Raw genomic sequence first — 68917 nt, forward strand, 5'->3', positions numbered from 1 at the left:
ATTAACATTTTTTTCATATATAATTCGCCTCTTGAGTTTCTCGGCAATCAATTATCTAATTAAATAATACCATAAAATAAATTAAAAATAAAATTAAAATATTGGAATTTATGGTTGTATAATGGCTATAAAACTTATAATACCTATAATAGTTTCTGTCTATAAAATTTTATTAAAAGGCTAACCTAAAAATGTGACATGGCAAGTTTAGTTGTGATGTGACAACTTTTAATGTGACATGATAAACAAAAAAGTGAAATGGATTACCAATTTAAGAAAATTAAAAAATATAAGGTAAAAAAATTTAAAAAATATAAGGTATAAACACAAAAAAAAAGAAAAAAAATGGTAAACCATTGATCTCCTCTCATAATTTTTGTTATTTATCTACCTTATTTATTTTACCATTATTTCTTTTATTTAATGAAATAACCTTTTAACTTTCCTTTCATCATTACTATATATACTCCGTATTTATGTACTATATTTTTTATTTTTCTTTCATTCATAAAATTTTGAGAGAATTTGTAATAGAATTTTTATATATATAACTATTATATTCACCCTAATTTTTAATTTTATTCAAAAAAATAGCACCTAAAGTATACATAGAAAAGTAAACTAATTGTTTCATTTTTTATTTTTCTTATGTTTTGTATTAATTTGTTATTATTTTTTGTGTTTGTATTAATATTGCAGGAGAATGAATTTCCAACTTTATTCAAAAAATTGGTAGGTAAGGTATAGCTAAAGAACTAAATTAATTATTTCGCTTTTTATTTTTATTATGTTTTGGATTAATTAGAATCATATTAGTTATTTTTTTGTGTTTATATTAATATTGCAGAAGAATAAATTTTCAAATTTATTCAAAAAATTGGTAGGTAAACTATACATAGAGAACTAGATTAATTAATTCACTTTTTATTTTTATTATGTTTTGAATTAATTAGAATTTTATTAGTTATTTTTGTGTGTGTGTTTGTATTAATATTATAGGAGGATGACATACTCACACATCAATAACAATGCACGAAATTCGAAATAATGGCTATGGATCTTCTTTACAGATTTTTTTTCTTGGTTTGGATGACTCTTTCATTTTTGTCAGTTTTTCTTTTTTCTACAATGGTGTATTTGAAATATTGAATGGTAGCAAATCTTTAATAAGTTGCTGACATGTTGTTACATTATTGTCCTTCACTCTTTTCTACACTTTAGTCTCTTTTGTAACACTTATGTTCTATTTATATTTTGTCAAACAGGTTACAAATCAAATTGCTTAGCCAAATTATTAAAGTACGATGCACATATGTCAATTTGATCTTATCATAGTGTTATAATATGCATAAATAGTAATTAGTTAGAAACTGATTATTATTATCCAATTCATTGTCCCAATTCCAATGCTTTCAAGCCTTTAAATCATTTTTTTGTTTTCTATCAAATATACTATTCTATAACTCACAATATTTTTTGGATAAATATTTTTTTTGAATGATTATTTATATTTTATTTTCTCATGATTTAGGAAAGGCTAATATTTCGTATGAAGTATGATATTATTGTTTTGATTATAATTTTTGATAAATGATCGAATATGAAGAAGCTATGTTTAGAATCATATATGCATAAATCTCTATTCATTTTGTATGAAGTATAAGAAGGTTATATTTTTGTAGAGAAAGAAAGGATAATGAATGAAAAGTAATCACGCTATATATTTCGAAGTTAGGAGGCTTTTAACTGCATATGAAGTAGAAAATAAATTTCAATGCAATTTGTTCATATATGGAAGGGTAATTTCTTTTAATGTTTTGTTTTATTGGTAGCAACTTGTATTCATATAAATCCTTTGAAAACAGGGGACGACAATAGAGCGTAAATTCATGTTTCAATACTTCTATGGCGTCAAGATTGTCCATAAGACCAGAAGTACCCGAAAAATCAATTTGAGAGATTGTGTCCTCGCTTCAAAACAACCAAGCTATTCACATTTCGGTGTGCGTATCATCCCGAATCAAAAATTTGGAGTGTATTAACTTTTATTTTAAAATACCGCTCCCTTAGTCATGTTCATTTATTACCTTTTTTTTTTAATTAAAATTAAACAAATGATTGAGAGAGGGAGACTACTCCATATAAGTTATTCACAAATTAAACACTTAAACACAGTCAATTGTTAACGATCTCGTGATTTTCACGGGTTCCAAAACTAGTTTGCAATCAAATAGATTGCAGGGAGATATTTTAAAGAGTTGTAACGAATTGGTCCAGAAAAATGGACTATGGGATTATCGGGTCTAAACTCTAAACCCATTCAAACCCGTTAGCTTAGGTCCAGATTGAATCGATAGAAGTTGTTTTTTTTTTGGTACATAATCGATAGAATTTGTTGTTTTCAAGAGTAATTATTACTCGGAACAAATTCTGCGGAGGATGAACATTTTATTTTCAAAATACATTTAAAACTCAGTGATTATATTTATCTATTTTTGTTCACAAATTGTTATATAGAACTGTCTCATACCATAAGACCAGCCCATTACTTAAAAGCCCAAACAAATAATTTATAACTCTCTTTTTTAATCAAATAACCAAAAGCTCCAAAAATTTAGGTAATAGAGTTAAAAAAATATTGTATTTTGATAACCTAAAATTTTATATTAATAACTTGTATATTTAAATATAGGGTTATTTCATGAAAATACTCCAAACTATTAGGGTGCTTCTCTAAATACTCTAAACTCTATTTTAACTACCATTATACTCAACTATTACACCCTCTTCCTTTAAACACAATTGTCTCGTTAGAAACCTGTAGCAGCAGGTAATAAAAGCGGGTCCCACATTTATGAACTGCACCCTTCATCTTCTTCCCCAAATTTACATTCACATTCACCATTAGAACACCACAACTCTTCTTTTCCAAATTAAGATCCCCAAACAAGATATACAGATCAAAACCCGGACCATATTCAATTACCTCTGCAAATAACTAAACAAACTTGAACAAACCAACAAAAAGTAAAGCCCTTGCTTCGTCAGCTGTAATAGTTGTTTGTAATCCGTGGGAAACATGATTGTCTTCATTAACATACCACACAATTTGTCCAACTTGTGAAGAACTTGAATTGGCCACCAATTTGTGATTGTCCAACTTGAAATTCCCCACCAATTTGTGAAGAACTTTAGTGAATGTAAGAGAAAGTAGTGGGTATAATTTGTTTATATTTTTTCATTCTTACTTTTCTTTCACTCAATTTCTTTCAAAGTCTTAATCTTTCTCAGAAAATTCCATATCCCTTAAGTATTTATTAATGGTCTCACTTAGATCTACCAATTTTTTTTTTCTGGGTATGTTTCTAACTTGGGTTTGTGGAATTGTGGCTGTCAAATTGATTATATTTTGCTATTTTTATTTGTATTTTCATTTATCACCTTTTTTCTTTGTGGGTATGTTTTATTTCTCTTCATTGTATGTTCAACAATGGCGAAGCTTCCAACTTTGTAAAGATCCTTTAATGGTAACTTTAACCTCCAGTTTTAAGAGGAGCTTTAATGGCGTCAGAGTAATTTAGAAGAGGAGGGGTTTACATAGTCTCCAGTATGAAAAAAATAAGGGTTAAAAAAAAGGCAACCGACTAAACAGGTTGCCCTTCCACCTGTTCTATTAAAAGATAAGAGGTATAATAGTTGGGTATATTGTTAGTTAAATTGAAGTTTAGAGTAATTTGGGAAGGACACTTGTATATTTAAATATATTAGTTTTTATCTTAAAATGTCGTGTTGTTAAAATTAAATTAAATTAAAATTTATCTTTGGGCTTCTCTCCTTTGGATCAGTCTTATGCTATAAGACGGTCATATAGGAGAGTTGCTGATTTTTGTTTAAGATGTAATCGGACTGAATATTTTGGGTTTAGTCTGGTCTAAAACCAAAAAATTTAGATAGATCTATCAAATTTTCGTTTTCGGTCTTTAATTCAATCCGGTTTGGTTTGATCTGGTTCGGTCTTTGACTTATACTTACCTTGGTTTTATGATTTGTAATGGTTTGGGACAAAAACCCTGACGGACTTAGGTTAAGTGGACCGAAATCGGATAACTTTTATGTCATTTAGGCCCTGTTCTTTTGGACTTCAAGTCACTTAATATAAGTTCACTTCAGATCCTATAAGTTGATTCGATTCGATTCGAATCCTATAAGTTGATTCGATTCTATAAGTTCGATTCGATTCGAGATCCTATAAGTTGATTCGATTCGAGATCTTATAAGTTGATTCGATCCTATAAGTTGATTCGATTGATTCGAGATCCTATAAGTTCGATTCGAGATCCTATACCTCACTTAATTTAAGTTCGATTCGAGATCCTATAAGTTCGATTCGATTTAGTTCGAGATCATATAAGTTCGATTCGATTTAGTTCGAATCCTATAAGTTGATTGATTCGAATCCTATAAATTGATTCGATTCGAGATCCAATAAGTTCAGTTCAGATCCTATAAGTTAAGTTAAGTTCAGTTCAGATCCTATAAGTTAAGTTCAGTTCAGATCAGATAAGTTTCAGTCCAAAAGAACAGGGCCTTAGCCTCTTTTGGGCTATTGGGTTGAGCAGCCACTAGTTTTAAACCCGTGTAAAATTGCACGGGTATGTATTTGGGCCGGTATTAATGTTTTTGGATGTATTTTTTTTATTTTATTTTTCTGCATTTCTATTGTACTTATCTAGTTGGTCTTAATTAGCGATCAACCTAATCAATTAATATCAATATCTATCTATCTATCTATCTATATTAATAAAGGAAGCTTTTTTCGAGCGATTACAGAGAGTCCAACATTCGCGAAAGACTAAATTTTAAAAAATGAATAAAACAGCTAGCAAAATAACCGTATGTCACCATCCATGTGATAAGATTTTATTCTATCTTATACAAATTCTCATCCAATATGATAAGATTTATAACTTCTAATGTAGGTTTTTCACATGAGCTCAAATACAAGAGTTCTTTTATTTACAATTTTCCTATTTAATAATAAAATAAAAAAAAATCACAATTGAGTTTGAGAGGCATACAATCTGAGAAAAAATTACTACAAAATACGAGCATATATAAAGCGGTCCATTCATACCAAATTACCAAACATAATTTATTTTTGTTCTGACATCTTTTCTTACGTTTCTCTTTATTTGATTGAAAATGTGTGTTTTGTTTTTCATATGATTTGATTATTATACGATGTAATTGTTGTCATTGTGTTTGTGTATCTAACTAATATTTTTTCTTTCTAATGACAGATTTGAAGAATACCAAGCAATATCACAATAGTTGGATGTCAGATTAGAAGAGATTATATAAGAAAATTTGGGTTAGCCGTTTATGCATTGAAAGTAATTTCAAATTGGTGTCTTTGGTTTTGATAATTTTCTTTTTTCCCTATGGCCCTATCTAATTACCAATTTGGTTGGATTGATAATATGTTTTGCAGTTTGATGACAAACGGGTTAGGGTGGTAGATGACTTATCCGTGATCGGCTAGAGATACAATATTCAGTTTATGTAAGGCCCTGTTTTTTTGGACTGAAATTGTCTGAACTGAACTGAACTGAATGGAGCTGAGCTGAACTGAACTGAACTGAACTGAAATAATAATAAAAAGATTATATTAATAATAATAATAATAATACTAAATACTATAATAAAAATAATACCAATAATAATAATAATAATAAATATTATTATAATATTATTCATTAATAATAATAATATATAAATATAATCTAATAATAATAATTTAATAAGATATATAAAAAATAAAATAGTAATATAATAATAAATATAGTAATAATAATAATAATAATATATTAGTAATATAAATGATAACATTAATAATAATAATAATAATAATATAATATATTAATAATAATAACTAAAAAATAAAAAATAATATAATAATAATAGGTCTAATATAATAACTTATTAATATAATAATATTAAATATAATAATAATATTAATAATAAATATGTGATTAATAATATTAATAATAATGAGTATATTAATAAAATAATAAATATAATATTATAACTTATTAATATAATAATATTAAATATATTATAAATAATAATAATAATAATAAATATATTAATAAAATAATAAATATAATATAATAATAATAATAATGATAATAATAATAATAATAATAATAAATATATTAAATATATTAAATATAAATATAATAATATAAACAATACGAATTAATTATTAATAAATATAATAGTAATATAATAAATATAAAAATAATATAATAACAATAATAATAATAATAACAATAGTAAATACATTATAAAAAATAATAATAATGATATCAATAAAAATAAAAATAGTAATGTTGAAATAAACTAATATGAACTGAACTGAACTGAAGTGAAGTGAAGTGAAGTGAAGTGAAGTGAACTGATCTGAACTGAACTGAACTGAACTGAATGGAGCTGAACTGAATGGAGCTGAACTGAACTGAACTGAACTGAATGGAGCTGAACTGAACTGGACTGAACTTATTAGAACTGAAATTAAGTTCAAAAGAACAGGGCCTAAGTCTAATGGAAAAGGACATCCTTGAATAATGGAAAAGGACAATACTTCCTATTTAATTGGTAGACTAAATTATTTTCCTTTTGCTTTTTACTTTATTTACTTCATTATGACAATATTTGCTTCCAAACTAAATTGTATACGTCTTTCATTCTACATGTTTGCACAAAGACATCCCGGTCAATTGATATTCTTTAGTTTTGGCACAAAGACAAAGAAAAGAGGAGATAGTCAATTACTATAACAAGTGGACTAAATTGAGTGTGAATGATCAAATTACCCTCAAGTTCGTTCTTAAAATAGAAAGGACGACAATTGACTGAGATACCAAAAAATAAAATAAGACAACAAATGACCGTGGCAGAGGGAGTATTCAATTTATATGCGGAGAACTACTATATTAGGATTTAGGAACCAATGAGACACCAACCGTATAAGATCCGTGACATTTTGTATGTTATTAGGAGGTAACATTTGATGAGTTTGTTTTAAGTAAATAACCTATCTTTTTTTACCCCCTTATATATAAATAAAAAAATATGTCCAATTTATTATGAAAAAGTCTAACAAAATATTCTGCATCAACTTTACCAAGGTCCAATAAGACGAGAATAATTGTTTTGCGAACAAGTCCATCAAAGAATAAAAATAGTTAGATCAAAGTAAATGTACATAAAATACGCCCTTGGTTTCATTTTTGACAATTATCTCCCTTCCCCTCCCATGCATCAACTTTTTTTAATTAAAATAATACAGCAAGTCTTCCTTGTGACGGGTATATCCGTCGCAAGCTTGCGACTGACCAAATACAACCCACATGAGAAGATAAGCCAAAAGTTTGATTTTCAAAAGTAATATGACAATTTTATTCTGTCTCATATGTTTGATGGATTGTTATTGTATTATGATATTCTAAATCTAAAGTAAAACATAGACAAAGTTTGATGTTTATTGGGTTAGTTAAAAAAGACAATTGAGATGGAAGTGTACGTAGGCATGAAACCAATGATTCAGACTTTATCATAAGATAAAACATATTGTTACAATGGTCTTGCCACTGTATTTTTTCAAATACCCCTCTCTATATTGTTACTATAGAGATGATCATCATTTGATATAACTAAAAACATAATAATCAAAATATTGTAGAACACTTCTTTTCAGTTAGAGCCATTAGAAGTAGAGTTAGTTCGTTATTGGATAGGTATGAGTATCAAATATCATATTTAACATATGTGGTTGTCAAGGACAACCCAAAATTAAAACCATTTGAAATTTTGTGCAACTGATCCAACTTTTATTTAAAAATTATAAGATTAAGTCATGATGGATTAAAGTATTCATACATACATAGTTTCAAATCAATTGACTTTAAAAGAGTGTGTTTTTTGTTTCACAACCCTACTTAAATAAGTGTTTGATCAGATTGAGTTATGGCCTTATGGGTGACCATGCTTAAAGAAACCATATTCTATTTAAATATGCATTTTCCTAGGTACCGCGATTATTATCAGTTCATAGAGTATAGGATATTATAAATAGGCCCGTGCATCGCACGGGCATTAAATCTAGTCTATATTATTAAAGGAAGCTTTTTTCGAGCGATTATAGAGTTTCCAACTTTTTCGAAATACTAAAGCTATTTAATATAGTAAATATATATTAATTTAGATAAAGATCTATCTTTTTTCCCAATTAGATAGAGTTTAATGTGGGACAAACAATTATATTGGTGGTGAAATACGGTTATCTTATATGTGGAGGCATAGAGTCATAGCAATTCTCATGCAACTAACGCACATCTTTTCAGTTTTGATCTTATATAAATAAATAGCATCCCATTTGATATTGTCCTCGAGGAATCCTAGAATATATTTTTTTTGCACATAGTTTTCTAACTTACTGTTATTATATTTGCTCAAGTTTTATTTACGTTTGATTTTTAGTTATATGATTTTATTTTTTTCATGTAGTTTCTTTCTCCATGGATTTAGTTTTTACTGTAGTTATTTAAATATTTTTTTGTTTTTTTAGGGATGTTGAGATATGAAGATTGGAGACCAAAAATGATGGAAACAACTCGAAAAGTCGTATCATTGTTGATAAATTTCCATTTCATGCTTATAATCCCTTTTAATAAGAATTTGTAATTGTTTTTAAGTTTTAGTTATAATATTTTGCAAGTATTATTGAATAAATGAGGACTAACTTTTTACTTTGTGGATTTGTGTGTGGTACTTTATTATAGCAATTACGTACTCTTTATTTTCTAACACGCAAAAAAAAAAAATCATTTCAACCTGAAACCATTTTCTTTTGTAACATGTGATCCTAAGCAGTAATAGGGAAAGAGAGGACAATCTCTTACGAAAGGAAAGATCAGAGAACATTTGAGTATGATAAATACTACTCCGTATTATAAGAAGGTTTTAAATAAGATTATGGTAAAACGGAGTCTTCTAATAATTAATTTTATCTTTATTAGGGCTATATTTGGAACTATTTTACACTATTTTTATGTAAAACCGCCTTAGATAAAATTAAGTAACGGATTATTTAGGTGTGGGGTTGAATATCTAATAACCTCACTTCGAAACGTTTGTTTGTTCGGTGTTTGTTTCAATGTGCATAAACCGATCAAATACAATTTATTCAAAGTCGCTACTCCGTTGCTTATTCAATGTGGATGAAACATAGTATTTTTTTTAGGGTATTTTGATAACTTATACCTTGAATAAGTCACTTTTTCAAATCTTATACCTAAGATAACTTTCTTTAAAATCTTATACCTAAAATAACATTTTCTTCCAAACTTGATACCAAATATGAGAAAAAGCCTTGAATTGACAATCTTACCCTTACTAATTAAACATTGTCATCTTTGGCAAAATCATTAATTTAGGGATTTTTTTTAAGATTTGGTATCAAGTTTCGAAGAAAATGTTATTTTAGGTATAAGATTTTAAAGAAAATTATCTTAGGTATAAGATTTGAAAAAGTGAGTTATTCAAGGTATAAATTATCAAATTACCCTTTTTTTATGATATTAAAGTTTAGCCGTAAATGAGCAAAACCCGTTTTGCACAAGAGCAACTATTTCGTGAATTATTCTCATACGGATTCTAATATACTCCGTAGTAAGAATGGTAGATAGATTTGCGATATTTGAGCGTAATTCTTTAAAATTACTATTATAAAAATACAAATTTAATACTCTATCCGTTCTAGATATTTATTTACCTTTACTTTTGACACAAAGACTAACGAAAGAGGAGGAGACCTATTACTGAATGACAAGTGGATAAGGGTGGAGTATCAAATTGTCCATCAAAGACATTCCTAAAATAGAAAGTTAACCAATTAACCGAAACACTCAAAATAAAATGGGTAAACAAATGACCGGGACAAAGAGAGTAGATAAATAGAACATAGGTAAACTCAATAAAAAAATACTCCATGTGTCCCAATGAATAGTTTACACTTGTTTTATTTTATGAGGGGAAATAAGGCAAGTGTAAACTATTGATTGTGACGAAGGAAGTAGAAATTGACATATACTATGCCAATCCGAGATGTTATCAAATTGAAATAAAGCTCCATTAGTGAAGCTGGTAGTCTTGATCTGTCTTATGCTCACTCACATCAGAAAGCATAATTCGTACCAAAAAAACATTAGAAAGCATAATAACCAAGTTGTGGATGTAATATTTACATAGCTTGAGAAAAACAAGGAAGATTACTCCGACATATTGCCACGGAGGGTAGAGAACGATATAAAGAAAAATAAAATTTTAAAACACAATATGTAACCTATATGCCAATGTACTTACTTCTTAACCACTACGTTATACGAATATGAATATACGTAGAAGTATTTTTATTTTTTTTATTTTTTTATTTAATTATTTGAGTGCCCTAGCATTAAGATTAACTTAAGATGCAAAGTTACCATGATTTTTACATGAAATACGGTAGATTTAACTATTTAAGAGTAGAATGTAAGTACAATTCTAATAAATAGTAAAATTACTTTACTTCGTTAACTCGAAAGTCACTTCACTCGCTTTAATGCAATTATGAGTTTACCATTGGTTAAAATAACACTCACAATAATTAAAGATAAACAAATGATTGAGAAGAAGACAATATACAACATATACAACTTTGCTAGAACAATTATGAACTATATATATAAGCATAAGCACATACTCGATAGAATCCTACATTTAGGCTCGTGTATCGCACGGGCATTAAATCTACTTTATATTATTAAAGGAAGCTTTCTTCGAGCGTTGTGAGAGACTCCAACTTTTACAAAATTGTAAAACTAATAAGATAATAATATTAACTCAAGAATTGTTGATTGAGTCAACTTCTATTTACTTATACAAGTAATAATACTACGTATTAATTAGAACTTACAAGTAGAAGAGAGTCGGAAGGAGTCTAACATGATAATATTCATATACAATTATACATGTACACCTTGCAAATTCCTACACTAATACAAACACTATATTTCATGGTATAATATAAATATACGGTAGTTTACAACTACTATATACGTTTTTTTATATGTGTATTTTATGGAATATCTTACATGTGATTCTTTGAAATTCCCCCTCCCCTTTCCCTTATGATCTATTTTTCTTGACAATGCAACTTCTATGATCTATAACTTATAATTTATACTTTTATCATCTTACTTACTAACCTATTAATGCGATTTATTTCTTTTCATGCAGCGCAATACGATCAACACTCTATGAGATTTGCATACACGAGGTACTCACATTTTTCGTATTTATAAATTCACTAGACCTTATTTTTAAGCCTAATTTTTACTTTATCTCATAAAGATTTTTTCCATCTTAAAAAATCAATAAGCTTATGTACATTTTATCGATTTGGTTTTCATTACGGTCGTATGTATTTTTCAGTTCGATGGTGCTTTTGTAGACATTTGCAGATACGCTGCACAATCGACATGATATTTCCAATTGAACAACATACACGGAGGAAATTGCAGAAGGTTGAACGCCAATTGATAATTGTGGAGTATCCGAAAGGTAGCTTTACAACGCTTATTTAGAGATAGGATTATAGAAGGTAATCCTTTTAGAGCATGCACATTGAAGAGGAGGTCATCTTCCTCTCTTCAATTTTTTCTAATTTTTTCATTGGTCATACTACTTTCTCTTTTCACTACCCAATTTCCCACTTTTTTCATCCTCTTCTTCTCTTCTTTTCCACATCAAAGAGGATCTTATATCCTCTCTTTTAAGTGGCACAAGGGCCAAGACAAAGACATCCTCTATTTATAGAGGATGTCTTCCTCTTCCTCTTTAAAGAGGATGTGAAGAGGATGTTGCCACATTGAAGAGGACATCCTCTTAACACCCTCTTTCATCTAAGAGGATGGACAATCCTCTTCAATATAGATGCTCTTATAATTTGTCTTCCCAATTTCGATATTTCATCAACATTAACATGTCTAATGTTGATAATATAACCAATATTAATTAATTTTGCAATTTTGATATTTTAATTGTTTGAATTTCACTTTCTCACGTCAATATTTCAGATAGTATGATGTCGAAATCATCGTAAACGAATAAATGTTCAATACTTTGTCGATATGTAGTTTTATTTAGATCATTAAACCTATGAGGATATGAGATAGGTGGAACCATTACTTAAAAAGTACTCCGTATTACTGAGTCTCTAATCAAAATATGAAACGTAAAAATAACTACTCTAATCTAAAGTTTCATTTTCTACATTCTCTACTTTCACCACTGTGAACAATTAGGTGACTTCTACATCGAACAAAACATGAATAAAGCCAAAAACAATGTTTTTTAACAGGAGTTTTAGACTTTTCCGTTTTAACAAGGGATGCGGCTGCCAATGATGTCTAATACGTTATTTATTCTGTAAGACGGTCTTAAACTGTGAGACAGATCTTTTATATAAAAAGCACTCAGTTATTAATTAATGGTAATAAACGAATGGCTTCCTTACACTAAAAGAGATCAAATGACAAATTGGTAAAAAAAGTATAGGATAAGTGACAAATTGGTAAAAAAACTAAGCAAAGTGACAAATTGGTAAAAAAAGTGGATGATAAGTGACAAATTGGTAAAAAAACGTTTTCGAGGATAATTTAACCGAAAATAAAATACGGTAATATTACAAATATTTTTTATTTAACGTGAATTTTATTTTCCAAATAAGTAAACATTTTCTATCAAATATTTTTATGTAAAAGCAATTTTTATCATTGTTTGTCAAAGTATTTGCGTTTATTCGGCAAAAATCATGATGAAATATAATCATTATTTTTTTCTTTTTTCTTTATGTTGAATTTTCTTATGTTGAAAAATATGAAATGATAAATTTTTTAACCCTTGAAAAACTACGATTATGGTGAAATTAAGTTTTTTTTTTTTTTTTTTAAGTTGGAAGGCAAGATTATTGCTTAAATGGGGTTGAACTGAAAATGTTTACTGTGAGTATAATGGACATATGTTCGTTGTTTCTTTTCCAAATTTGGTACGAAGTCACTAAATGTTAGATTGATTTTTTATTACTCTATAGTTGTTAAATCGTAGGCGACTTTCTATTACAAAGATATATATACTCCATAAAACGTAATAAACCCGTGATTCAACGATTTTGCCCGATTTTGTTAAATAAAGATTAGACGGTTTTATGACATTACATAACAAGTTTTAATGTTTTGGGCCAAGTTTAAACTGAAGGTATTTGGAGGAGAACCCCGGCATTTCACACCAGCAAATTAAAATTTTTTTCATTCCTCCTTGCCAATCCGCCATGTCATTCCTCTTTGTCTAGCCAAACAAACTATTAGACTTTGGAAAGGCGAACATGACCCGAAAGTAAAATGTAAAGTTGATCTGATTTGAAAGAGATTTTTTTTAAAAATGTCAAAATGAGATCATAAATCAACTTAAATATTTAGCGAAATGGAATTTACGGAGGAATTAGAATAAGAAACAGTAGATGGACCCATTTGAAAGTTTTATAAGATGGTTTTATGGTAAGAACAATCCAGTAATAAGTTAGTCCAAATAATGTTTTATTTTTCGTCAAATTGTCCTCCAAAATGTTTATTTTACTAATTTTCCGTCAAATTGTCCTCGAAAATGTTTTTTTTACCAATTTGTCGCTCGCCATCAACTTTTTTTACCAATATGTCACTTAGCCAAGTTTTTTTACCAATGTGTCACTTAACCCCTACTTTTTTTACCAATTTGGTCATTTGGCCCACTAAAGGAGACCGTCTTGCATGTGAGATCGTTTTATATACCAGAATCTGTGCTAATAACATGTTGTAGTTAGTTCTATTGGTAAATTGTTTTTTTTTATTATTCTATCATATAAAACGCACGTGCATTTGAGGATACTAAACATAATACGTAGTTTTTTCATGCGTCGTTGTACCTTGGTACACTATTCCTTTATCGTTACTAGAACATTTAAGGCCTCGTTTGGTTCATCTAGAAATTTAATTGACACTGGAATATTCAATTCATGTGAATTATTTTCCTGTATACGAATTCACATGAATTCGGAAAAGTCGTTTGGTTGCGCATGCGGGAGTTGAATTCCACAGGAGGTGTGAACTACCTAGGGAGGGCTACGTCATTCAATTCCACCATTATGTAGGCATTCAAAACTCCTTGGAAAATTGAATGCCTACATTTTACCAAAAAATTGGCAACCAAAGATCATCCCTTTTTTACAATTCATGGGATTTTTATTTTCCCATAAATTGAAAGGGCAACCAAACAAGGCCTAAGTGTATTTTATATAATGATAAATAAATAAGTGAAACAAAGGGAGCAAAAGAATAAAAATTAGAAACTAGAATTAAAGTCGATAACTAATGTAAACTGTAAAGTAATATTGAGTGTCGATTTGAAAGCTTTTATTGAAAGTTGGATTTTATGCATATACTCAAAGTAAAAAGTTGTCAATTAAAAAGTACACGGTATTAATGATTCAACAAACAATTCTTAAGCGAATCAGTTTTTTTTAGGAATAAGCGAATCAGTTTTACTTTTCTTTTTTTAATGACGAGGGGATGTGCATTCGCTACTTTTGGTGCGCACTGGGTAAACCCCCCAGGTATACGTAATAGCCTGCAAACTGTGTACACGACGGAAGTCACCCAAGAGTAACGGGCTCCAAGACTAAAAGGCATAGACTCATGTCATAAACACTCCACAAGATTACTCTTGAAGAGACTTAAACCCGAGTCTCTTGGGAATTTATACCCATTTTCCTATAAGTTAAGCTCCTATATAAGGCCAGTTCAGTTCTTATAAGTTCAGTGCAGAAAAATTAAGCTCTTATAAATTTAATTCAGTTTTTATATGTTCAATTCAGCAAAATTAAGTGCAAAAGAAAAGGGTCTGAGTATTATTACATCATAATCATAAGATATTAAAAATTGGCCCGGGCATCGCCCGGGCATTAAATCTAGTACAGTATATATACTTAAAAGATGAACTTTTGAAGCGATTTCATTGGCTATTGTTATGGTTTAATTTCATTGGCTATTGTAATTTTAGAGCGATATTATTGGCTACAATTTTTGTTCAATAAATTATGTGTATAAAAAGATATACATTAAGCTTATGGCTACATTACGAATTGGATATCAATCAATCAATCAATACTATATATTAAATCAAGAAATCAAGGGACTTCCATGTAATTAAAAAAAAGTTATACAAATTAATTATACTATGTAGTTTTAAATCACTAGCACCGTGTGATGGACCCGATTAAGGGATCTCAATGCAAATATTATTAAGTTTCGATTAAAATTAAATTATATAGAAGCTTGGTAATTTTCCTAAACATTTGTAAGAGACTAAAACATGGTCAATTTCCTTAAAATAAAATAATTAATTAAACATGGTCAATAATAAGGGTTTTTTTAACCTATGTCCACTAGGCATAGGATAAGAATACAAAAATGGAAAGAAATAAATGTATTTATTATAAAGAAAAGTAAAATTAATAGGATATTCCAATTTCCCATAAAAATATCAATTAATTCTTTCCATTTTCGTTTTCTTATCCTATGCCTAGTGGGCATAGGTTAGAAACCGATATAATAATTATACTAATTAAGATGATAAACTTATCTTATGTTTTTTTTATAGTCACTAACTTAGGGGTCGTTTGGTTCGCTAAGGGAATTGAAGTTCCAAGGAAATAAGAGTTCCCATGATTTCGTAAATCACATGAAATGGAAGAAAGATGTTTGGTTGGAATGTGGGAAGTTAATTCCACAGGAATTCACACTTACCTAGGGGGGCCTAGGTAAGCAACTTCCCACATCATGGAGGAATTGAAGTTCCTATGGAACTTCAATTCATGTGATTTGGGGCAAACAAACAACTCTCCCATTTTGCAAATCCCATAGAAGTGTAATTCATGTGTTTTAGAATGGGTAACCAAACGACCCCTTAATCACAAACTACTTATGTCCTTTCCAAATTCTAACGCACAATTATAGTTGTAGATGAGTTCGTGGGGGCATCAACGGTTGTGGCGGCTGCACAATTTATGCATCTGACTAGCTATCTCTTTGATCCAGTGGTGGAGCTAGGGGGGGGGGCTATGTAACACCCCCTCATACCAAGGTACCTTACCAAGGACTACCCTAGCATGAAAGGCTGTTACCATCTCGGTTTCCCGAGGTTAGTATATCAAAGTTACAAATTCCAAACAACATTTATTAAAGTATAAAAGTTAAAGATTACATTATCTCAGACCAACTCAAAATAAACGTACAAGGTCTCAATACAAATGAAATCCAAGACATCTAAACTCATAACAACGGAAGCTAGACTTGACGTGATGACTCCCCATGACTGTCCCATAGCTAAACATCTCGCATTACATCTGTCACACCGCCACCATCCCCGAATGGATCACCGCAGTTTTACAAAACAACAACACGGGTCGATTACTCAATCAATATAAGACAACAACAATACAACCAAATGATCATCGATCTCACACAAGAATCGACTACACACCGAAGTGTGTAGCCCGCGCCATTACCCATCGCAACAGATAATCCTCGCCGCCAGGTGGGTGACCGCACCCATCCCCACCTAGTCCAGCTCATCAATGAGCGACTAACAATCCCTGTCCCTTAATGTGCACATCCCCTCCCGTGACGGGTTCCACGGAGGGCGAACTAGGGTGTGAAGCCACTCCCGCAAGTGACTCCACCACAATCACACACACACAAAGATCATCACAAACACACAACACCACAACCGTCACAACACAACCACACCATCACAGTCTCCACAACACCCATCCTCCGATGATCAGCAGATAACAACAATTATGAACATATGCAATCTCAATCAATTAACAGTACTGAGTAGGAGAAACCCTACCTTTTCGCAATCCGCTATGCTGCAATCAATCATACAATATGCATAACAATTACCACATCGTCACCTACAACAATGATAACATAATACAATTACACACTGCACAATCCCATTTTCCCCAATTCCATATATACAGTAACCCCAAAAGAATACAAATGACAAGGGAATGAAACTTACCAACAAAAGAGAATAAGAGACTACACGCAAGGATCACGACGATTTGCACACACAACGAGATTAGAGGATGATTAGGGAGTGATTAGGGAGAGATCGTAGAGTGATTAGGGTTGGAAGGGATGTTTTTAGAAACTGACGTCGAATATAAAATAACCCTAACATTCCCCTAATCAAACCGATAAAATAACATTCGCCAGACCGGATACTCGGTCGAGTAAAGCTATACTCGGCCGAGTATCCTCTACTCGGTCGAGTATTCTCCATACTCGGCCGAGTATTACTCGGCAGAACCAAAACAGACTCCACAATTAACACTACTCGGTCGAGTAGGCTCTACTCGGTCGAATATACAACTTAACAAAATCCGTAGTGTTACAATCTTCCCCCCTTAAAAAGAACTTCGTCCCCGAAGTTCCAACCCAACCTATAAAACAAGGACACCTAACACCAGCTCCACTAACCACGCTTACTAGATAACATATCCTCTCGATATAGACTCCATAACATTATCGAATAACCACAAAATAATGTTTCCAATCTTGTCTCACTTCCATAACACTCAATAACACTCAATACCAAGACAATCCACAAAAGAAGATCAACCATCAAAACGGAATGTTACATTCTACCACTCTTAAAAGGAACTTCGTCCTCGAAGTTTACTCACACTCATCAACATCATCATCCAGCTGCCAAAACCCTCGAACTCATAAATATCATCATCTACTTTTATCAACACTATCGAAAAATTCGCATACTCCTAAACATCGAACTACTACAAGCACAGCCATGGCCTTTTAACACCATCAACCACTATATGTACCCATCCATTCCTTATGCTACACCAACACTCTACGTCCAATAATATTACGACATGCACAACCCTCGAACGCTCTTTGCCGCATCCTACTCCTCTTAAGACACATGTTACGTCCTCGTAACTCATTAATACTAGATCCTTAGCTAAACCTCTCATTATCTTCATCACCACCACATGTCAAAGATAACCACTTATAATCTGAACAGTCGCCATGCATATATCTTAGGCTCTCTTACTTAAACAACTCTCATCCTTCAATTCACTCGTCACACCCCCTAAGCTATACCTCAAAATCTTTAACTTAACCCAAAACTTCAACTCTTCCACATTACCGCAACATGACACACATTTTTATATAAACTATGTAAAACTCATATCACCAAAAGCATAACTTACACTCCACACTTGTTACGTACACTCACACTAGATCCTCAAGTTCCTTTCTTTCATTACTGCAAGACTCATACATGACTTAACACGACACCAATTACCCAACACCCTACACTCACTGTCTCAACAAAGGATTATGAACCACCTGCATATATCAGATCATTACCACACATGTTCTACGAATCACTTGCCATTAGCATGTCTACCAAAGCCTCATCTAGAACAACATCAAAATTACTGCAACAACCATCCCAACTATGTCCCATCAACAGAATATCACTATACCATGACAACAACGAAAACATATACAACTCTCTTTCATATCATCCTCTACCCTCATTCCCAAACCGAAACTGGTAAGAAACATCAACAAACAAAACAACAGTCTACATGTCTAACCGAAACTCACAAGAAACAACAAAGAACAAAACAACAATCTGCATATAACAGTCTCAGACTTTCGAAACTCAAATCGTAACCACCCCGTATACTCCACCACAACCGGTGACGGCATCGCAACACCGCCACCAACAGCCGCACCGCAGCGCGAAAATGCCCGCATCACAACACGAAGTACCGTGCCCGGATCACCACCCGAGGCACAACAACCACATCGATAAACATTACACCCACATATAATTTCCACAAACACTGACTTAGTATAACTCTCCGGACAAGAAAACTTACTCAAAACTGCTTTACTCGATCATAACACAACATTTTATACGGAATAAACATACAAGAATCTCATGCATATCATCCATACCTTTTCACGGAATAAAATATGTATCATCAATACACATACGATTTTAACTATCCATGCCAGATCAATCAAATTATTACCTTTTTAACCTTATTCCATTATATTGTCGTACCCAACATATATCACAAACATGCATATAACAACTTTATGACTATCACACCATACCGCTTCTCGTGAGGTCAGAACCTCACACAAACATTTATACACATCATAGACCCATAATCACATCCAACTAGTCAATCATGATCACGTAAGTTACCACCTGATAAAAGTTACCTCTCACCCGAGCTTAACTCATACACCCCTCATGACATATTCTCCCATTCGCATAACCATCACCCCCTGCCAAGTGTAACCATACCATTAATACTCAACTACTAACAACTGCCTCATATAACCACATCTTATACTCTCTCACAACCATACATATCAATCTGGTCTCTACAAAATCAACCTCATTAGAACAACTAGCTTCCCTAAAGTAACATCATCCTCAACCACTAGTGACAATACTATGACACCAACGTCCTTCATGTGACTACTCTCTTACTATCACTTCTTAATATCACGATCCGTTTTCTCTCTTTGGTTATCATCCCAAATAACGAACATCCAATCCATCAACACAATTTACCTCAACATTATTCCCAATTCTATCCTTTATCATATCGTTACCTAACTCTCCACCAAAATCTCAGATCGTGCAAACACTCTACAAGCTTCTTATTCCCTTAATATCTCGAAACTCACGGCTAACACGTCGTCCCGCTCTCCTATATAACCATTAACTCACACCCTCTAGTGAGGCTATCGTACATTTCCATAATTTCCTACCTTCATGCTCCTTAACTCCGGTCATCGTTCTCTCAACTTCCATCCATCCATCTTTCCCCCTTTTTACTCAATGATACCAATTAATAATTCATCTCCTTTCTCTTTCTACCTAACTTTTTAGTAAACTGTTCATTTTCCCATAGCTCCACAACTCTAATTCCATTAATTCATATCAATATCTTATCTTTCTTCTTATCATTTATCCTCTCTCATCTTGTTTCTCACTCACCCTTGTCACCATCAACTCCACACTCTACGATTCTATTCAATTAGTCGTATCTCCCTTTCGTATCTCTAGAAAACCAAAAATTAATCTCATACCGTTAATCGCCCAAAGAACTACACACTAGGCTCACCTCTTGATATTCCAAATTCCCAAACTTGGTCACTATCTACAAATCCACGTCACGACATAACTCTATCTAAGTTCACTATATACCCCTCTTCTCCATCCCTCTAAAGCAACCTTTCATTACATATATCCTTAAGCAACACAATGCTAACCGTCTCCCTCTATAAGTCCTTACACATCCCGAAATGTCACTATTCGTCTCCCTCATCTCAATCTTTCATTCTCACGTTTCTTTAAACTTACATTACTTTTGTCCATAAATACTTACTTTTATATTACTCAACACACAACTATATCACTCACCATATCTCACAACACATGCTATTTACCTCGACTAGCTTATCATCCTTCCCTTTCCTTTTTCCACTATTTCTCACAACCACATTAACACATGTCTTCCTTATCCAACACTTATCTCTCATAACCCGGCATTCTCCCTATCATAACATTTGGTAACTTACGTATCATGACCGTCGCATATAAAGAATACTTTAAGACCCAAAACATACATGTATACATACCTTACGACTCAAAACAACCGTAAGAACATAACCACCGACTCAAAATGACCGCCCGTTGAAGTACTCGATCGAGTACATGGCATACTAGGTCGAGTATAGGGTACTCGGTCGAGTAACTATATTACTCGGTCGAGTTTACGACTCCAGAAGCAAACTCAACTGTCACAGAAGGATTACTCGGTCGAGTATTAGGAATACTCGGCCGAATAGACCTTACTCGGTCGAGTATGAGACTACTCGGCCGAGTTCACGACTCCAGACGCTAAACAATATTATCACAGAGAGGTTACTCGGCCGAATATGGAATACTCGGTCGAGTATAAAAGATACTCGGCCGAGTAGGGACTACTCGGTCGAGTATCGGCGCAGTTCTCAGCACCGTCCAGTTTTCGTAAAACAGTCATATCTCACTCGTTACTTGGTCATTTTGGGCGTGTGACCTATCGTTAGAATCGTAAGAGGACAAGCTATCACCTCAACTTGGAATCACAACAATATCTTTTCTAGAACTCGACTTATGACAGTTTTAAGACCACCCTTCCGTAATCGATCTTCATACCAATCAAATTTCCTAAACCAAAACAATTTGAACATGCATAAAGCAACAACAACAACTCAAAACTCCAAGAAACCAGTACACAAGTGAACTCTTATCATACTCACATGAAAATTAAACACGACATTCACATATATAGACGCATGACCTTAATCACATGCTTCTACCAACAATCAAGCATTAAAATCATCATGTTCATATGCACATGTACCACTACCATACTTCATGTTCAACATTGTATTAAACAGGTAACATGATCATATTCTTCATGCTCAATATCAACCAGATACAATTTCACAATTCACTTTTCATATTTTACCATGTTCCAACACTTAACATGCCAACATATTCATGCTCAAAGTTTAACATCAACAATCCTCGATGCATCTGTCAACAACTATCACATTCCACTTCTTTCATAATTTCATCCAACTATGCACAAGATTCAAACTATAGATATCACACTCACATGACTCAAACATACAACAGTTTCCCCCCATGTGACCGGCTTGAGATCGTAAGGGCCTTAGTGCGACTCCGGGACGTCTCCCAAGTCTTTGCGGTAGCTCCAAACAACACTCCCCGGGTTCATTTTATTTAGACTCCCTAAGTTCATTGAGTTCATTAGTTTTAGGTGCCGGAATCGTCGGCTCTGATACCACTTTGTAACACCCCCTCATACCAAGGTACCTTACCAAGGACTACCCTAGCATGAAAGGTTATTACCATCTCGGTTTCCCGAGGTTAGTATATCAAAGTTACAAATTCCAAACAACATTTATTAAAGTATAAAAGTTAAAGATTACATTATCTCAGACCAACTCAAAATAAACGTACAAGGTCTCAATACAAATGAAATCCAAGACATCTAAACTCATAACGGAAGCTAGACTTGACGTGATGACTCCCCATGACTGTCCCATAGCTAAACATCTGCATTATCTGTCACAATCTGCTCACCATCCCCGAATGGATCACCGCAGGTTTTACAAAACAACAACACGGGGTCAGTACTACTCAATCAATATAAGACAACAACAATACAACCAGCTGATCATCGATCTCACACAAGAATCGACTACACACCGAAGTGTGTAGCCCCGCCAGATTACCCATCGCAATGCAGATAATCCTCGCCGCCGTGGGTGACCGCACCCATCCCCACCTAGTCCAAATTTCATCAATGAGCGACTAACAACCCCTGTCCCTTAATGTGCACATCCCCTCCCGTGACGGGTTCCACGGAGGGCGAACTAGGGTGTGAAGCCACTCCCGCAAGTGACTCCACCACAATCACACACACACAAAGATCACACCGTGTCCACAACACCACAACCGTCACAACACAACCACACCATCACAGTCTCCACAACACCCATCCTCCGATGATCAGCAGATAACAACAATTATGAACATATGCAATCTCAATCAATTAACAGTACTGAGTAGGAGAAACCCTACCTTTTCGCAATCCGCTATGCTGCAATCAATCATACAATATGCATAACAATTACCACATCGTCACCTACAACAATGATAACATAATACAATTACACACTGCACAATCCCATTTTCCCCAATTCCATATATACAGTAACCCCAAAAGAATACAAATGACAAGGGAATGAAACTTACCAACAGTAGAATAAGAGACTACACGCAAGGATCACGACGATTTGCACACACAACGAGATTAGAGGATGATTAGGGAATGATTAGGGAGAGATCGTAGAGTGATTAGGGTTGGAAGTGATGTTTTTAGAAACTGACGTCGAATATAAAATAACCCTAACATTCCCCTAATCAAACCGATAAAATAACATTCGCCGTGCACGGATACTCGGTCGAGTAAAGCTATACTCGGCCGAGTATCCTCTACTCGGTCGAGTATTCTCCATACTCGGCCGAGTATTACTCGGCAGAACCAAAACAGACTCCACAATTAACACTACTCGGTCGAGTAGGCTCTACTCGGTCGAATATACAACTTAACAAAATCCGTAGTGTTACAGGCTAAGCATAGGCGACCGCTGTAGACATAAAAATATGTCTTACATTTTTGAAATGGGTCAAAGTCAAAATGTTGACTCATATGAAAGTCTATCGCCTGAGAAATGGGTCGAAGGATTTTAGCCCGAACAAATATACTTAGTCCATTTTGCTAAGAAATAAAATCGGTCCACTCAAAAAATGGGTTGTGCTATATTTCTATACTAAGTATGGGACGTAAATGTTAAGGCCAAAAGTAATGATGCTACATCCGAATTGGACCAAGCTTGGCAAGCCCACAAAACGAAGGTTGATAAGCCCAAAAGTTATCTCGAAAGAAAAATGTGTACCATGCATTATGAGCAAAAGAAAAACGTGGTCAATTTTATGAGTGGGTTTGTTAAGGAAAGATTTGGTCAAGTAAACAGAATGGAGTTTGTTCCACTAAATCTTCCAAAAAATATGGGAAAAGGTTGCATGAGTGAAGATTGCTGGGAAAAAGTCAACAAAAGAAAGAGGGGAAGTAGTTACATGTGCTGCCGTAAACAAAGTAACAAACAAAGAAACAACGTCGTCTTATAAAATGGAGAGTAATCACTCTCATTGAGGGCTAATCTCCATAATCACAAAATATCACATTCCAAATAAAACCTTTCTACAAAACTCTCTTTACTAAAAAAATCTCTTCTAAGAGAAAGTAAGGGAAAAGAAAATACATTCGCCTCTCTACAAAAATCTCTCCCAAGAGAAAACAGGAGAAGAAAAATACATTCATTTCTAATCATCTAGATTTGAATATTAAACTACTCTTTAACCCGACGTCAAGCATCCATTGCAGTCAGTTGAAGAGAAGCAAATCAAAACCGTCACAGGAGAACCAAGTCTTCAAATCAAGACCCTCCTATTTATTTAATTGCGGAAATCGAATCAGTAGAATAACTAGTAGATTGTACCCGAAATCTTTTGAATTAATAAAATCATTGTTTTGTTGCATCTATTTGTGTTTTATATTTTATTGCAGATTTAACGCAAATTTGTTGTTACAAATTTGGCACGCCCGGTGGGACATCTCTACTACTCATCTCTTTTTCCGCACAATCCAGTTTTACAACAATCGTCTCAATGGCCTTCAGGAGAATCTCCGACATGTCAAAAAGAATGACAGCCAGAATTGATGACGAAAGCTCAACCCGTCTCGGTGGGTCTCTCGACAGATCGCCCATTGGTGTTTCTACAAGGAGCAGGACCAGATCCATCCTCTTCCGTACCGCATTGCGAAGACTCCGTTCGCATCCGTGCCTACGAGACCCCGCAAATCCAATGTCACTGTCAATGCTCCAAGGAAATCAAATGGTGCCGGCAACTCTAGGCCATATGAAAATCCTGTGTTCGGTTCATCTTCTCCCATCCGAGTAGACGACCCTCAGTTTGTCTCATCATCGTTTCGAGAGAAGGTGTGCGACGCTTTTGAGAAGACGACTATTCACAATGGCCCGTCGTTTCAGCTATTCACCGAGGATGGTAGCCACAGTAGCGTTGGTTCATCTCCGTCGTCACCGCGAAGATGTAATCAGGAGGTGTTGAGTCAACAGTCGTATTTCATGGTTGCACCCGTCATGGTTATTGAGGGAGGCGACATGGAGGATCAACTCAACAAAATGAAAACCATTCTCGAAGAACTCTAGAAGGAAAACGAAGAAAAAACTAAGCAGATTGCCGCCTTGACAAAAAAGTTAGAGAAGCGGCCTACTTCGTCATTTCAAAATGAAGATAGTGACTATGCCAGCGAGAACAATGATGATCGTGATAAGGATAAGTCGTTTACTGCTAAAGACGTCCAAAAGTTGATCGCGGAGGCCTTCAAAAGTCAGTTTGATGGAAACTTTCGCTCCGCCGGTAATCACCGTTACGTCAAGCCATATAGTAAGAGGATTGATTATTTAAGAATGCCTATCGGCTACCAACCACCGAAGTTTCAACAGTTTGATGGAAAGGGCAATCCCAAGCAACATATTGCCCATTTCATTGAAACTTGTAACACTGCCGGTATTGATGGCGATCTCCTTGTCAAGCAGTTTGTCCGATCTCTGAAAGGGACTGCTTTTGATTGGTACATGGATCTAAGCGCCGAGTCAATCGACAGTTGGGACCAGATGGAAAAGGAGTTCCTTAATCGCTTCTACAGTACCAGGCGTATTGTAAGCATGACGGAACTAACTAACACGAAGCAATGGAAGGACGAACCCGTTATCGACTACATAAGTAGGTGGCGCTCGTTAAGCCTCGAGTGTAAAGATCGTTTGTCGGAGACTTCGGCTATTGAAATGTGCATTCAGGGAATGAATCTGGATCTAGTTTACATCCTCCAAGGCAACAAGCCAAAAACATTCCAAGATTTAGCCACTCGAGCTCACGACATGGAGATTACTATCGCTAGCCATGGGGGACGACTTTTTACTCATTTAGAACCAAAGACGGAGAGAAATGAGTATAAGAAAAACGAAAAGGCGTCCAAGAGCACTTCGAAGGAGGTTATAACGGTGTCTACTTCTAATCCAGTGAAAATCTCGGCTCGACCAAAAATAGACAAGAAGGTGGCGACCTATTTAAAGGATACACGAAAGCCACGACCAACTTTGAAAGAGCTTGAGAAGAAGAAGTATCCCTTCCCGGATTCTGATCTGGCCGGCATGTTAGATGATCTCTTGGAGAAGAAGGTGATCGAGCTTCCCGAGTCTAAACGACCAAGTCAAGCCGGACGTACGACCGACCCGAAGTATTGTCGATATCATCGGGTCGTGAGTCATCCGTTGGAGAAGTGCATAACCTTCAAAGAGAAAATAATGCAGTTAGCCGAGGACGGAAAAATTCTCTTGGACCTCGAAGATGCCGCTGAATCCAATTACATCGTAGCACATGTAAACGTCGAAGGTGTTAAGACATGTCCTCCTTCGGCAGTCAAGGAATGTGCACGAATGATTCAGTTTGGAACTCTCGAGCCGGTGGTAGTCATTATGCCTGAAGAGTCTAAGCTCATCATATCGCCAACTTCTCGCATTCAGAATCTAGAGGACGGTGACGAAGGGTGGACCCTTGTGACTAGGCATCGACAAAAGAAGCAAAACGGTCAGGCGTCGGTACCTCAAAATTGAAGATCAACTCGTGAGAAAGTATGGAGATTTTCACACAAGAAAGATGGAGGAATCGTCATGGATTCTTCGTCAAATGTCGTATCGTCTAAGACAGCCAAGTCAAAGTCACGTCGAGTCGTGACGTTACAAGACTACTTTCCCAGGCGTTACCTTGAACAAGTTTCGGTGAACACCGTGTCTTCTACCGTTATTGAGGAAAGTCGCAGTGAAGACGATCTGACTAAAGAATCCTCGTCAAATTCGACCAAGGGGGCAAAGGTTGATGCAATCCTAGATGCATTGCCTGCACGTATGGGGTGGAAACAAATGTTTCACTTGTCCGAAGAGATGCGTCAACAGTTGTCATTGGCGATTTTTCAACCAGAAGCGTATGCTGATAAACTTAAAGCCGCAGGAGAGCCTGCAGATCAACCAACAAAATGTGGTGCTTGCAATGCCGCGCTCGCTTTTACTGGTGAAGATTTGTTACTAGGATCAAAGCTACACAATTGCCCTTTGTTTGTATCTGCATACATTCGGGAAAGGAAGGTGGGTCGCATCTTGGTGGACGGAGGTTCAGCCGTCAACATAATGCCGAAAGCCACTATGGAAGAGCTTGGAATTTCTGTAAGCGAGCTCGCCAAAAGTCGTTTGATGATCCAAGGCTTCAATCTCGGTGGACAAAAAGCAATTGGCATGATCAGTGTTGAAATCTCAATGGGAGATATGTTATCCACCACGCTTTTTCAAGTAATCGATGCCAAAACGTCATACAAGTTGTTGCTTGGTCGACCTTGGCTTCATGAAAATGGTGTTGTAGCGTCAATCCTACATCAATGCCTGAAATACTACATAGACGGCGAGAAAAAAATAAATGGCGATGTGAAACCCTTTTCTACGGTGGAGTCCTACTTTGCTGATGTCCGATTCTACGAAGAGAATGACACACCAACTGAGATGCTACCATCAAAGATCTTTTCGACTGGGACCAAAGTTCCGAAAAAGACGGATGACGCCAAAATTCCAACCGAAAAGGATTCGACAACAGTCAAACATCATGAAAGCGTCTTCATAAAGACGAGTCAAACAAATGTGAACTCTGCCGAAAAGAAAGTTGCTCCGATCACGCAAAAAGCGACACCAATCCTTAAGTACGTGCCAAAATCAAAGCGTAAAGATGAAGAGACACCTTTCGCAGAGTGTGCACCTCGAAATGAAAAATCCGCATCAACTAGAACAATTGATGACGACGATCTGCAAACTTTGAAAGATAATGTCATCGTTCCAGTTGCAAGAACAAATCGCTTTACGACGAGTAAACAACCTCTGCCCTGTTTTACGACGGCGTCGATGAAAGAGGACCAAACATGTGGCGAAGAGTCGACAAAGGGAAGATTCGATCCAAATGCTTACAAGCTCATGTCGAAGTCCGGGTACGATTTTAAAAATCCAACTCCCTTAGGCCAAGTGATTGAAGTCACCTCGTATGGTTTAAACCGAACGCAAAAGAAATTTCATCAACAAGGGAACAAGCTCGAAATCGGAAAGGTTGGTATTGGTTTTTCGCCTCCCGAGCCCGTTAAAATTTCTGCACGACGTAAGGTAAATCAAGCGTCATCACAATATATTGTGGCAGATCTGGCGGAAAGTGAAGGCGAGAACACAGAAATGTTGCCACAAAGGTCTGTTTTCGACAGGATGGGTCAACCAACTTCTGCTCCTCCCTTTTCCGTGTTCGACAGGCTCGGAGAAAGGGAAGAGACCATCCGGGTGCAATTAACATCATGTTCTCAACAACAAAGGTAAAATACATCAGTATTCACTCGCATTGGAGGGGGTGAGGTAAAGAAATCAGTCTTCAGTCGCCTTGGCAGCTCAAAGGTGCAAAAGAGGTGTCGACGAAAGCAGAAGAAGTCCTCGAAGACAAAAGTTGCAGTCGACCTCAGCAAATATACTCATAGTGTAATTCCCTCTCGAATGAAACGTCATCTTGAAGTGGAAATAACCACGGGTAGGTCACTGAAAATAAAGGACGTACCGTCATTTTCACGAATCCGCAAGAGGAGTCAAGTAAAAGGAAAACCGCTTGGGATATTGCCTCGTACAACCATGTGACGGCACAAAAGTGCCAAGATTCGGTTGATGAGATGGAAGTTGGTGAAACTCCTCAAACTCTCGAAGATGGCGTCCAAGCGACGTTGATGACTTGAAGAAAATCAACGTAGGCACAAGTTGAGGTGCCATCGACTTCCAAGTCAAGAAAAAATACAAGAAGTTATCTCACGACTCATCATCCGCCAAGTCATATAATGACAGGGTGACTTCCAAAAAAAAAGAAAGAAAAAACCATTACGACAAGTTTTGGTACGCCTTGACTTCCAAGTCAAACACAAATTCGTCCGCCAAGTCAGATAATGGCAGGGTGATATTACAAGAAAGATGGATCATCCTTACGACAAGTTTGGATGCTTGTCATCGACTTCCAAGTCAAAGCAAAATGGATCGGGACCCCGCCACGTTAAGATGGAAAAAAAAAGTGCACGTCACAAGGTCCCGAGGGGGCAATAATCCGGAGATCCATCATCATGCCAGCTCCTGAGTATGAGCCTAAACTGCACAACAACAACAAAATTCTAAAAAAAAAAAAAAAAAAAAAATCAAACACAAATTTCCCGTTGATGAACTACGTTGGCTTGATCCTGCGAATTATTATTACTTTGTAGGTACGTAGGCAGTTTAAGTAAAACTCCTTTGCTTAGGTGCGGCCAAACCCCCAAACAAAATCGACTTTGTTTTGCAGGAACTACGTTGACTTGATCTCGTGAAATAATTTCTTATTTCTAAGAGTTCGTAGGCAACTTGAGTCTTGCTCAAGTCCAGCCACACCTAAAAAAAAAAAAAAAACTCAACGTTCGTATCTTGGGGACATCGTTAAGTATCAAATCGTTGCTTATCCTTCGAGATGTGCTATTTTTGACGTAAAAGCACTCAAGGTTCTACACACCAAGAGTCTTTAATTGTCACGAGGTAATTTTGGCGAAAGTTCACAAGTTTTAAGTTTTGATCAAAATTATCAAAGATAGGTGAAGTCGTGGAAAAAGCTTCCAAGCACCGAGACTATGCCATAAACTTTGATGATGAAGATTCGAAGAAAGCCTCTAAGCACCGAAACTTATCATAAAGTTGAACGACGAACAATTGGAGAAGTCTCACAAACCAAGACTTCATCAAAATTAAATGGTGAAACTTGATCTCTATCGGGAAAAAGCTCTCAAGCACCGGGATCTTTTTATAAAATTTGGCGATGTATTGGACAAAGATCACAAGCATTAATTCTTCATCTAAATACTTGTAGATTTAGATCTCGAGAAAGCTCTCAAGCACGAGGTCTTCATCGTAATGTTGAGTAATGAACATTGACAATTACTAAGCGGTCGTCAAGCAACAAAATCTTCGTCAAACGATCAAAATACAAGTGGGATTCGGAGAAAGCTTCCAAGCACCGAGACTTGTCATAAAGTCAAATGCTGAGAAAAATAGAGAAAGCTCGCAATACAAAAGCGTCGTCATCAATGAACAAATACAAGTGGGATTCGGAAAAAGCTTTCAAAGCACCGTCTGACCCTAAAAAAAAAAGTGTGTTTACTATTGGGACTCGGAGTATAAACTATGCACGGCAAAACAAAAATGGATATGCGAGATTGAGAAATAAAAAAAATATATGACTCATCTTATTATTATCCATGTTTCCAAAAAAAAAAAAAAAAAAAAAAAAAAAAAAAAAAAAGTTCTCTTTCATTTTCCTTTTCAATAAGGGAGAAGGAGGTGTTTCCTTCAAAAAGCAAAACAATAGACAATATACACCATTTCCCATAATTGTTTGTCTGCCAGTGACATGTCAAAACCAAACAAATGAAAACTCCAAATCAATTCTGCCACTCATCTCAAGATTGGCCAAGTTTTACGAATGTCAAATTAAGTCCGCTGACGCTCAAATTGTTCACCCAATTTAATTATTTTCGGTCGTCGTCAAAGTCGAAGCCTGAAGATAGTGATCACAAATTAATTCCTCGTCTGGGATTCACCGACTATACACTCGTATTTCGGATGTCAGGCGTGGCCTTCAATTGACGGCTGACTATTTGTCGTTGAAACAGATCGTCGACGTGTTCTGGCGGCAACTCGGATCACCACAGTAGCAGAAGTCGACGATGACGATGCTGTTATTAAGTGTTTTTCTGGTGGCCTTGGGATTCGAGGAGTTGGGCAGAGGAGTAAGGATGTCGGAGGCGTGCTTTCATGTCGATCATCGTCAATGCGTCAGTCGCAAGCATGGGTGTCACCTTGTCAGTTGGTGGTAATTTCTCCGTCGTCGAGCAGCCGGTACAAGTGAATAATGGAGGCATCGGAATTGACTCTGTCTCTCGTTCCAGTTGGTGGTTTGGTCGTCATCATCAAAGAGTAAAATCAAGAGAACGACTGAGAGCATGAATCACTAGTCTGAGAAGCATAGGGCGGTCGTCTGTAAAGCACATGTGAGGCGAGTCCAGAGGCATAGCGTCGTTATTGGCGGGCACGGCACCGGTCGACGAGGTATACCCAATGTAAATCTCAACGCCAAGCTCAACGACCACCCCGATTTCGCAGTTCATACACCAAAAGAGGGGTAAAATTTGAACTTTGGGAATCGTGGACCGCGCTGAGTTAACAATGAGCATTGGGCACACGTCGAGGATGAAGCAGTTCGTAATGACGAGGAGTGCATTTTACGGCGTCGGGAATGATACACTGCTGCATACAAAAAAAAAAAATTGGTGAGTAAAATTTCAAAATTTTGCTCACCTACAAACCAGTAATTTTGGTCGTCTCTTTGTGACTTCCGTTTCGTCGGCGTCTCGGCGAGGGTCGAAGTAAACTTTGAATTCTTGCGAAGGCGGAGTTGAGTGCAGCTTGTTCGTCGGGCGTGCCTATGGTCAGAGTAGAGTCTTGATGGTAAATTATCTCGGCAACGGAGGAAAGTCGGTGTTGAATTTTGAAGCTCCTCTAGCTTTTATACTTCTCAATGGACGAGTTAGTTCACAAGTTTACTAGTGTTAGGGGATTGAAAATTCTATCTTGAAAGGTATCCAAAGCTTGATAAATTACTTGCTAAGTATTATTTTATCAATTGTGGTCAAACTTTATCTCTACTGCGAGAATTGCGAAATGCAAATTGTAGTTTATCCAACTACATCAAGGAGTCCATGCAAAGTTGGAGTTTATCCAGTTGACTATACTACTGCAAAATACGAGAGTCCGATAAAGAAAAAGCACATGCAATTGGACAAACATGGATGCAACTCGCATTCATCTAAGATGGTTTGGTGTTACAATGCGAAGTATCGGGACCGACTTACGCCTAAACACTCAAATTCGTGTACGTGACTCAATCCCGAGGGGGCAAATTTGTAGACATAAAAATATGTCTTACATTTTTGAAATGGGTCAAAGTCAAAATGTTGACTCATATGAAAGTCTATCGTCTGAGAAATGGGTCGAAGGATTTTAGCCCGAACAAATATACTTAGTCCATTTTGCTAAGAAATAAAATCGGTCACTCAAAAAATGGGTTGTCTTTATATTTATCTATACTAAGTATGGGACGTAAATGTTAAGGCCAAAAGTAATGATCTTTACATCCGAATTGGACCAAGCTTGGCAAGCCCACAAAACGAAGGTTGATAAGCCCAAAAGTTATCTCGAAAGAAAAATGTGTACCATGCATTATGAGCAAAAGAAAAACGTGGTCAATTTTATGAGTGGGTTTGTTAAGGAAAGATTTGGTCAAGTAAACAGAATGGAGTTTGTTCCACTAAATCTTCCAAAAAATATGGGAAAAGGTTGCATGAGTGAAGATTGCTGGGAAAAAGTCAACAAAAGAAAGAGGGGAAGTAGTTACATGTGCTGCCGTAAACAAAGTAACAAACAAAGAAACAACGTCGTCTTATAAAATGGAGAGTAATCACTCTCATTGAGGGCTAATCTCCATAATCACAAAATATCACATTCCAAATAAAACCTTTCTACAAAACTCTCTTTACTAAAAAAAAATCTCTTCAAGAGAAGTAAAGGAAAAGAAAATACATTCGCCTCTCTACAAAAATCTCTCCCAAGAGAAAACAGGAGAAGAAAAATACATTCATTTCTAATCATCTAGATTTGAATATTAAACTACTCTTTAACCCGACGTCAAGATCCATTGCGTCGATTGAAGAGAAGCAAATCAAAACCGTCACAGAGAAACCAAGTCTTCAAATCAAGACCCTTCTATTTATTTAATTGCGGAAATCGAATCAGTAGAATAACTAGTAGATTGTACCCGAAATCTTTTGAATTAATAAAATCATTGTTTTGTTGCATCTATTTGTGTTTTATATTTTATTGCAGATTTAACGCAAATTTGTTGTTACAACCGCCCCCCTGGCGGATGAAATTTTCGAAGTTTTTAGTTAAATTTTTCGAAATTTTTGTCGAGGGTGTTTTATGAAATTAATCGTTCGCCCCCCCCCCCCTAAAAATTTTCGCCCCCCATCGATCATTAACACTTTATCAACAGTATAATAAAACTAGCATTGTTTTAATTTATTCATAACTACGTTTTCATGATTTGCCGAGATTTTTTTTTAGAACGAGGAGATCACTAGGGGTCCGTTTGGATTGAAGGAATTGGAGAGAAGGGGAGGGGAGGGAAAGGGAGGTATTTAATTTCCTTTGTTTGGATAACAAATATGGGAGAAAGGAAATGGAAGGGGAGAGAAATGAGAGGACTTATTTTCCCTCCTATAGAACAAATTATAATCTTTCCAAGGGTGACAAGATTTGGAAAGAAAACATTATTTGGACTCTAATTATACCATCACCATCCTTCAGGGTCCGTTTGGATTGAAGGAATTGGAGAGAAGGGGAGGGGAGGGAAAGGGAGGTATTTAATTTCCTTTGTTTGGATAACAAATATGGGAGAAAGGAAATGGAAGGGGGGAGAAATGAGAGGACTTATTTTTCCCCTATAGAACAAATTATAATCTTTCCAAGGGTGGCAAGATTTGGAAAGAAAACATTATTTGAATTTCTAATTATACCATCACCATCCTTCAATCCTCCATCCATTCTTCATCTCCCTCCTTCCTCCCCTTCCATTTTCCTTCATAATTTTTGTTATCCAAACACCCACATTCCATTTGCCCTCCCCTTCTCTCCCCTCCCTTTCCCTCCTAAAATTGTATCCAAACGGACCCTAGAGAGGACGAATGGTGAAAGACGAGAAGTACTGCAGTAATTAAAGATCCGAATTCGTAAAAGTAAAGCCTATGTGAATATGTGATTTATCAATTATTAACAAAGAAAATCCCAAACAAATTCTCGCAGCAAGTTTATTTTATCAGTCGCAGAGTCGCTAACTATTGTTTGTTATTACTCACCGCTAACTACTGTTTGTTATTTTTGAGTATTTGGTAGTTAGTATTAGAAGGATTGCGTTTTTATTTAGATTATTTAATTAGATATATTACACTATGATATTATTAGTTATCTATGATTCTAAAAAGAAAACTTATCTTATTAAGTACATTAATAAGAGATAACCAATAAAGAAACTAAAAGCTAACTAAAAATAAAAATAAATAATAATAATTATCTCTTATGTGAGAGAGGTCTCTCACTACTATTAATTAGAGACTGTCTTTCTTGAAAATTTGTGATTCGATTATATCAAGGGGGTGGGTCGGAGGGAAGTGGCGTATTTATGTGTCATAATCTATAAAACTATATTAAAAAGGTAACTTTAAAAGGCCACGTAAACAAAGCCACATAGGCGAAGAAAAAGCCACGTGTGCATTACGAATGCCACATCTATAAATCTATATAATTTATACTATACGGAGTATATAGTTAAAAGACAACTTAATGCATTTAATTTTTTGTCATGTAAGATTATCATAATTAAATTCTATTAATTTATATTGTTAATATTAAGGCTACTTTAATAAATTTATTAAAATTCATTATAAGGTTTAGTAATATTTTTTTTATGTGGAAACCATAAGATCATGATTTAAATTATAAAAATAAATTAAGAATTTAGTCTCATCATTTAAATCATTCAATTTGTTCATCTAACTCCTTCTTAACCATAGAGATAGTAGCTAAAAGGTCTTATATAGTAAATAAAAATCTAATAATTTGGATTATAAAGCTACTAATATCTACAAATTTATAAATATAATTAAAAGGAAAACCAAAATATCTATCATCATCAACATGTCATATTTTAACTATGTAGTTAAAAGGCAACTTAATACATTTAATTTTTTGCCATGTAGGATTATCATAATTAAATTCTATTAATTTATATTGTTAATATTAAGGCTATTTTAATAAATTTATTAAAACTCATTATAAAGTTTAGTAATATTTATTTTAGTGTGAAAACCATAAGATCATGATTTAAATTATAAAAATAAATTAAGAATTTACTCTCATCATTTAAATCATTCAATTTGTTCATCTAACTCCTCCTTAACCATAAAGATAGTAGTTAAAAGGTCTGATATGTAGTAAATAAAAAGTCTAATAATTTGGATTATAAAGCTACTAATATCTACAAATTTATAAATATAATTAAAAGCAAACCCAAAATATCTATCATCATCAATATGTCATATTTTAATTACATATACAAGATAACTTTTTAAACTACTTTCATGCAAAGTGGAGCTTGTAAGAAAAAAAATTAATAATAATAATAATAATAATAATAATAATAATAATAATAATAATAATAATAATAATAATAATAATAATAATAATAATGCAAACCTTTTACATACCATTTCTCATTTTCCCATATTTATGTTTATATTAAACTTCATAATAATGAAAAATGGATGCTCAAAAGTCATGAACTTGATCTTTATTGATACCTATATTAAATTTGATAATAATAAAAAAAAAATATTTAATAGCCATAAAATGCATCCTCAATTGTTTATATATTTTTTATGGAAGGCAAAATTTGTAAGCAAAAAATTTCTTATCTCTATCGTTAGTAGAATGGTATGTGTCACCGATATTATTAACTAATTTTTTTTATTTTTTTATTGAAAGTTTCATTGGGTTATGAAGTGTTCATCACATTTTCAATTTTGCGTATGTGTTTGTTTTGTTCTCATTTAGGTGCTATCAAGATTATTTATTGTGTTAAGCTCTTCCAAGGTAAATATACTTACATCTCTACGATTTGATTATCATTCCCTCTTTTTTTCATTACTTAAGGTGAAACTAAGCTAATAACGATTATATTGCATAAAACAAATTTCACTATTATTGCGTTACTTTTTTTTAATAGGTATGATTTATTGAAGAAAGAAGATTATAAGGAGAAGTAAAATACTAAGATTGCTTAAACAACTATATTTTACATACTAACTAAAGATTGGTGACATCAACGAGGAATCGTGGATGATTAATAATTTTTTGAGCATTTATTATATATATTTTGAAATATCACAAAAAGTGGAAAATTTGAGGGGATGACATAGCATTTTTTGTATAATATTGTTTAATAGGTGAAGTATTCGACAATAACGATCCAATTGTTGTTCAAGTTGTTACTGCTTTAAAATTTTTAGTTCCGCAATTTATTATTGTATTAGGTTCAACTTTATGGGGGTATGAAATGTTAGTTTTGTCATAACATTTCTAATTGTGTGTTTTATGTTATTTTCAGAATTGTTGATGAAATTTTGATATCTAATTTGTGAGAGTGCTCTATCTTTGGGGATCTTTGTTTGATAATATAGTTTTGTTTAATTTGATTATATATGAATACTTATATTATTAATTCATTTTAGCTTGCATTGAGTTACTTTAGTTTTGATAGGGGTATCTTAGTATATTTAATGTGTGAAAATTTAATTTCTGATAAACTGTTGTATAAAAGATTAATTGAATTTATACAACCCATAAAACATGAAAACCGTAAATTGAATTGATTGTAGTATGTTATTGTATTAAATCACTAAAGTATTACACTAGAAACAGAACAACCCGTGAATTTCACAGGCCTCAAAACTAGTCAACAATAAAAGGGTCACAAAATAAAAATAAAAAGGTACGGAAGACGGGTCTCTCAATAAGTTATTGACAACCATCTCTCCCAAGTTTTAGTGATTTATAATTCAATCACTTCCTTTTAGAGAAGTAACAAACAAATAAGATCTGAATTGATTTGTCATCTAACGGCACGAAATACTTAAAGGTATAGAGAATACTACAAAATTGGTAAATTTGGAGATAGAGAATAGGTAAAAGAAATACATGATTAAAAAAAGTTGGAGCTAAGTGATAATGTTCTCGAGCAAATAGCAAATGTTAGGACTTAGGATCATAACATAAATAAAGTCAAACTCCAAAATTGAATATTTTGGATGATATAATATAGAAATTTAATAAAATTAAAGTATAAAACATTAATTTAATTTGTGGGACACATTCAAGCTATAAGATATTGTAGCTAACAACTGGACAACTTTGTAGTCGAAAAGCAAGGTGCAAACCCAAGTATTTCTCCATTGGAGTTGCTCTTAGTAGTTATACTTTATTTAAAATAAAGTCAATTAAAACCCAACTAGGTTCAAAAAAATTACATATTAACAGAAGTTTATTTAAATTGACAGTTTTAAACACGTTCATACACCAACATTTTACAAAATGTTTTGCTCTTAAGAGCCAACAACACAACCACACTCTTTTTTAGTATTAGTCACACAAAGGATGCGAAACACAGATAACTGGGTACGTAGCCGCTATAAAAACTTATCTTATAAAATAACTTCTAGATAGTACTCAAAAGCAACTGTTACGATATGACCCGGGCAACGCCCGGGCTTGAACACTAGTTAATGTTTAAACATGTTACAAATATGTGTTCATATGCAATGGTTTAAGAGGAAATAACAATGGATATTTTTTTAAAAAAATATATCGTACTATCTAGTTTTTAAAAATTATGCATGTAATTTATTCGCATTATATGTAATTCAATCCCATAACTAAATGTAATTCCTTCTCGTAATTATGTAATTTTTTTTTTTTAAATTATGTAATTCATTTATTCCGATTTGTAATTCATTCCGCTTATATGCCATTAATTTCATTTATTCGGAATGTATAAAATTATTTCATAGTATTTGTTCTAAGACGGAATTCGTTGCATGTTTGTATAGCCGGAATTCTGAAGAAATAAATACATTGCACACTAACAGGTCCCACCATAATATGTATTTCCAAAAAAAAAGGCTGAATTTATGACGTGGCACGCCCTGGATTAAGTATTGTCTTCTGAATTAATAAAGATAAGATGAGGTGGGATTTTTAGTATTCTTCAGTTTAATAAAAATTTTCAATCTCTTTAAACTACGGAGTATTATTTAACATCTATCTCATAATCGATTTATTAGATCTAGAAAGTTAGATTTTTTTTATTCCATAATTTTTTACCATAATAATTGGTTAATTTTTTTTTAATAAATCCGAGCATAATTAAAGAATATTTCAACGTCAATAATTTTTTCAATCCTTTTTAATTACTCTGTACCTTGTAGTATTTTTAAATAAGGTTCTTCCTTTATTTTTTGTTCCTGGTATTTTGTTATTTTAAACAAATACTCCTAATTGACTATTATGAGCAAATTTCTATTTTTTCTCCTTATAATTTTTGTTCTATCTAGTGTAAACAAATTACTGATTTTTTTCATTTTTTAACTTTGTTAATTTTATATCACTATCAAGTTCACAATGAAGATTATTAATAAATTTTCAATAGTGATATTTTTTATTACTGTAGATAGATGTAATTGTTTAGTATATGACTTATTTTGTATATTTGTATATTTAAAATTTAATTACTCGTATTGTATATGACATTAATTTGGCCAATTGTATACTTTAATCTCTGTATTTTGATCTTATTAGTGATGTTGATGTAATTTTATAGGAGTATGCATAAACGAAAGAATGTAGAAGTGATTTTGCAAAGAACTTAATTAAATTGTACAATGAAAGTGGTTCCTTAAATTCAGGAAAAGAAAATAGATTTTTGACTTGTTGACTTTCAACCACAGGATAACAATTCAGCACTGTGGTTGTTTGTTTAATAAAGAGGATAATTTTTTTTTTTTTGAGAAAAAAATCACGAGTTTTTATTAATTCTCAAATGCGAATACGAAATCCAAGGATACAAGATCAGCGACCTCTTCGGGTCCGCTATCTACCTAAACGCGGGTAGAATAGTATATTGGTAGAAGATAAGCTAATTTATGAGCCACCCGATTACCCCCCCCTTTTATTGAATTAAAAGTTATTATATCGATATTATTATTAATTTCACAAATTTCTTTACCTATTAGCCCAAAATAACACACATACTCTCGTGTAAGCGAAGGAAAGGAATAAAGGCAATTTACATGCCGAGCTCCACAAAATAAGAAAACGTTATTGATTTCCTACACACATTTTACTAAATCTTACACAATTTTCAACTTTTTCCGACTCTACTCCCTCATCTCATACCGAAAAAAAGTGTGTTGGATTTTGAGAATTTTTAAATAATTAGTTTATAAATTGAAGTAATTTTTTTTTTTAAAGTTATGTTTATTTGTGGTTGAAGTGAAGTTATAAAATTAATAAAATTAAATGGTAAATAAATGGATAAATGAAAAAGAATTTTCAATTAAATAAGTAAGAAATTCTATAAATAAAACCTCAAACTTCAACTAAAATAATAAGAAACGGTGTTTACACTTTATACTAATTTAATTAAACAAGTAAGAAAAATATACAAAAAAAAACAATTTATTTTAATATACTATCCGTTTGATTTGGTGCTTGATTCGTCAGAGTCAGTGTCGCTTTCTAATTCTACCTCGCCTTGCTTTCTATAAGCGGCATCCATCCAATCCTTATAGCACACACACATTCGGAGGGTATCAGATCTCATACTAGTTCGTTTGTCATCCAATACACTGTTGGCAGCACTAAAAGCACGTTCAGATGCAACAGAAGAAACCTGAATGCTCAAGAAGTCTTTCGTTATTGCGGACATCACGAGAAGAGCCTTACTTTGATGTCGCCACCAACCTAAAAGATCCAACATGTTTGCCTCATCCTCTGTATATTCCCGCATATAATCATAGTTAATGTACATATGATACTCGACCAAGTTGGATGCTGTATCAGATTGTCCTTCACCCCGTTGTAATTGGCTCACTAACCTCTTAAGAGCGTTAAAGGTCGTTCGTCGAAAACCACCACCAGTAGTTGCATTTAAACAAGAAAAATGACGAGTCATACTACTGAGAAGAGACTCATAATAGTTAAATACGGTAAAGAAAGCAGTTTTAATTTCATCTTTATACGCTTCTACATCGAAATGTAAACCCATTAGTTGTTTATACATAGTAACTAAGGATATAGCAACTTCAAATTTCCACCTAGGGTCTAAAATAATAGTAAAAACATAGACATAAGGAATGTCGGTCCAATATTTGAGCCATTTGTACTCCATGACGGGAAGAAACCCAAGATAACCATCTACTCCACGATATTTGTTAAAAAGTTGGGCAATATGAATTACATTACCAAGAAAATAAGGAGAAGTAGGTTCATATACATCGGAGAAAGAGTTAGTTACATCCACAAAAGCACATAAAAAATCAAAATACATTTCCATATTATTCCAATCATATTCGAGTAAAGGATTATCGGAAAAAGCCCGGTTCCAAAAAGCAGTAAGAGGCTCTTTATATTCTATACAAACTGATAACATAATTTGCATAGAATTCCACTTATTGTTATTTTCTACGGGAAATTTTCTATACTTAAACCCTTTTTCGTTACAATAGTTTCGCCATTCTTGACGTCTCCACTCGACCGAGTTCAAGTGGAGAACAACATGTTTAAATTTGTCGTGATATTGTCTAAGGCATTGAAGACCACTTTTTATACATAAGTTTAAAACATGACAAGCACATTGAACATTCAACAAATTTCCATCTGAAAAAACTCGTTCTAAACTAGTTCTTAACATATTAGCCACAACAGTCATATCCGTGACATTATCAAAAGTAACACATAAAATTTTAGATCCAAGTCCAAACTCATTAATGGCGCTCATGATAATATTATGCATATTTTTAGCGTTATGGGGGTATTCTAATTTTGCAAACTCAATTATTCGTTTTTGTAAATTCCAATCACGATCTAGCCAATGAGCCGTAATACATATATATGAATAATCACAGCAAGAATCCCATCTATCAACAGTTATATTAAATCTACATGTAGTATTTGCGAACTCATAAATTAGTTGTTGTTTTAAATTACAATATTGTAGCATGGCCTTACTTTTAACAACCCGCCTACTTGTTTCTTTATGCTCGGGTTGATTTTTTTTAACATATATATTAAATGCAGGGTGTTCAGGGAGTGCAAACGGGTTATCCGTTTGAATAATCATTCTAGACAATTCATCACTACATTTTTCATAATTGTAGTTAAACGGTTCACCTGAAGATGACCCTACACTAGAAGAATTTTGTTGTGAATGTGGTATAATTGGTTCTTGTTGAAAAGGGATTTGGGGCACTTGGGGTCCTAAAGGTCGATTTCCAAATATATTACCTTGTGGATAATTAAATGGATTATTAGTAAGAGTCATAAAGTGACGTGGAGTCGATTGTTCCATACCAAAAGGGATTTGGCTTGTCCATTGCATGTTTATAAGGTGTGTCGGAGCTAAACCCGTCCATTGGTTCATGTTAAATGGTGATGTAATCGGTGTTTGTGGTTCGGGGTTTGGTGTTTGTGATCCCGAATCAATTCTAACTTGACATGACCTTTTTGAACTAGACGATGAATTTTGTGAGTCCATAATGATTAATATAATTTAAAACACAAATTTATAAATGTAAACAAAGTATTTATATAAAATAATGCAAACAAAAGTAAAACAATAAATTATAAAGTTAAGGTAGAAAATGCAAACAAAGCTTTCGGAATTCGGATTGAACAATTGAAGCTTTCGGATTGAACAATTGAAGCCGGCGGAATGAACAATTAGTAATCTAAACCCAAAGTGTAAGAACTTTTTATAAAGTGTAAGAACTTTTTTTTTTTTTTTAATATAAGAGTTTATATATATATATATATTTGCAATAATTTATATATATAATTTGGTATAGTTTTTTTTTATATTTTTTTTATAATGATAATAATAACATAACAATAATTTTGTATATATTGAGTAATATTGTAATTTGTAAGATGAGTAGAAGAGTTGGATTGATTTGTGAAAAAAATGAATTGAATGAATGAGTATTTATAGAAATTAAAACTGGATTAAAAAAAAAGAAAAAAAAAGAAACAACCGTTGGGCTCAAGTTCAACGGCTAGTACCTCAAGTGCTTGGCCCGTCGTGCCTAGTCGTGCTTGGCCCATCGTGCCTCGGGTCGTGCCGTGCCGTGCCGCAATTCCGTAACAATGATTAGTGAATTTACGGAGTAACAAACAATCAAACGTCATCCATCTTCCATACTTCCATCTTCCACCATTTTTACTCTTTTTTTTTTCTTCTTCGCTGTTCTTCCCCAAATATATCCAATCGATTAATTTCCTGGAAATTATTCAACCCTAATTTCCTCCATCATCTACTTCAATCCTGTAATCTCTGCGACAATTCAACTTTTTATCTCCTCCCCATACCTTGCTGATTCTACGGTAAATGTCGATTTTCAAATCTACATTTTCTGTTAATTCTAATTTCATTATGATTATTTCCGCAATCTTGATTTTCATTCGCTATATTTTTTCGCATGAATTTAGACATTATGTCGTTGTTTGATGAATTGCATTTTGCTTTTTCTGTTAATTGAGCTGAAATAGTAGTGATAGTTAGTTTTACGTTGGAAATTGGGTATTGATTATTGAATTTCAATGAATTTGACATTCTAGGTTAAGAAATCGAATCCACATTGCTGTATCATGTGCATTGGGATTGATTTTCTCACCGGGATTGCGATGAGATTATGATCATGTGTGCTTGAATTATTGGACCTCGGAGAAGCTTTCTTGTGCCAGTTTTCGATAACTTTCGTGTCCGAAATGGGGCTTTTTGATGGACTTCCCGTGCCTTCTGATAAAGCTGTAAGTATAACGTTGAGACAAGTTTATACTATGCAATTGTATCAATGTAATCAAGTACGAATGTCAAGAAGCATTTTGTTGCTTCAAAGGGCTCCTCGTTACTAATTTACGGTCTTAACTGGCCGAGGTAGTAGATGCCACATTCAAATGTTTAGAAATTGTTCCCTCGAGTGGGCTGAATGTTCTGTCCAGTGTCCATCATAGAATTTTTGAGCCTATAGTTATGAACTACCTCTAGGATTTGAGATAGATAGTTGTCAAATATTCTGATTGTCATTGTTAGGAGAAAAGAAAAGCTAGAGTACCAAACTTTCACAGGCATGTTTAATTTTGTTGATCTTTCCGTTCAATTGTGAATGAGATGGATTGTAATGTGTCAAAGTTGGTTACAACTTGTTATTTCTAACACGCATCTATGTGTGGGTAAATATGTATCATTAATGTATTATGTTTTGTAGTATTTAAAGGAGGACCTATCCAGAATCGAGGAAAGTTGGGCTGCGGCACGTTTTGACTCCTTGCCTCATGTGGTCCATATATTGACCTCAAAAGACCGGGAAACTGAATTACAAGTCTTAAAGGAGCACAATGATGTCATTGAGGATGTTGTTAATGAAGTTGTGCATGCCTATCACAGTGGCTTCAATCGGGCAATTCAAAACTATTCTCAGGTATCTTTTATATGTACTTCAAGCTTGTGACAAGAATTGATGCTGTTTTGTCATAGAGTAGGTCCTATATTAATAGGTACTATATGACGCCATTAACCACACTATTTGGCACTGAACTTAGATGAACTTTTGTTATTCGTCTCTACATTGAAGTTTCAATACCCGGAGGGTGAGGTGGGGTGGGGTGTTGCAACAGAACAATTTAAAGTTAGCACGCCATGCTTGCGTTCTCCATTCCCACTCACTGAATCATGATAACTTTTGTTTGGGCTTGCCATTATTCAAAAATTTCAATTGGGTTACCTGTTGAGGCTGTTATCAAGATTGTATTGCCGAAATTGATAAATAAATTCAAGTATCAGGAATCACAATCTAATGGTGTTAATAATCTTTCCGTAAGAGTTAAGACATATACTCGGTTTTTGAAAGAATATTTTTTTACCATCTATTGATGTGACCCTTGGTATTTTGTACTGATAAACTCTATAAAGAAATGATAATAATATCACTGCTAACAGAAAATGATAATGATAACAATTGTTACATATTCTATTTTCAAAAGCCGAATCATTAAATTAAGTTTTATAATTCTAATTTTCATTCTTATATGGTCAGATTTTGCGGTTATTTAGCGAATCTGAAGAAAGTATTTCAGTCTTAAAGACTGATCTGTCTGAAGCAAAGAAACGTCTTGGTGCGCGTAACAAGCAGTTGCATCAGTTATGGTATCGTTCTGTTACATTGCGTCATATAATCTCTCTTTTAGACCAGATCGAGGGACTATCTAAGGTATAAAGTCTTCATGAACATTGTATGTAAATGCTACTCCCTCTATTTTGTTGAAGGGAAGCCTCATTGGCCCACTTTTTGTGAGAAGAAAAGTGAATTCATGCGGCTAATTCAAGAAAATGGAGGGAGTACTATCCTGTGCTTTTAGATATTTCTATGTATTTTCTTACAATCGATGCTTGGCCTTCCCCTGATTAATTTATATTTGACATGAAGTCTCACTCAGACAAGGTTTTGATCCATTCTATCAAGTTCTTCGAAAACTGTTCTATGATGACTTTTGATGACCACTTCTTAGACTTTTACTTTGAAGCTGAAGTAATTTCTGATACTGAATAGGTTAACAATCGCTATCTCATTGTTCTTCTCTTGATATAATGTAGATTCCAGCTCGCATTGAGAAATTTATTGCTGAGAAGCAGTTTTATGCTGCAGTCCAATTGCATGTTCAATCCTCATTGATGCTTGAGAGAGAAGGTCTTCAAACGGTTGTCTATTTCTCCATTTTGTTCATTCATGCGTTTTCTTGTATTTTTATGATACTTCTTTTCTACATCTTTTTCTTAAAACTTTCTAGTATATTGTTTGTTTGTCTAAATTGCCTGGCATCAGGCCTCTATTCCTGTATCCATGTCTTAATTAATTAAGCATTGTAAAAATTAATTTCGGGTCGTCAGTACCTCAGTGCACTTTGCCAACAACTCAACCCATAAATCAATTGGTGTATTAGTACGAGTATTTATTTTAAGGTTGAGATACAGTATACACCTATATTTCTCCGACTCTTCTTATTTCCTCGGGTACCCATGTGACACTCCGACACCTCATTTTAAGCCAAAATATTATAATATTTTTCGGGAAAATAGTCAAGCCCGAGACTCGGATACGCTCGGTGTTAAATACCTCTAAACGAGTCTGAGTAACATAATTGTACACATACAAAAGTGGTGTTGTGTTTCTCTGAACCTAGGATCATGGGATCGAGTTGCAAGTATATCTCACGACGACGGTTTTGTACGTGATTTTTGGTGTATTAAAATGTACTAAGTTTCATTCCCCTTTCATCCTCCCGTTTTTTCAAAATATGAATTTTGAAAAATATACTAAGATTACTGGCCCCGGAAATTACGAGTCCGTGAACACATGCTCAGTTTGCACACCTAATAGTCAGACTTGGGTTGTGTTAGATTTGTATCTGATCAATGCTGCATACCAACTTACTAATTTGTTTTGATAAGTCTCGTAATATTATGCTCTTGCTTTCATGTTTTATTTGTACATGATGTAATAATGTAATCTATATTTGATGCGGCAGGTTGGTGCATTACAAGATGTTAAATCTGAGTTAACCAAGTTACGTGGCACTCTCTTCTATAAAGTGTTAGAGGACTTACATGCCCACCTTTATAACAATGGCGATTATAGGTATGCATATATTTTTTTTTCTGTACTTGGTCCTTGCTATCTTGCACACTGTAGATTCACTCTGATGGATTTCAAATATTATTGCGTAGTTCCTTTAAGGGGTTCTCTCTAATACTTTGACATAAGTGTGGTTTGGTAGTATTCAACTCAGCCGGCATAGTAAGGAGGCTTCTTGCTGTCTCTTATTTTATTACTTTCAGCTCATCTTTTTCTTGTCTTGTGAGAGATAGATTCCCACTTAATTTGGTTTTGAAGTTGTTTACCGGGACTACTAATTGTGTTTCCCCCCCTCCCTGACAAGTACTACTAATTGTGGTTAATTGTTTTCCACTCAGTTTGTGTACTGTGAAGCCTTCTTGTTGTCTTTATTGTGCTATTTCTTAGCTCATCATGTTCTTTCTTTTGCCCCATTAGGAGAGTTGTGCTGCTGGTTTGTTTTGAAGTTGTTTATTGGGGGCTTATATATCCTGCAAATGAGTTCTCATTTTTGAAGTACCTTTTCTTTTTAATCCCAATTCCATTTCTTCAAGCATACTTGACAGAGATGATGAAGTTACAATGATAACATCTATATCTTTATCAATGAGTATTTCACTATCCATACGGACAAGATCAGGTAGACTTGATAACCAAGTTGATAGGGGGTAGACAATGCTTATTTATTGCCTTCTCTTTCTATTCGTTTCTTTTCATAATGATTGTGACATCTTGGGCGCTTTTATGTTGGCTGTTTATGATGAGTGGACAAGTGGGCGAGCCATGTAAACAAAGGACCAGCACAAAAATGGCAATCACAAAGTTTTAGACTTTCAGAGCTCCACTTATGTACACCACACTTATTATTTTCAATTATAGAGATGAATTCTAAAATTAAAGGTCTAACAAAAACTGAAAACAAAGGTCTACTTGTGTACTTTGTTCATTTAGTCAGAATAATCAATTTCTTTAAGTTGTCTTTAATCATAATATAAATGTCATTACCACTGTGATTTATGAATTAACTGTTGATAGACATTTAGAGATCCTTGTGACTCTGGTCGAGCAAGAATCCATCATGTCTGGTCACCTCAAGTTGCCATTCTATATTGTTCGTGATAACTTCTCACCCCAGCAACGAGCCCCAATAAATAGCAGCAGGTCTCAAATATTTTTTTAGCGCATTTTGCCTTTACCTGTGACCATTGTGGATTGGGGACACTATATGTCACTATTCCCATACTTATTTAGGAGTATCAAAGTCAATGTTTAATGAGTGATCTTTTGTTGTATAGGTATGCTTTGGTGACGCTTATTACCTCATAACCTTTATGCTTAGCACATTTTGATCTTTTTGCAAGGACTTGATGATCTTTTTATTCGCCCATATCAAGGAAAAAAAATTATTTCTTACAAAAGGAAAAACCTCTGGGAATTATACATTGAGGCCACTCATTAGCTCATCATCATCACTATTGCTAGCCAACTCATAACTCTCACACAGGTTCATCTTAGTGATTTTGGGGGTTTAGCCCTTATAGTTCCTTTATTCACTCCCAACTATAGTTGTATAACTTACTCAGTGAAATACCTTAAGTACCTTAAGTTGAAATTAAAGAAAAGGAACGCAAAAAAGTTTTAGCCTCCAAGAATTGAACTCATGACGTATTGACGTTTGCCAAGAAAGGATGCAAACTGGTATTAGCACTTATCAATATGCCACTAGTAGCTAATTTGAAATTTAGACTCCATCCTTTTCATGGTGATCCTCCCATTTGCTTTTAGGAGGTCAAGTCTCCAAACTTCGATGACAAGTATATTTTATAATACCGCGTTCACATAATTACATTTGGAATAAAAAAATCTTTCAACAAATTATATTTTTTAACAAAAAATAATACTAATATATAACTATACTTGTACATGGTCAAAGTGTCGTTTAGCAGATTGCATAAAAGCAATTGTGAGAAACAATGTGGAATGAAGAAAGGGTATCCTAAGCTTGACTGGTACTTGGGCCCGAAAAACTTTGGCCTCCCCAGCTCCAAGAAGAAGTTCAACCTGTTAATAACTGACTCTTCACTATTTCGGCATGTCGATGAGGCTTTTTCTAAGGGTTCTGTTTCTATATTTCTGAAACTGGGAATTATATTACATCTATTCTTCTTCTTATCCCTTTTATCATTTCTTTTCTTTTTAATTGATAAAAAGATGCATTCGCCTTCTTTATTTTATGTCGGGATGAATTTTCTGCTTTATAGCGCTCCTTATTTCAATATATGTTAGTAGTCTTTAGGACTTTACTCTTCTAAGGTAAACATTGTACTTATGTTTGACTATGATATACTTTCTTCAGTTCTTATGACGGGAATGACGAAGAGGGAAGATTGAAAGGTAAAGAAATTTCACTCGGTGGTTATGCAAGGGCCAATGGAGGGGATACTGGCCTTAGAAATGGCAGAATATTATCTATTCAAATACCACCATGGCTTTCCGCAGCTTCACCTGATGAGTTTCTTGTATGGCAAGTCAGATCTCATTCAGTTATTCAGAAATAATTTACAGGATTTTGCTTTTCTCAATAGTTACATCTCATTTGGTTTCAGGAAGCTGTGCAGAAGAGTGATGCTCCTCTAGATGTGAAGTATCTTCAAACTTTGATTGAATGTTTGTGCAAGCTTGGAAAGGTTGCTGCAGCTGGTGCTATAATATGGTAACCACATTCTTCATAAAAAGGCTTTCCCCTACTTGTGTGTGTTGCATTGATAAGGAATAAGAACTCTAGAAAGACAGAAAAGTGCTTCATTGCTTTCAAAGACGCGTGTCACAACAATCACTCATTCTATATTTTTGAGCTTCTGACTTCCAACAGCAATTCAATAGCATGTACGCATTAACTATGATAAAAAAGGGGAGATGGCTGGCTTCCTTAGGTTGGTTTGATTATATTCATCTTTGGTGTCATATCTAACTTGGTTTGTTGATATTTACACTCTTCTTTGTCATCATATATCCTCCTCAATTTTTTTTGGGCTTTTTGTGTTATATTTGATTTTGTGCTATGATGATTTGGTTGCCTCATGATGATGGCATCTTCTTGGATAGGGCGTTGTGTCAGCTTCTGAAGCTAGGTTTTTTGTACCTTTTTGGACTTTGTTCATGAGGCTTTCCCTAACACGTTGCATATAAGGGAAAATCGCAAAGTATTACCTATAACATACTTTTTTCAAGCAACTACCTAATATAAGTTTTTTCTTGTAAAACATTTTGGTAAATCAGAATACTACCTAGTCTCTTAAGCCAGTCGTCGTTAAAATGCAAATGGGCCGATTTACGCTCTTTAAATTGACGCCACTCTAAACACAGCTCCTCAAACGTCTCTACTTTCTTGCTTGGCTTCTGTTGCTTTCCGTTTCCTCTTTCAGTTTACCTATTTATTTTCTATTGGAGCAATCCAACACATAACCTTGAACTTCATTTCCCCAATGCTCACAATTAGAAACCCATCTGGTGCAACGGTTGAAGAAGTAGCAAGCAAGTAAATCACTTAAAATTCAGGGTCATATTTGGGTAGCCATTTCTAGGTATTTTCTTCATTTGGTGCCCACATTTGCTTGTTGTCTTGTATGTAAAGGCAAGTTTTTATCTTTTTTATTCATTTTGGCTCAGTAATACAAGACTTTGGTACTTGTCTTTGTTTTTCTATTTTAAAGTCATATTAATGGTGAATTTCGAATGTGGATATTTTGCTCTTGTTTAAGGTCATTCTTGTCAGATCTAAGTTCAAGTTAATAAAAAACTTGATGTTCATCTTTACTTAGGTTTTAGTTTTACGAGAGGAATTCAGGAATGAAACTAAAAATTAGGATTCTTTAAACTAAACTAACGTGTAAATGGATAGAGTAGGAGCACTTGGAGAAACAAGCAAAGAAACAAGCAAAGAAACAAACTTGCAGTGATGGTAAGTAAGAGAAACCATGGCGAAAGAGAAAAAAACCCAGAAAGGGAGAGAGGAGTGGCAGTGAAGGAGTAAGGAAGAGTATAATAGGTACAAAATTGCAGTTGTAAAATGGTTGGATATGGGGACTTCGTAGTATTCTGACTACGAATATTTCTTCTTAGGTAGTAGTTAAAAAAAAAAGTTTTTAGGTAGTTGTTTGAAAAAAGTGTGCTACAATAGGTAGTATATTTGCCAAATACATCACACAATCAGAATGCTACATAGTCTCTTAAACCAGCCGCCGTTAAAATTCAAATGGCTTTGCCTCCGCGCTTTCTGCTGACTTCTTATTCTTGGTGACCTTGATAAGGCTAAAGTCGTGTCACCTAAGTCAAAAAAATCCTATAATACTACTAACTAATAGCTAGTGGCAAGACAGGTATCGCCAGAGGGAGGCGGTAATATTCAGTTTGTTAATATTTAAAGTGTCTCAAAGTAACAATTTCTTGAAGGTTGGTTTGGTTGATTTTTAAGAACTAATTGCAATATAATGAAGGATGTAAACAATAGTATTAAAGGTCTAGGGAGCGGGTTTACTAGGTCAATTATCCGGTGTGTATTTTAATCAATTATAAGGTCAATAGAATTACCTAAGGTCACAACATCAGTCGATTAAGTTATGCCTTTTAGATTTAGATTAACATGCAATCGCTATAATAATTAAACTATATCTATCTGATTATCGCAGCCTATATTAATCCTAACCCGGTCGGAGAAAGCCCTAATTCGCTAGACTAATTATCAATTCAGGCCTAAATCAATTAATTAGAAGTAGAACAATAATAAAACGGTAATTCTTGCGATATTACTAACAATTAATTAATTAACCCCCTTCTAATCAACCTAGATCTCCTTTACCCTAGATAAAGTAATTAGCTACTCATGTTAAGGGAATTAACAACAACAACACAAACAAAAGACATAATTAAGAGCATATGAGATGAACAAATAAGCAATCGAATAACTATAACTAGATTGAATAATAATTGAAGAATGATTAACAAAGTACCGTAGTAATTATGAAGAACAAGTTGTAGATCCGAAATAATGAAAGTAGCCGACTAACTTAAGAGGCCAACTCGATCGAGTATTCACACTCTTCAGCTTTCTTTCGTGCAATCTTCACTTCTTATCTTTCACTCTTCTAGATTTCCGTGCCATGCTTCGTGTATCCCATCATGTCAATCCCGCGGTGCTCCATTTCATCTTTTGCTCCATAAATGCACTATTTCAGCATTAAACACCAAATAGCGGCATTATCGACATTCTAATATAATTGACATATGAATAACGTAATTAGCACGAAAACCGTATCAAAAACAACTTAAAGGGAGTCATAAAAGTATATATAAATATGATTCATCAGACCTCTAGTTAGTCCAGTTTACTTTCATCCCCTATAAAAAAAAACTAAAAAAGCCGGGACTTGAAATTTTCTGGCTTTAGCTTTTCTTCTCACTCTTGCTTCTGGTATTTTAAGGAGCTAGTGGGGTCTTCATGCCATGCTGTAGCTTTTGTCTTCAGCAGAAGATATCTCCCTTTTGTGTCAAATGGATGCAGTACCTTGTCATTATACAGTTGATTCTGTCGCATTAAGTTTGTTTAATGTTCCTTCCTGTGATTTAAGAAAAGTTTTTTTTTGATATCTTCAACAAGTACCTCCACTGTTTTCTTGCTTTGTAAGCTGGGAGTGTGCATTACAGTTGTTATTGCTCATCTGCTTTCTCAATGTCTGTGAGTTTCTTCCGTTTATAATTATTTGATGCGTACCTTTCACTCATGTTGTCTTAACTTATTTTGTTTATTTCTGGTTGAAACCTGAAATTGTAATAGCCAGAGGCTGAGACCAACCATTCATGAGGTCATTACTTCTAAGATCAAGAGTTATGCGGAACACATGAGCTCGTCCAGGCCAGGAACTAGTCTAACAACATTTTCTTCTACGCTGCAAAATCTAAAGGGGCAGTTAGAAATGTACCAGTTGTCCAAACAGAAACGTGCAAATGGGATGTCTCTCAGTGGAACACTGTTGGCTGTTAGTCCAGTAACACCAGTGATGGCGCCCTTAGGAAAAGCCCAGGCTGCTGCTAGAGAACTTTTGAATATAATCCTGGATGCAATTATAAAGATATTTGGTGAGCTAGAACTCATGTCTCACTATTTTTATAACGACAGGTTATATGAGAGCAGTACCTTTTTATGCTTTAAAATGTTGTCCTTGTTCTTAAGTGGATGAGTGGAATTGAAAATGCAAGTATAGAAGTTTTTGGCTATTTTTGTGTGTATGCTTTTATGCATGAATTTGAGACTCTCTCATTGATGTTTAGAAAATCATCTTATTATCGGTGAGCTCCTTGAGTCGAAAGCTAGTCAACAAATTGACATCAATACACCCAAGTCTTTGGTGGATGTTAGTTGGAACACTGAATCAGAAGCAACTGGTGGCTATACTGTTGGGTTTTCACTAACTGTTCTGCAGGTATTCTATTTCCCCCTCCCTCCTCCTTAAAGCTTTATGCTTGGTTTATATTCTCTTTCAGCTCTATGTATCTATCTGTATTAGACGTGAAGCTCATTAATTTCGACGTATTCATAGTTTTCCTGACTTCTTCGCAATGTTTTGATTGTGTGAAAGAGTGAATGCCAACAATTGATATGTGAGATTCTTCGAGCAACCCCTGAAGCTGCATCAGCTGATGTTGCCGTGCAAACAGCTAGACTTTCAGGCAAGGGTTCTTCTAAAGAAAAGAGGTAAGCAGAGGTTTATTACTCCTCTGTATGCTTTTGTGCTGTTGTTGAGGATACTTTATTTAATGAACTTCTTGTTACTCATAAAACCTTTAACATCGTGTTCACGCATCATGGTATTTCTGTATGGAAGTAAACAAAAAAAAATGTTCTCAGAGTTCCATCTCGTACTTGAATATATACACCTTCTACGTGATACTACCTGATTCTTAGTGTAGGCCTCTGACCTAAACCTAGTAGTGCTCGAAAGTATTCTCTTCAACTTCTTGAGCACAGATGAAATTTTTTAACCTATATCTTGGTTGTCTCCAGAGTTTTTTACACTTGTTAATTTTAGAGTGTAGCAAAACGTTTGTTGGCTATCTGTGGGCAGATGATGACCAATCTTTTTCATACATCTGAAATGGGCTACTAGTGAGTTGACCCTGACTTTAAAGAGAGTTTATGGATAAAGGAGTGGAGTGGCAATGTAAGGAAACAAAGCCATTTCCTGCATATACGTAGTGGATAGTTTATAAGTATATGACTCGCTACATTGCCTACATATCTATTTAAAGAACTATTCAGAGGGTCTGTATAAGGATTACGTTCATTTATGTGCTTTTAAATTTGTTTGAAGTAATTGATTCTGTTGTGTCACAGGGATGGGTCAGATGGTGGCCTCACATTTGCTTTCCGGTTTACAGATTCTACATCGGCCATTCCTAATCAAGGTACAGAAAATGCTTAAAGTTTCCTTTCCTCTGTTTGATTTTAGTAGATAGAAGTTAAGGTCTAATATTTCTTTCCATCAAAATTATGCTGCCTGTTTCTTTGACTATTTACGGAACCATGCTTCGATCTTCTATGGAAATTTTTTTTATCAGGTAAATAATTGGCCTTCAGCGTAAATAGTGAAGTGATCTTTTTGCTTCTGCTATCGTTGTGCATTAGAGGGGCTCACAATTTCCTTTTTGAGGCTATTGTATAGTTGGATTCAAGTGCTCCATCTTCATCATCACTTCATTTTTACCCTCTTTAGTCTTTACAGATAAGATTACTTATCATAGTTTGAGAGCTTAATCTTCTCCCTTTGCTTTTATATTTGGACGCTATCCCCTCTTTCCCACCCCCTCTTATTTATTTTTATTTTTTTAATTTTATTTAACACGGATGTCACCTTCTTAGTGTCCTATAATCAATACTTATTGAAAATACATAGGCCTGTTTTTTTGCCTACATTTCATATTATTTGGACATTTATGTGCATGAAGAAGTCATGTTCAACTCACCTATTAGTTTCTGACTTTAGGCAATTTTCTTGGCTTTTACCACTTTGCATACAAGTCTTCCTCATAATAATTGCTGGTCTTTACTACGACTGATATGGGATTGGGGAGATGATTTCACCGTTGGCACTATACTGTCTTACTGTATAAATAATTGCCAGGAGCTCAGAGTTGGAACAAGAAGGCCCAAAACATGTCGCAAGAGGGATATGGATCTGCAGCTGTCTTACCTGAGGAAGGTATCTATTTGGCTGCTGCTGTTTATCGACCTGTGCTTCAGGTTTGGGCTTACTGCCTTTCTTTCCCATTTTGAATCTCATAAATATGAAAGTTATAGGCTTCCGTCTTTTATCCTCTTCTTTTTTGTTCTTTGCAGTTCACAAATAAGGTTGCTACGATATTATCTGGAAAGTATTCCCAGCTTGGGTATGTTTGGACTCCCCTCCCCGCCTCTGATTCATTGGTATTAAGATCTGGATCACAAATATTTATTCTTACATAGTTATAATCATTCTGCGATTTAGTCCTTTAAAAGGAATCTCAACCTGTATTGGCTTCTATAAACTAGACTATGTTTTTTAAATTAAGATTTGCTTATCAAAGACCTGGTCCCAGTCATATGCTCAGAACTCCGCCCATCTGTTTGATGAAATTGGAATGTTGATGATAACATTTATTTTAAATTTTTTATGTTTGCTAGCCATGTCAATTTGTCACGTTTGGTTTATGAAATTATTTATAAATCATCATTTTAAAGTTATTGTATATTGTGAGAACATATCAGTCAAAATTGACATCATTTGACCACAAAGTCAAATGGACTATAGAAGAATAAGATGGAGGGAGTATAGTTTTGGGATTTTGTCTTGCAATTTGCTAACATTAATACTGCTGCAATCTCTTTTTGCTGCAGGAAAGATGAACTGCTATCTTTTGTGGAGAATTTCGTGAAGGACCACTTCTTGCCTACTTTGTTTGTGGATTACCGAAAAAGTGTACAGCAGGCTATATCAAGTAAATTCCATGACCTAGTAAACCTCAAATTATTTAAAACTGATAACTATTGCAGCAGATGCAGTTTCATTGGTCATATCGTACAAAAGATGTTACCAAATTGGAAGCATAAGGAGCCTTATTTACCCTTCTTTTGGATAAGGGAATTTGGAGGGAAAGGGAGGGGGACAATTTCCTTTGTTTGGGTAATAAAATGGAGGAGGAGGTATTTGGAGGGACGGATAATGGATCCCTCCATTTCCCTCCTACAAGGCAAATTATTTCTCTTCCAACAAAAGAGAATTTTTGGAGGGTAACTCCTCCCTCCATTCCATCTCCTCCCTTCCCCCCCTTTCCATTTCCCTCTTGGATTTATATCACAGTTCCTGCAATTTTCACTTATTACGATTTGCGGCCTATAAATAATCTTACAATAGTGCATAATATCATCTCATGCTACTACTCTTCAACAACATTACTATCCTACTTGCTGGAAAAATGATGATTTTGCTGTCTTTCTGTTTCTAAAGTAAGTGTAGTTGAGATAAGTTTCCATGTTGAATGTTTGTTGGACCTTCTTCACTGCTCATATCAGTCTATTGCTTGGATCGTGGATTATCTTTTCTTCTTCTGCACCATTCATAGGTCTATGTCTTCTGTAGTTCTGTTAGAAAAATACTCCTAAACGATTGGGATATTGATTCTTGCCAATGAAATAGTGATAACTGAGGAATAGAAGATTAGCCTTCAACATATTGCAGACGGCATTTTCTACTCTCAGTTTCTACTTGTGGTTTATTCTTCTGTATGACTAACCTTGTTCGATTTTCACTACAGGTCCAGCAGCATTTCGTCCTCGTGCACATGCTGCTGCTCGATATACTCACTCAGTAGAGAATGGCCGACCAGTTCTACAGGGACTCCTGGCTATAGATCTTTTGGCGAAGGAGGTAATTTAGCTTCACAGATTGATCTTCAGGAGGGCTTGTTGAGCGCTGTAATTTATAAAATAGAGCTTAAGTTTTATAAGCGTATCACTGAAACTGGGGATATTTGATGATGTATATGTTTGCCGTTTTATATTTTTTCTATCGTTTTTCCATTGGGGATCATGAGTGGCAATTAAGGTGGTCACAGCACCAGTTAATTGGTACGCTGATCAAATTGTTGAGTGAATGATTAAAACCAATTGAAACTAAAAATTATTGAAGTGTCTTTATTTGTGGATTTCTGATGAAAGTCTATCTGAATCTGAATCTAAGCCCTCACTGAACTTCGGTCTTATATAAACACGATAGTTCTCAGAGACTCATCTACAAATTTTCAACACATATGTATGACTTCATATTATTGCGTTATACTAGAGTGTTTGAAGAGTTCGTACTTCATACTCTAAAGAGAGTGTGTGATATCTAAAGTAGGGTGAAATAAAATGATCAGGTAACATAGTACAGACAGACTGAGAGAGACTTATTTGGTTCTTACTTAGACTGGCTTATCTCTTCAACTTGAACCTGGCTGTATTGTCTGATTCTAACGTAGTTCTTTCCCGGCTTAATTGCATATACATCATGTTTACTGTTTTTGTTGTTTCCTGTTAGGTTTTTGGTTGGGCTCAGGCAATGCCGAAGTTTGCTGCTGAGCTTGTGACGTACGTTCAAACTTTTCTTGAAAGGGCATATGAAAAATGTCGTACATCATATATGGAGGTGATTATTCTCTTTCATTTTGTACTTTAAAGTGGATATTGTTTTTCGCCATACAGTACGGTTGACATTTGTAAATCTTGAAAAAGGGATAAGATTGTGATGGAGAAAAGTTATGATTGACATGCTTCACACTTAGCAGTTAGGTGGATAGAGCTGCTTCTTTTCAGGGAGATGAGACTCGAATGTACTTAAGATTATGGAGTAAAATTTTGTTGTACCTGCTCTTTTGGACTCCATTATAAATAATAGAGTAGATAAAAGACCCAATCCTAGTATATATGGTGATGGCCTGATGGGTATTCATCATGGTTTCTGTTTTTCTCAAACAGACAATTGATCTTTTAGGGAGGCACCTTTCTAAATGTTCCTTCAAAAGACACTTCGTTTGTGGGAAAGGATCAGTTAGTTTGCTGGAAAGTACTACGACATGCTTTTTACGAATTGATTACAATGAGATGTTTGTATTGGCTCAGAAAAATGTGGACGGCTATCTAAAGAAAAATATGTTTTGCTGTTGTTGTGACGGGTAACATGATGTGTCCTTCCTCCTCCTCAATGGCATAATATGACGGACGGGTCACCTGATCAGGTTTCTGACCCTATTTCAGGCAGTTCTTGAGAAGCAAAGTTACATGTTGATTGGTAGGCATGACATTGAAAGCTTGATGAAGCTTGATCCTGCTAATTCATGTCTATATGACAATGTCCATAATAATCCTTCCGATGCCTATGGGATGGAGGTTGAAAAACAAATGAGTGATCTTTTACTTAGTTTGCGGCCAATCAAGAAGGTAATTTTTCTTGGCTGTTGTATGTGCTTTTCATTATCTGTTCCTGTGAAGGGATCTTTTACTATTAGTCCATAGATTTGATGGGAATGCTCTTAAATAGCGAAACATGTTATACCTCGCTTGTGCAGGAAAATTTAATTCGCGATGACAACAAACTCACTCTACTAGCTTCATTAAGCGATTCACTGGAATATGTCGCAGATTCAATTGAAAGGCAAGTTATTTTCTCATGTAAAGATGACTTCTAATTAGTTACTTGCAATGACTTTCCAGGTATATGGCTGTGTAATTTTTCTCTGTAGAAAGATGCCATGCTCTTTAGGAAGTACTGTTCATTCATGATGACATGGTTAATTGATCATTGACAAGCCCAGGAATCTTTTATTGATTCTTTTTCTTTCTATTTTGTTGATAAATGATCTTGTTGCCTGCATTATTGGCTACCTTCTGTTTAATATAGTTGTCCCTTAATCAATCTACAGTTTTTCTTTTTTTTTTCTTTTTTCTTTTTTCATATGGTAAATTAGTAAATGCTCATTTTTGATGATTGAGTCCATGGCACATGGATGAACTCAGGAGTATTGAGACCAGTAAATATTGCGTTTGATGAAACTTCATTATTTCAATAGGCTTGCAAAGACATTCTCTGTTGCATGTAGCCAAGTGCAAGAGAAGCGCACTAAGCAGAGAACACCACGCCGTAATGAAGTCAGTAGCACACCAAAGGATCTGGCATCATTTGCTGATGATTACAGGAAACTTTCTGTTGATTGCCTCAAGGTCTTGCGTGTAGAAATGCAATTGGAGACCGTTTTTCATATGCAGGTATATGGTGACTGACTACCTTTTGAGGGAGGAAGTTTTCACTTCTAGAATGGATTTTACTTTGCAGGCTCTTAAGATAGAGTGTAAACTGTACTAAACCTAATTCTATGTGCCTGGCAAATTTAAACTGCAAACAGGGGATGACAAGTAGAGAATATATGGATGACATTGATGCAGAAGAACCGGATGATTTTGTTATTTCTCTTACTTCACAGGTATGGTTTTAAATTCATATTTCTAATAAATCATTGTTTGTTAATAAGAAAAGAATGTTGCATGCTTACGAATTCCATTCTTATTGTCATGGCTTAATTTGCGTATGTCTAATTCTGTTTCTCATCGATGTATTTGATGAGTCTATGGCAACTTGAGTTTTTTCGTGGTAGCGATGTCCCCCTTCCCCCGAGAGAAAAAATTATTAAATGGTTCTTTCCCACGGTCCTTAGGTATAGGAAATGTAGTAGTTTACTGGATTTTGCTTAATGAATTAAATGGGAGAAAATCAAGAACTAGAAGTGTGATGGGGTTGAGTAAAAGGTTATCGAGTGGTATCTCCAGCCTAGTGCTTAGTCTCTGCTGGCCTAGAGTTCTACCACTGTTGTTTTTTCTGGATAAATGGTTGGAGTCCTGACTAAATTTTATGTATTTGTAATCTTTGGATACAAACCAGATAACACGAAGGGATGAAGCCATTGCTCCTTTTGTCTCGAAGGTAAAACAAAATTACATTTTTGGTGGCGTATGTGGAGTAGCTGCTAATGCATCGATCAAGGTTTGTATACTTCAACTGGCTTGACAAGATATGTGAACAATGAACATGGCTTTCACTTGCTATTTGGTTTTAATTTGAAATGTTGTCATTTTCAGGCATTGGCTGAAATGAAATCAATTAACCTTTTCGGAGTCCAACAGATATGTCGCAACTCCATTGCTGTAGAACAGGTGTGTCTCTTCCTCTGTGGGTAATATGATGTCAGCTCATTCTTGTCAGTCGTATGATGTCAATTCGACACTTGCCCTTTGTGTGGATACAAATGGAGGAAGGAAGGGTAAAAGAGGGGAGGGGGAACTGGGGAGGGGACCAATGTCATTTTCCTTGCAAAATCATTATGTTGGAAAGACTGTAACTTGCATTTTAGAAAGAAAATCCTACTTGCCTCCAACTTTGCTAACCAAACAACGGAAATTGATCCCTGTCCTATCCCTTCAAATCTTCCATCCAAACAAAGGGTTAGTGGTGGCCACGGTTGGTGCTATACCTTTTTGTCATTCTTAACTCCAGAAACATGAAATCATGAAGATTCATAATGGCTTGACCTTGGCTGTGCATTCATGTTACTTCGACTTGTTGGGCGCTACAAAGTGTCGTGGGCACGGTTATGCTGTGAAACAGTTTCATGTTTTGGACTACAAAGAAGTGCTGAAATTTCGTGTCATGCTGTCTCTGAAGTCAGAATACCAGAGACACGACACATTACCAAAATGAAGTGTCTAAGTACCAGAGACCTGACACATTACCAAAATGAAGTGTCTAAGTACCATAGCAATCAAGTGCTGGCATCTGGCAACTTTGCTTTAGGCTGAGCAAACACATCGTTGTGCACTTTCATGATTTTGAACCCGTGTTCTTTTAATGTGTCAATTTTTTGCAATTAATTTTATTAAAAAAATTCTGGGTATATTCTAGATTATGAAACTGTATGATTAGATTCATAGCAAAAAAAATTATATGACTACACATTTTACATTATTTACGCATTAAGAGAGATTGACAATCGAACTGCATGCCTTGGAATGTGAGAACAACAAATCATGAACACTGCTGTAACAGGCACTAGCAGCTATACCGTCGATAGACAGTGAAGCTGTGCAACTGAGATTAGATCGTGTGCGAACTTACTTTGAGCTGCTAAACTTGCCATTTGAGGTAATAGTCTGATATCAGAAATTCAGGATGATAGTTGTGTCTCACTCGTAAAGTCGTAATGGCTTTTTCACCTTTATATGACTGTTTCATGTCTCTGTTCAGGCTTTACTTGCCTTTATCACAGAGCACGAGGATTTGTTCACTCCGGAAGAGTAAGTGACTTAAACTCGGAGGATCCTATTTCCACACAGTAAAATCAAGTTAATTTCTATCTAACTTGACACTTATTTGACAGGTACGCTGATCTCCTGAAGATACCAGTGCCAGGAAGGGATATTCCAGCTGATGCACTTGACAGGGTATCAGAAATTCTGCATTAGATTCTATCCAAGTTTTGTTGGGATGATTTACTAGCAACAGTGTACGTCGTTGACGAAGCGAGGAAAAATTATTTTCAGAGCAGGTTCTTCGAAAGCAACCAGGGGTGTGTAATTACGGTTGTAAATTTGTCTCGTTTTGTTGGTAGGATAAGGGGAAATAACACATTTGTTGTCTGCTTTATCCTTGGGTACCATGTTGCAGCTTGGGTTTGTCTACCCACCGAGACCAAGTTTTGTGTTCAATTGTGTCTCGTGATGTAAATTCCCGTTTTGTTTCGGAGTTCCCTGAGTTTTGGGCTGCGTGCCATTTCAGATGGCCTGTTATGTAAGTAATAACTATTGACAGTGCAGTTGTGCTGTAGGAATGTTTAAGAATGGCATTCATTTATTAAAATTTTATTGATTCATTCAATTTAACTACGATTGACCTGAATGTGCCTGGTTACAATTTAAGAGTGACAACCCATTCTAGGTTTTACATTTACGAACAACACCTTGTTGCTAACCTTTCAGTTGGAGTAGCGGTTCATCAGGCGCAGTGTACGACAATGATATAAGCTCAGACCAGTAGTCTACTTCAGTGTCTCTCTTATCAGTTACAGAATTAGCGGTTCCAGACTTCCAGGCTCCTTTTCTGAAGGACGTGCTGGTGAAGCAGGGTCAGTTTCAGGCAAGGAGTTGGAGATCGCGAGAAGTGATTCCCGTGTCATGTCCCCGACAGTATCCTTAACACGCGTAGTTGGTGCCATCTAATGTCTAGAAATACGCTGTGCTGCAAAGGTTACATTAAGACCATTAACTCTCAATTTGTCGCCTGCAAACTTCAGCAATCCTAACATCCCATGTAGCAAGCAACTAATGATGGATACCTCGTACCTCCCAACATCAAATGTCGTAAATATTGGGTCCTGAACTTCTATAAAACTAATCCTTCAAAATATCAACAATAGCATCATGCTACAGTACATTAGTCCCGTGTATATATATATATATTTTTTTTTTTTTTTTTTTTGGCAGCGGCAAAAAAGGTATCCCTAACTAGTCATAACCTTACATGCAAGGTCATGAACAAAATTATTAAACGACCTAGGTGCATAGCTAAGGGATGGGGTCGGTACATTATTAGCATAAGGAAGTATACTACAGATGGGGTTGACAGCCAAAGAAGGTTCCTTAACGGGACGATCAGAGCTTGCCAATTGCGCGAATATTCCTTTTCTCTTCTTCATTAACTGAGCTTCGGTGGAGTACCTCCAACAACACACACTTACGCCACGAGGACGTAGAGATTTATGGGAGAGAGATCTACTTTTTGAAAAAGTAGATAAATTGTGTCTTGGAGGTTCATCCCCTTGGCTTTGATTCTTCTTGGAAGTGGCGATTCTCCTTTTCTCGTGCACATGATGAGTAGAGGGGTACCTGCAAAACAGAGGAGTAAAAGGGGCGCCTAAAGGCTTCTCAAACAAGGGAATCTGACACTTCTTAGGGCGAGCTGAAAAAACGAAAGGCTGATGGTCATTATAATCATCCTGAGCTGGAGGGCAAATTGAAGAAGCTGTTGTATTCACCAAAAAGGCAACGTCGCTCGAATCATTAACAATACTCCCAGTGTTACCTTTGGGGAAATGAATACTAGGAGGAAGAAAATTGTCACAAATTGAAGATGCGCAAGACGTCACGTCCTCGGTACAGGACGAGCTCAAAATGACGCTAGGAATATCAGGTTCCACATTGATAACATCAGAAGGGGTAATGTCTTCATTCATAGCCTCCATCATCTTAGATTTCCTCTTTTTAGTACCTCTTCTTCTTCTTCTTCTTCTTCTTCTTCTTCTTTTCATTACATCGTTCTCTTATAGAGTCTTTCTCCTTAGTAGTCGCACCCTTAAGAATTCGAATTGTTAAAGTTGACAGATCTCCTTTACGGTAATAGCTCACCGTTCTACCTTCCAACAACCACTACTACAGATACAGCCTATAACAACGGGTAAAAACCGTTGTAAAATAAAAAAGCGGACGTTGTTAAAGCGGCCGTTGTAGAAGGTATTTACAACGGTTTGCTTATTTAGTGGAACCGTTGTCTAAATTATTCACAACGGTTAAAAGCCGTTGTTATTGGATGCTCTCCGTTGTGGAAAGTGTTTCAAAATTTTGGAGGGAATTATATAACAACGGTTGTCGTATGTATAACCGTTGTTGTAACTTTCCCTCCAAAATTATGAAGTCTTTTGACAACGGGTTTATGTTACATACCCGTTGTTGAAATTGTTAGTAACAACGGTTCTTTGTTTAATACCCGTTGTTGTAATTTTACCTCCAAAATTGTGAATACTTTTAACAACGGTTCTTTGATTAAAACCTGTTGTTGAATATTATGCGCGGGTATTTGTAAATGTCATTCACAACGGTGTTAGTTTTATTAACCGTTGTGAAAGGTATTCACAACGGTTTTTTTTAGTAACCGTTTTTATTACGTACACCTAATGTTCGAAAAATTAAATTTGTTTCATGCCATTCAAAAACCTCGCATATATCAAGAAAGACATATACCAAAGACCAAAGATAAATCATAGCCGGGTTCATCGAACTCAATAGATTCAATTCAACCACATACAACAAAAGATCATATATATATATATATATATATATATATATATATATATATATATATATATATATATATATATATATATATATATATATATATATATATATATATATATATATATATATATATATATATATATAATTACAAGGAGTTGAATTTACATGAACTAATTAATCATTCCCTAACTTCAACAAAAAAATTACTAATAAGTTGATCTAAACTGTGAGTATAGTATCATGCATTTCTATCTATATATATTCTAAGACGTAGTTGCCCCACATGTCTCTTACCTCGTCTATATCTATACTTGAGTATTGCTCAATCTGTTGACTTGGTTGATTACATACTGCGGAAAAAACAAAGAGAATACATTATGGTATATATAGCGAAAGTGAAGCAAGACAACATTAGCAACATCATGGTATATATAGCGAAGAATTGCAAGACAACATTAGCTCTAATTTAAAAAAAGTAATAAACACATGTTTAAATTATTACTAACCCTTTCTGGAATAACGAGATATCTTCGCCTAATAATCTCCAACATGAACCGACAAGCGTAGTATCCACATTGTATGCTATCCGTCATGAGGGGCCTATTATTACATAAAAAAACAGACGAGAGAAGGCTCACATCAGAATCTTGAACTTTAGGTATTGTATTAGTATTAAACACAGATTTTTGCACTTAATGTTATTGTATTTGAGCACGTACCCCTGTTATCGTAATAAAATCGGGGCCAACATCGAAATCGTTCGTGGGTTGATCCTCCTCGTTTGCTCTTTTCTTCTTAAAGGCCATTTTTTTAAAAAATAAAAAAGGAGGCAGAAACTAATTTTTTTAGGGGCAAAAATATGAACGAGCTTTTTTCTATAAATAAAAATTGAAAATGTTATTATAAATAAATCAGTATTATAAACTTACATTTTAATCAAGTGTTTAAAAGTCTCGCTTGGTTGATGATGTAAAGAGTCCAACCAGAAAACTTTTTTCTTTGTCGGCATGATGGCTGCTAGCACCCAATGAGTCCTACATCAAAAGACATCATCATTATTAACAAGTACATATATTAGTTATGAAAATGCAATTGTAGGGGGAAACGTAATATTAATTTGTTTATTACCCTTTTTCATTATAAACGCCAAAAATCGACTTCTTGGTTGTCGCCAATTGCTGAGCAATATAATCTACCCGTTGTTCGAACGAGAAATCCGGAATAAATAAAGATAAAACATAGGGGCACATGAATCCGTATTGATCAGATGGAATATTCTTCTCGGGGATCACTCTCAATTGCAATATCCTACATTATTACGGTATTAATTCCGGTTTTTAAAACACTATCTACCTAGTAGTCAGAATATTAGACTATGAAATTATTTATTAAGAAACTTACTTCATCCAAACAAATATGTGTGCTATATCAATCTGTCTAGTCCACCCCATACGGCTAGCGGATCCCATGATATAAGCGCTTGGCGCTCAAATTTCTAGAATATCCTCCTCGAGCGGAATAATTATCGGTTGCTCGGAGGCTATGCGATGGCCACCTCCTCATACATCTCATCATCGTCCCGTTCTTACTTTTTGCATGTAATCCTTCCCTTTATATTTTGTGGAGTTTATACTCCTAACTTTCACTAGGAAAGAATGAGTCTTTGATGTGGTGCTACTACCACCATCCTACACATGTAGTATAGATAATTAAAATAATAAAAAATCCAAAGGTAACATATCCTAGTTGGAGTAATAAAAATAAAAGCGTACTTAATTAAATACCTCGTCAACCCGCTCTTTCAATGATGAGGTAGTAGTAGTAGTAAGGACTGGGACTTAGGCTTATCGGTCTTTTTTGTCCCCTACACAAAATTACCATGCTTTTTATAAATACAGACAAAATATAAATAAAGGGGCGGGGTTAATTTTTAAAAAATGGAGAAGTTAATTAAATACATACCTCATCAAGTTGTTGTGAAGTCGAGGTCGTTGGCATGTCTGTGGACTTAGGCTTATCCGCCAAAGCCGCCTTTTTTGTTCCCTACAAAAAAAAATAACATATAAATTTAACATATAAAAACATTCAACAATTAAAAATGTAACACATATATATATATAAAGGTATTTCTTCTAACCCCAATCGCTTCCCATTGCTCAAAGGAGGCGGCGAGATATCTTCGCCAAGTAGATGTGAGTATCGAGGCCATTGGATGAAACTTCCAAGCGCATCTCCCGAATGGTAATGTCGTCACGAATCGGGATAGGCAAAGTGGAAATTTTTCATGGCCTGGATTGACTGTAGTTATCTCTACTATTCTATGATTCGGCAAAAGTTTTTCGCCATGAACTACGCTTCGCCTGCTGCAGATTTGTTTTCTACGAGACCCCGCCAACACGCACAGTGGCTTTTCGATTCTGTTAGGGTCGCAAGAATAACGGCCTCTTGTTTACGGCCTGAAGAATATACACATACATATACATTATTATATCTTTGCAAAAACGCTTGAAAGATTCAAAAGATTTTGCAAAAACGCTTTGTCTCTCAAATAGATTTTTGCACAAACTTCAGCATTCATATAAATTTAACTAATTAAACAATTCATGCATACCTTACATCAAAAAACAGGAACCGACTTGAAGGGGATGTATCTTTTTTTCCATCACCGTCTTCTCATCAAGTTGCATCTCCTTTTCAGACCCATTATTTACCTAATAAAATTAACCAATTCAATGGCACCATGTCGGAAGTTGGCGGTGAACACACCCCCTGATCTTACCCAAAAAAAAAAAAAAAAAAAAATAAGGAAGTATATTAGGTACCTGATCGGCTTTAGTTGTTACAACTTCAGAAGCATTATTAGGTACCCGATCTTTCTGAATCTCGTTGACCGATACTTCCTTCTCATGTATTGCCAAGGTAGTAGCGGCCTCTTCACCAATCTGTTGTACCTTATTATTACCCCCTTTAGAAATGACATCTTCCATCATCTTCACTTCTTCTTCGGAAAGCTTACCTCCAGCATTCAGCTTTAGTAGTACGGATGCCATTAATCAAGTCGCTTGCCAAGAATGTAATGTGTCCGCAATTTTTATCCCAACAATAACATGTGAATTGAACTTAAATGAAAATAATAGAATAAATGTTACCATGTCAGGCGTTCTCGGACTTAGTCTTCCTTTTCTTCTTTATCTCGGGCGGTTTTCCCATAATATTTCGTTACTCCAACCTGTAACGGACGCCCCTCAAACGACCTGGATGTTCGGGTCGGCCGATCGCTCTAGCAAGAACGTCATTACGACCATTGGGAGTGAATTTCCCTTCTTCTACCTCTTTCAATACGTTATCCTATAATATATTAAATAAACTTCAAATTATATTTGTGACTAAAATAATAAAGTTAGTAATGAACTCGTCTTAATAAAATAATGCTTACTATGTTGGCCAAAACTTCCACATCGTATTTGTCATGCGACGACACGAGGGATCCTTTAGGCGTGTGCCCATGTTTATAAGTTACATGCCGATCCACCTCTTTCACTCCCTTTGCCACCTACACATTAACATGGTAACATTTATACACGTAAATGTGTATCAATGCAAGTCCAAGTGTGATTAAAAAAATAAAGTCTCACAGGGCAATAATGCATGCTACTTACGAGGTCCTCTTCTATCTTTCAGAACCGCCTCGAGAACCATAGAATTTCCCCTTCTTGCATGAAATGTTAGCACGATTTCTTTTACTAACGGCCTTCAAATAATTATATAAAAGCGCAAGTAGATGAGATAATAAAAAGATTATATAAAGGACTCATTAATTAAAAAAATGATAGGTAAATCGTTAAAAGGCGAGGATATTTAACCTGAAACTTCTCAGTAGTTCTCATCTATTTGAAAAGATCCCATTCTTCCTGCTTGATGGTGGGACACTTGTTTTCCGGTGGGCTCTTACGCATCTCCCCCGTTGCCTTGTCCACATACAACCAATCCCTAGCAACGCCACACTTCCACCGCCTGTGGACATCACCGCCTTATGCATTAAATACTCATCATGACTTTCATCGGGTATAATAAAGCCTTCCTTTATACGAGCCAAGTATAACTCCGCCAATTTTGGATTCAAACTTTTAACATCCTCTAAATGGATAGGCACAAACTGTCTTGTGCAAGCAACAATCCAACTGGAGAAAAGACCCGCATTTGGACCAAGGGAAACCCTTCTCACTCCATGTTATTTCGAACTACTTTTAGCGGCTATAGTCGCAAGGACTTTCTTGCACTTCGTAGCATCCCTCTCACCAGGCTTATTATCACCAGGCTCATTATTCTTTTGACTTCTTTTACGTTTTTCACCCATGATAATCCTAAAAACCAAATATGAATGATATAGCTGGATATGAACAACTTAACAACGTACATGCAGAGTATTATCTAAAACCCTAAACCCTAATAGGAATGAAAACTTAAAACAACAGATTGAGCTTCTAAAATCCTAAACCCTGATAAGAGGAGTAAAGTAGATGATGCGAGATGATAAAGATAACAAAGAAGACGAAAAACAAACAAATGCATGAAAAAAGAAACAAGATGATCGTCTTAAAACCCTAATGACGAAACACAAAATTAAAGTGAACATACCTGTTGATGATGATGATAAAGAGAACGAGCAGGATGATAAGGGAAGACAACGGAATCGGGCTTGAAATCAAGCTGACGAGAATGTAAAAAGCGAGGAAGAGAGAAGGATTAACACAGGATACCAACGGTTGGAGTAATAATGTTGTGTGTGTTAGTTTGTGTATGGCATGCTGGATGGGTTTCTATATTAGTTTTTTATTAAGACAAACTATTAACAATGGGTGCTCAAAGAAGAACCGTTGTTATATGTTAATAACAACGGGTCAATAAAAATCAACCGTTGTCAAAACTTTATTACAACGGTTAAAATATACCCGTTGTAATATAGTTTCACCAAATTTGCGCCAAAATGAAATATGTCAAAAAAATAATTGACAACGGGTAGAGGTACTACACCCGTTGTTGAAAGTATTAACAACGGGTAATTTAAATATAACCGTTGTTATTGTTGAACCTCTTTTTTTTAAAAAATTATCAGTAATTCCATTACGGTCAAACTGTAACAATACATTATTCAACAATTTCAACACCAAAGATCCACATCTAATAATAAGATCAAGAAAATAAGACAACTTACACCAAAGATGCATGCATACTTGTATGTGTCCCGATGAACTATCTCGGGATCGGGGGCGTTTCTTGGATGTCATAGTTTCTTCGTTAACCCAAATACCTTCACCATGGTCATCACGCATATAGATGCTTTCAGTGTCCTCATGATCAGTGTCAACATCGTCGAAATAAGATACAGTGGTAGACTGATCCATTCCCTCAAAAACGACATCCTGATCATCATCATCATTATCGGATGGACTACTCCTTCTTTTCCTTATAGACAATTACAACGGACCACTTCTTATCCATAGGATCGGTGACATAGAACACTTGTTTAGCTTGGGATGCCATTATGAAAGGATCAACCTTATTATTGCCAACCTTACCCAGATTGACCAACGTAAATCCCATCTTATCCTTTCGGACACAATGGATGTTGTTATCAACCCAATTACATCGAAACAAAGGCATTGTGAAATCAATGTAATCTAGTACCAATATTTCTTGAATAACACCATAATAAAGGCATTTTCCCCAAATAGGCTTTTTATCTTTTGAAGTAGCAAAGTGCATTGCCTCAAATTCTGAACTCACACCACTATTTTGCATTGTGCTCACCTCATCTTGCTCGCGGGTGTAAAAAGTATATCCATTAATGGCAAAATTGTTGTAAAAGGTGACCCTGGCATTTGGACCTAAACCAAGACGTAGTAACCTAGGAGAGATGTCATCACCAGTTTGATCAAGTACACGTAAGACAATATTCCTAAACCACTCTGGAAACGTCTTCGTATGCTCGTTCACAATCCACTTCTCGGTCTTGTTTTGGTGATCGTATTTGAGCTCATCTTTGTGTTGTTGAA

At 34.9% G+C, this 68917-nt stretch overlaps 1 protein-coding gene across 1 annotated transcript; it reads left to right on the forward strand.

Moving 5' to 3' along the window:
- The first annotated feature begins 42167 nt into the window (after nucleotides 1-42167).
- On the forward strand, nucleotides 42168-60669 carry LOC141605269 (exocyst complex component SEC8-like). Its single transcript, XM_074423967.1, has 26 exons — nucleotides 42168-42389; nucleotides 42624-42815; nucleotides 43274-43486; nucleotides 44102-44275; nucleotides 44659-44763; nucleotides 45591-45700; nucleotides 48033-48195; nucleotides 48283-48389; nucleotides 51510-51811; nucleotides 52004-52155; nucleotides 52312-52427; nucleotides 53067-53137; nucleotides 53854-53972; nucleotides 54069-54118; nucleotides 54606-54706; nucleotides 55523-55635; nucleotides 56287-56394; nucleotides 57003-57185; nucleotides 57314-57399; nucleotides 57815-58010; nucleotides 58148-58225; nucleotides 58681-58782; nucleotides 58878-58952; nucleotides 59842-59937; nucleotides 60040-60089; nucleotides 60173-60669. Exons 2-26 carry the CDS (start codon nucleotides 42774-42776, stop codon nucleotides 60255-60257), a joined length of 2997 nt encoding a protein of 998 aa, XP_074280068.1. The 5' UTR covers nucleotides 42168-42389; nucleotides 42624-42773; the 3' UTR covers nucleotides 60258-60669.
- The last annotated feature ends 8248 nt before the right edge of the window (nucleotides 60670-68917 follow it).

Source organism: Silene latifolia, chromosome 10 (genome assembly GCF_048544455.1).
Source record: "Silene latifolia isolate original U9 population chromosome 10, ASM4854445v1, whole genome shotgun sequence".
Lineage (NCBI taxonomy): Eukaryota > Viridiplantae > Streptophyta > Magnoliopsida > Caryophyllales > Caryophyllaceae > Silene > Silene latifolia.

What these genes read in the sequence shown, in the direction of transcription:
- LOC141605269 (XM_074423967.1), top strand. Translation starts at nt 42,774, where the DNA reads ATGGGGCTTTTTGATGGACTTCCCGTGCCTTCTGATAAAGCT. An exon ending in TATAACAATGGCGATTATAG is followed by an intron (nt 45,701 to 48,032) that starts GTATGCATATAT and finishes TACTTTCTTCAG; the next exon opens with TTCTTATGACGGGAATGACG. An exon ending in TTTATCGACCTGTGCTTCAG is followed by an intron (nt 53,973 to 54,068) that starts GTTTGGGCTTAC and finishes TGTTCTTTGCAG; the next exon opens with TTCACAAATAAGGTTGCTAC.